At 43.4% G+C, this 72,089-nt stretch overlaps 1 protein-coding gene across 1 annotated transcript; it reads right to left on the bottom strand.

The window, feature by feature from the left end:
* Positions 1-30,131: 30,131 nt before the first annotated feature.
* On the bottom strand, positions 30,132-71,869 carry cntn3b (contactin 3b). The gene is made up of 23 exons (XM_040203862.2): positions 71,404-71,869; positions 66,644-66,774; positions 64,549-64,684; positions 56,874-57,049; positions 53,513-53,611; positions 50,596-50,799; positions 49,329-49,431; positions 48,790-48,974; positions 48,289-48,425; positions 47,123-47,252; positions 46,480-46,630; positions 43,777-43,904; positions 42,795-42,970; positions 40,010-40,127; positions 39,148-39,306; positions 38,860-39,009; positions 37,594-37,664; positions 36,904-37,138; positions 36,389-36,498; positions 35,101-35,287; positions 34,242-34,354; positions 33,983-34,148; positions 30,132-33,445 (listed from the first exon to the last, which is right to left on the bottom strand). Exons 2-23 carry the CDS (start codon positions 66,696-66,698, stop codon positions 33,354-33,356), a joined length of 3,081 nt encoding a protein of 1,026 aa, XP_040059796.2. The 5' UTR covers positions 66,699-66,774; positions 71,404-71,869; the 3' UTR covers positions 30,132-33,353.
* Between the last annotated feature and the right edge of the window lie 220 nt (positions 71,870-72,089).

Genomic DNA, 72,089 nt, shown 5'->3' with positions numbered 1-72,089 from the left:
CCTTTTTCCATCAAACGTTGTTCCTGGCTCTTCTTTCATTGATAAAATATTCTCCCGTTCTGACATTACGCTGCTGTGACGCCCTTCAGGAGCTGCAGGCAGCTGGTCATCCGGACAATGATTGATCCAGTGCTGCCCTTGTATCCTGAGAAGAAGGAACTTGTATAAATGTGTAAACCCACGATTTTCACGTGGGTTTACACAGTTCACACATTATTGAAATGTGTGAAAAAGTAAACCTTTCTCCTGCTGCTCGGTCCTGTGCTTGTGACCCGATGTGAGGTTCCTAAATCACAGCTCTCAAGTCATGAGGCTGCCTATATATATATATAAAAATTGCCTGCAATCTTGGAAGTGTTGTTTGTATGTTTGCCTTTCCCAGCATGCACTGAACAGCGGTAATAATCACATTTGTTTGATGGCACAATAATAACCATATATGGTTGAAGGTACCAGCGTCTGCCCTAGTTCTGCCCATCCTAGTGCATTGACATGATGAAAACACATGCTAATTTAAATGGAGGGCAATAAAAAGGCAGAGGCTGAGCTGCAGAGGGGTGAAGGGGCTGTTTCTTCAAATGGACAAAGAAGGGAAGAGGAAGTCTGCGGCTAAGAGAGCAAAATGCTTCTTGGCCTGGGGGGTGTGTGCAGCTGAAAGAGACAGCCTAATGGAGGGTCCCTGAGAGGAGTGTTGACAGCCTATTTGCTTCAACCCAGTCAGCAGCTCTCTATTCAGCCGCTGAAAGCAGGTGCCCTGTAAAAGCCACAACAAGGGGTGGCTGCTCGACTCACAAACAAATACCTCCTAATCAAAGGCAAACATACACATTTAATGAGTCTGAAGTGGTTTCATCTTCACCTCCCAAATGGGCGCACAATGTCCGCGCTGCTCTAATTATCGGCGGCATCACCGCAGGAGAGAAGAAGGTAGACAAAGGATGGATTTGAATGGTCCTTCTTGCTCAGGAAGGTTCCCGACCGCATGAAATATACTGAAAGTAGTGTAAGTGGCCGCCGTGAGACGAGCTGTGTGAATTCGCTAATTCTAAGGAAAGGCGCTTCAAATTGTCCCAACTTAGCTCCTTTAGCAGAGGAACCACTGGACCTTCCTTTACGAAAGGAAATCACTCCATCCCACAATTCCTTGCGGCGGCAATATTTAAATTTCGCCGTCGCATCCCGTCTACGTAGCTCAGTAAACGTGGAGTTGAATTCCCTTTGACCCCTTCGTCTGTTTCACGGTGAATAGCGTACAGTGTATCGAAGCTTTTGCCACAAGCAATTTGCGTAAATTGTAAATATTTGGAATGTGGGTCACGCACCAGGGCAGTGAAATTGGGGTGAAAAATATTGTCCCTCTTTGAAGGCCACAAATGCATCAGCAGGATTCTTCTCTTGAGCTTAAGGCATAAAAATAGAAAAAAGGGAAAAATAGATTTCCTATTGGATGTTGTACGAAATAAACATCGGAGACGTGGAACCGCTGAGAAACTTCACGAGCGCGGACGCCTGAGAGGTTGACGAGCTCGGTTATCCGATGAGGAATATTTTTGGCTGGTTTTTGTCCTCCCAAGACTGCGCTGCCTCGGGAGTGAGTGATAGCGACGGCGGTTCCTTTAATGACCCTGTAGCTATGTTTGTCAAGAGGAGCGTTCTATTTTGGACGAACCTTCGCTGAGGTGGCTGAACGCTCGTCAGCGTAGGATGTCAGAAATCCCCCAGCTCCGGCTGTCCTACGAGCTCTGCCACTTCACTACTCCTTTTCCCTTGACTGTGAAAGAAATAGGAAATTGTTTGAAGAAGGCAACCGAGGCCGTGCAGGAAAGTAGAGAAACCTTTCAGATGTTGCAATAAATATAAAATAAAACATAATGGATAATTCAGCTGTAATTCCAAGGAAAAAAAGGCATTTCTCTCCTGTGAGCTAGAAGAAACCCTGGGAGATCTCTTTTGAAGGATTATTGTCTGCACTTATTAACAAATCCAGCTTCGGAAACTCAGGCCGTTGTCCTGGGAAATGAGGCGTTCCAGAATGATTCGCAGGAGCAGCAGGTCAAAAGTGTCACCGTCACTCTGAATAAGTGAGAAAATTGTATGTCGTAAGTAACCATGGCGATAGGTTGTCAGAAATACCTTCGCAGATCTCTCACTCATCCAACGATGGGATGAGCTGCTGCAACTGTGTTCATTTTTTTAAATGTGAAGACAAGTTTGCTTTGAGATGATCTGCTGCTTTGTCACTTCACAATGAAGCAACACAAACTGTGAGGTGCGACGTTCATCCGCTCTCTGCTGACTGCTCACGATATCAGGGAAAATGATGCTCAGGCAGAGAGTCACGCAGCACTTTATTGATTCCTTTGTGTAAGCAACTGATTGACAAACAGAAACAGGAGGAGGGAGAAGCAACATGCAGTCCTTCTGCAGGGGGGAACAGCAGCAAGTCATTCAAATTAAACAACAAATCGACAAACTAATTTGTCGATTCCGGGTAGAACACATACATACATGAGTTTACTCATGTGAAGCCACTAAAAGTACTGAAACCTAAAAATGGCTTTTAAGAAAAGTCATTTGATTTTAAATGTAAAGCTGTCACGGCGGCCCGAGTCAAACAGGCCAAAGATTCATATGAACGGCACCAAGCAGCTCACCGAAGGTATTGACGCATACAATTAGGTTCTTTATCATCACAGTATCTTTCATTGGAGTAAGACAAGAGACCAGGTATGATAAACATGTAAATATTAATAAGTCGCTGCCAATCTTGTGATCTCTCAAGTGGTTATAAGACAAATCTCTGACAGACAAGACAGGAAATTACAAAAAACAAGATGCATTAAAGGCTTCTCTCTTGCACACGTCATTCTAACGGTTTGCTATCATCAGATCCTACAAGGTTGATTTGCTATTGAAATGATAAGATCAGAAACGTTGATCCCACTTTTCCAGGTGAACATCTCCAGAATCCAAAGAGGGGAATCTGGGGAAGTTAAGACCAAATCCATCTAATTAAACCAAGATCTTCTACTGGTCTGTGACTAGCAGAGAAGCATTACAATTAGCATTAAGTGCTAACCACATTACTCCCCTCATGAAGAAAGAAAAGGGGGGGGGGGGGGGGGGGGGTTCACAGCAGGCTTGGACAAACACAAGCAACCAGTCTGACGTCTCCTTGCCTTCCGTATTCTGTCTTATAACAACCACCATTGATAAGACCAACTGGAGTGGAAATGTTTTGGCCACCATATAACATTGAATGCACTTTGTAAGTTTCTTCATTCCGGATCAATGTTGGTTCTCCACATTAGGAAACTAGCTTGTGCTTGGTGCTGTTCAGTTGATAGTCATTTGAAAATTATTCAGGAATACAAATAGGGCTTCAAAAAAAGCAGAGAAAGTGCCCTTTGCCTCCTACTTGGATAAAAATATCATTAGCTGAATAATATGAAAAGATTTACTGTTGTGTAGCCTTAAAGTCTACTCGCTGCGTTGTGTGTTTGACATTAAAGCGGCGCTCATGAGCATGAAGCCAATCAATCTCTGCACGGCAGTTAGAGAGACGCCAATTGCTTAAGTGTTCATATTTTCTGATTGGAGTCCCAGGTGACCCTCGCTATCAGTGATGAGATAGAATATGTGCAGCACTCAGATACTTCTATTCACAAAACGCCCGGGGAGACCAGAGATTCAGTGGCATTTGAAATCTAATTGGAAAGACTTTTGTAGTGAATAAAGTAGCAGGCGGGGGGATTTTGCACTGTTGCCACGCCATGACACAACGAGGAGGAACAGAACTACAGAACACTTCCAAGCATTCCAGGTTTTTTTCCTCTTGGATCAAAGTCATCGTTGAAGCAAAAGAAAGCCTGCTGTTTAGACCGGTTGGTATCTGTGTGAAAAGGCATTTTACTTCAGCTTGGTGCCTCGTGGTTGATTTGATTCATCTTTTACTTAATTAGAGACAACGAGAACATCTGCTGCCTTTTCTTGTGTTGTTGAAAGATGAAGTTACAGGAATGTAATTAAATCAGTGTCCACCTCTGACAGCATTTCCCACATCTACACTAACTGTACACGTTAAACCTGCTCTTTCTTGTATCTGTTCATTCAAAGAGGTGCAGAACTTGGGGAAATATGCTTTTTTTGTAATGTGATGAAGCCAATTGTGTGGATTCTAATGTTTTCATATTAACCTTCTAGCAATGATATAATGAATAAGCCAATAAAGCCCGTCGTGCCTTTCGTATGTCTCCAGTACCGAACTTCTCTCGCTGTCCATAAACACGGTGGCACATCGCGCTTCCATTCATTTCATATTCATCCGCCTCTGTTGAGCCACAGACGTTCGTCAGATGTTCGATCGCCGGCCTCATTTCCAAAGCTGAACCTCCTCTCCACGTTACATTTCATCTCTGTCCGTGGCCCCCCCCGTTTTTCATCCGCGCCTTGGCAGCCCCGCTGCCTGTGTTTGTATTCATGGCATGCGCACAGGCGCAACTGTCACATGCCTGATTTAAATGCACCTTGGAGGGAAGAACGGCCGCAGGTCTCAGTCCGGCTGTTTGGAGTGAGAGAGTGGCGGCCGGGTTGGAATGTGCAGCAGCTCTGCTGGATGGATTGAAGGCGTGTTTTCGGGGCTGGTGGCGCTGAGGCTGGGGGGGGATTTCCGTGGCGGGACCGGAGGTGGTGTAACACAAGAGACGGGGCCGTGCCATCGTTTGCACGTTAACCGACCAAGCAAATAACCGGATGTCGAACCGCCTTTCGCATTTAATTCAGCCACATGCGAAGGAATATGGGAGCCGAGGTTCTAGACACTGATGAAAGCCTTCTTCCTTCTTTGTGAGGTCATCCTGTTACATGGCAACCTTGTACATTTTTACAGAGTTTTATGCTTTCTTTAAAAAACACCCTGCCTTAAAAAGAAATGTATGTTTAATATTCCGATGTCGTATGCGCATTGACTGAAAGGTTGCATTTTAATGAACTTCAGAGGTATTCCTTTGTATGCACAGCACACGCAGCATCAATGTCGTCCAATAAAGTAGCAAGATCGTTAAACATGAATTTTCATATCTCTAATGCGTGTATTGGGAGAGCCATGCTGGTGGCAGATGAGATGCTAATTGAAAGATTCCAGGCACGTGGAAGCAGAGAAGGGTGCTCATCTCGCTTCACAAGCCGATGGTGGAGTAGTTGAAGTTCTGTCGAAGTGGACTGTGGTCACAGCAGCGTCCTGCAGTCTTGAAAGATCAGCTTTGATGAAGACGCACAAAGAAGATGAGAGGCAAACAGAAATGTCTGCATCAGACGATTCTTGAGAAGTCTGGCAGGGTTTCATATCTCAAAGGCGTGTGGAAGTATGGCAGAGAAACACATGACATAGACCATGAAATACATTCCTCACAACTAATCCACACTTTAAGATCTGTTTCCTGTCATTGCCTAAGAACAGATAGCGCTGTCCGTGGCAATCACATCACATATCCTTTCCTCAGTACATCCCAAATCGTTGAATGCCAGATCAAATCATTTTGACAACCTACTCGAGCATTTACAAACCTTTTCATACCAGCTGCTGGCAGCACGCAGCACTCTCTGCCTGTGTTTACCCCACTACTCGGGTCCCCCACAGTCATGTTCAACCCGTGCTCCCATTCAGCCCTTGTTCCATGGCTGACAGAAGATGCCTTTGGACAGTCAGCTGCCTCCACATCAATGGCAGGAAATGACAATGAGGCCACCGTTGACTTGAGAGGAGCTGCCGGTCTGGAAATCATTCAGTGCCTTTCAACACGTGATGGGACTCGACATCTCCGGTCAAACGCTAGACAGAAATAAAATGTGGATTTGCCTCATGCACTCGCTACATTTTAACCTAAATACAAGACTGTGGGTGGCTATGCTTTTCCAATGAGAGCTTTAAGGCTTTTCAGTCAATAGGCCCCATTGGTTTTATTAAACTCATCCTCTCACTTAACTTCTGGTTGTGATTAAACAAGATGGCCACTCACCACTATCATCAGTGGCGTCACTTTGACCAAATCCACTTTAGGTCTCCGTACTTTCTGCAATTCATAACCATCCATTTTTGGGGGCTCCTATTAACGAAATAGAGGGAGCAGTGATATTCTTTTGAGAAAAAAAGTGTCAATTGACATATTTAAGAAGATGTCATGGCTAAAACATTGGAACATTTATATTGTAATATATTTTTAAATCAGATCATGAGTCAGAAGGTACATCAGCTGTCTGTGAAGGTACGAGCTGCTGTCGTAGGCTGGAAAGGAAATAGCAACCAGATTGGATGCGTTTCACAGAATAATGTAAATAACCAACGAAAAAAAGAAAGCCAAATGGACACCTGAGTGACTTGTATGGAAACGTCAGCCAATGTGTGCCTCAAAAAATAGCAGCATAGAACAATGTAGAATATATGTATTTAACAAGCAAGAGAAAGTTCAGCCAGTGCTAAAGGTCGTTGCAGCGAGTTGAGAGTTAATTACGATGCTTCTGCAGCTGAGCCTGCAACTCCAGTGCAACTTCCATCACAGACGATGGAGCCACTACACAAATGCACTTTGAAGCTCTGTGCGAGACTCTTCTTGGAGTACGATATTATACCAATTATTACATTTTTACCAGTTTTACACATTAAGATAATTTTAATCATCAAGCCGAGTGGGGACTCTATACTCTTCTGTGGCTCTGGATGAGATATTCAAGTCTGTGAATTAACCTCTTACAAAGTCAAAGTTTAGGGTTATCTTGGTTTATGTTTGAGATCTTTTAATGGAAATGGAAATTGATGCCTGGCTAGTTATGCCTAATTTTTTAAGTATGAGAAAATATTTGTTATATAATTGAACCTTTACTGGATTCATTTGAAATATTTGCATCTAGAAACTAATAACTTGATAAGCAGTAACTTTAACTTTTTTTTAATTCATCAGAGATCCAAATAGCTTACATGCATCGGCAAACAGACATGTGGTTCCCACCCAAATTTCACAGGTGTCTTCTGATTTGTCGACACGCAATACTGAACTAAAAACAAAAACAATCACCTCTTAAAGGCGGCTACAGTGCAGATAGAGATCTACTGTAGAAACCGTTCCCCAGAGGAGCACATTCCGTTGTGGGAATTCAAAGGCCAATAGATAACGGTCCTGTTGGGCCCCGTTATTTATGCTGCCCAAGAGAACAAAAGAGGACAGGAACATGCCGAAAGCTATGCACGTTCAACCAGGAGAACCCGTGGTCACAGACCCCCCGCTGGGAACCGGTCCCCAACGGAGAACGAAGAGGAGAGGTGTGAAAACAGACGGAGCTCTCACTGGACAAACACCCCCATCAACTTACTTTGTTGTGGAAGACCCACTCAAAAGCCCCACAAAACTTCACACAATCAATTATTTTGGATAAACGGCGTTTTCATCCATCTCCTCGTTGTGTTTCCTAACCGCAATCCTGTGTCCGTCGTCCAGCTGGTTTCCCTAATACGGCTATCTTTGATGAGGCTATCCATGCACGTCCTGGTGTTCTTGTGTTGGACCCCTTCTCCCGTAACTGTCCATGCCGGATCTATCCCTATTGATTTTAAAAAGCAATTTATACCTCATTTATATTTTTAATCAGTAATTGGCTAAACTGCTTCTTAGACCTGCACAGCTGGGACATGCAGGAAAAGCATGTATTTTGCTCAGATATCCCATTCTACAAAAAGGATTGGGTATATGCCATATTTCAATAAATACTGACATTTTGTTAAATGTATTATTAATAAAAATAAAAATTTTGAATCTTTTTTTTTTGTGGCTCAAGGTGGGGCCAGGCCCCATAGGTTCTATTGGCCTGCCACCACTGGTTGGATGACTGAATACCGATTACAGAGTGACTATCACCTCACGTTGCTACCGGAACACACTTTGGTCCAAAGTGGACTATTGCACACTTTACACCACATCACTCTCTGACTCTGATCTAATAATGACATGGGTGGGATTACATTGGGAGTAGTTGATAGTCTGTTGTGTCACATTTAGTCGCTAAAGGGTCCCTCTGTGTGGTGGAGATCCTGACTGAATCACTCCTCAAAGGAAAGCCTTAGAATCTAAAAAGTTTGAGTACCCCTTTAAAACTTTCCAGTATGACTATTCTGATCATATATGCAAAAATATTTCTTGATGCAGCATGGTGTGCAATCACTAAAGCCGCCTGCACGCGTTAATTGTCTAACACATACAACAAAGTGCATCGGGCCAGGTTGTCACGTAACGGCTTAAATTGAAAAAACAAGTTATTCATACCACAACATAACTTTGGGTAGAGGGTAAACTGTTGTTTTGAATAATGGAGTGTTTTTCAACGGAGATCAAGACCGGATCAGCGTGGCAGAGCTATTGCTCCCAAAGGAACTCGCAGAGAAAAAAAAGAAGTGCCTGTTAATTTTCTCCCTGGCTGACGCCTCCGGGGTAGAACAACATTCGCAAAGCCTACCCTGGAAGTGTGACCTTGGGCCCCGGCCTGGTACTTAGACAGGGAGAGCTAAGCAGGTTTTGCATACCAAGAGAGGTGCCTTCTTGTTTTCAGTCCAGCGGGGAACCACATAATAGCAGACTGGAGCAGGTCGAACGATCCCTCCCTCCGACTTCCCCTCTGTTTGCTCTGTCCTGAACACCAGCTGTCTCCCAGCCTGTAAATTAGAGGTTGCAACACAGGAGCAGTGTAACGTATATGCAGTAGTGCAGCACACAAGGATTAATTGCCGGCACAGTGATAAGAACCCTTCCATCCTTCTATTCCTCTCTCTGCCGTCCCTTACCAGAGACTTCAAAACCCCATCTCACCAAGCCTTACATTCCGCCTCTGCCAAAACAGAGGAATACGGATACATCTGTGGTAACAGACCAAAAGCCAGAACAAAGCTATTTATGTTTATTATCCACAACTGTAGTCAACATATAGCTAGGCCTTTGACACCAGAATTGAGAAGCCTTCTTGGGGCTCTTCTCCCCGCCTCACCAGGTAAGTGGAAAAATGATAAGAGTAGTGGTATTTCACCGGCGGCCAAGACCTCCCACTTATTCTACACCATGTCCCTTCACAGTGCCAAACTAGAGTCAAGCTCAACAGGGTCTTCATCCCCGCTGCTTCTGCCAAGCCCCAACATGGACCCAGCCCCGCTTCGCACCCCGGCCCGACCGACCCAGCCCTTAGAGCCAATCCTCATCCCGAAGTTACAGATCTGGTTTGCCAACTTACCTTAGTTAGCTTGATCTAACAGGCCAGAGGCTGTTCACCTTGGAGACTTTGGGCCTCATTTATAAACCTTGCGTAGGATTTGCGCCAGAAGTGGCGTACAGATGAAACATAGGACATGCGTACGCACAGAAATATTCAGACTTATAAAACATCCTACGCAGTTTTCCCTTAATAAATCACAATCACTTCTAAATGAAGCGCAGCTTTTGCGGCTTCATGTCACGCCCATAGTTGCCCATATATAGTCTGTGGAACGCCCACAAATTAATATTCATCGATTGCGAAATCATGACAAACACTGAGAGGAAAACGAAGAAACGTAACTTCACTCAGTGTGAAGTGTCATCTTTGGGAGGTGGAAAGGAGAAGTAAAATGCTCTTTGGAGGGCACAGTATGGGCATTACTAATGCCAAAAAGGCACCTGAGTGGCAAAAGGTTGCAGAGGCCGTGGCTGCAGCCTCACAACCTCGGACCGGCCGAAATTAAGAAGAAATGGTCTGACATCAAAGTGGATGCAAAAAAGCGTTTAGCGCGCCATCGCCAAAGTGTGTCTGACCCGGGTGGGAAAGGGGACACCGGAGCTGTCCCCTCTTGATGAGAGACTGGTGGCAGTGATTGGGGATCGGGGACAGGGTCTGGGCCAACATCGGCGTCAGGGCGTCGAAGCGCGTTTGGAAGCTGTGCCACATCATGTAGCACCGCACATGCAGCACGATGTTTCACACCTTTACAAGAGTAAACAACAACCTCCCTCCAGTGCAGTGGAGGCAGCGCCATCTGCCCTTAAACAGGCCGACGGTGCGCTGCACTACAGCGCCAATCCTTCCATGTGCCACGTCTTCTAAGAGCGCAAGATCAGCCATCAGCGTCATTACGCATCATTTTATTAACGTCCATTTGATTGCATCTGACAAGCAACAGCTGTGTTTTGAGGATGAATTGCATAACATGTCAATATATTTCATTTTATATTTCACTTTTTGAAAATGTGTTAATTTGTATTTGTTTGTTTTACGCTGCAGATCGATCAAATGGGTGTTCGTGTTATTGATGAGAGGCAGTATTGGTCTAGTTTTACACACTTTCACACACGTTTGCGTGTTTCTTGCATTTGCCGACGGTTCTCATTTCACCCGTTTTTGTGTTTGTCTCTGGGTGAACCCATTCCAGGGCGCCCTGCCCTTCACAAAGAAAAAGAACTCTTCCCGGGGCTCCCGCCAGCTTCTCCGGAATCGTTTGCGTTACCGCACTAGACGCCTTATGGTGTCTGTCTCCTCTACTCCAGGTCCGGGGATCTGAACCCAATTCCCTTTCGATATACCGGAACAACGTAGGCCATCTCTCAGGACCTACTGACCCATGTTCAACTGCTGTTCACATGGAACCCTTCTCCACTGAATATTTGCTACTACCACCAAGATCTGCTGCTGCAATCACCGTCCGCCGGTAGATGGGTCGTGGTAGAGCAGCCAGGCCTCTCGTCGAACTCTTCGAGTCCCTTGCGGTCCACAGATTTCCCCTGTCCCCTGTGCAGTTGGTCTCATCAACTTACATCCCCAAGACAATTTCTTCTCTCTAAATATATATTATTCAAATGTATTATTCCTTACTTTACTGATACTGCTTCAAATTTAGTTTAGGGTTGCAATGCTCCCTTTTTATCATTGGCTCCTAGTTTAGTTAGAAAAACCGCTGAGCATTTGAAGTTTACACCTTTTGATCCATTCAATCCAGTAGAATGTGATAGCTTGACATGCCAGAGTGTTATAATGAAAGGAGGGTTTGCAAAGACACTTTCACAGCCCCTTTATGTATTTATGACGACGTCTTTGGGATAGGGTACGTGATGCCATCCTCCTGTAAACATCGCTGTTTATTCAGGGTTTGCATGTGGAAATTGACATCCAAAATGGAGGTTTACTGGACCATCGTACTTTGACGTGTGGAGCGACTGACCAAATTTAGTCATGAGAAAGATGGAGACGGTACTTTGGCCGACTTTCTGTTGCCTTGCTGACCTTACTAACAATGTAATGGAGAGGTGTGCTAGCGGCAATCACAATGTGATACGTCAAAATGTTTTTAACAGATGTATCGAGGGCATACAATTATGGTTCATGTCTGGATTGCTATATTATGCAAATATGTCTCAATTTAATTAACGTGTCTGCATGTGACTTCAAATCATCTCACTAGTCGTGTTCAGATGCTGGTGCTGCAGTGCAAAAACATTGTCTTGTCTGAGTAAATGTTATTACATTGGGGACCAGCAGCTAATTTTACGCTTTTTTTCTCTGAATTATAAACGGAAGAATGTGCAATTGATTTTATCTTCATGCAAGTGTTAATTAATTAAACAGGGCAGCCTCTTTACTGTGATCTTTCATTATAAGTGAATTAAAGATTGCCAAGTGTGAATTACTGTATGTCTAATCAGAAGAATAGTTCAGAAATTATGTTGCCCTCCAGTGTGAAGGTGAGGGTGAAAATGTTGCAGCCTTGCTCACAAATCACAAAGTATTGATTTTAACACCGAGGCAGCGTGATACAATAATGAGACCGCAGCTCTCCCTCTGTGCATTGCAATGTCAATTCTTAAACAGAGACAATGATTGTAGACCATTAGGCCCACTGCCGTTGGCATCAGGAGCTCAGAATATTGTTCTGCATGTCGAAGGGCTTTCTTGTGTGAACATTTTAATAAGAGGACTCTGGACAGCATCTTTTCATTTTGCAGTCAGATACAGAGCTGAATGACAATTGAGCATGAAATAGAAATACACACACTAACAAATAACAAAATCAAAGCAAAAAGTACCAAAAGAAACTATTTATGAAAGGTGATGGACGTGCAACATGATGTATACGAGTAATTAGTACGTCAGTACGGGTAAGAATTAGAATTTAATGGAACCTCTACAGCAGTTGTCCAGTCAACATGAGGAGGGTTTAGGGTTCAGCACACTGTATTGAGAAAATTTAATATTTTATTTAATACTTTTTCTGATAATCACAAATCCACAGTCAAGATTTCTGTTTCATTTGTTTTTACATATAAGTTAAAGGTTTTTTGACAGAAACTTAAGTGTTAAAAGTTTCAACACTCATTATATCAGAATAAGCTGCCATAAAGTTAAGAATGAAACGTTCTTGCATTCTTGCCGTATATGATATATGAACAAGGCCCTCTAAAAAGAAAGCGCAGACAGGAGTGAAGCTGAAACGCTCATTTTATCCCTGTGCTAACTTCCCCAGCTCAAATCAAGACAATCATTGTCTTTACAGGTTTTTGGAAATTGTTTGAAACTGCAAATGAGGCGTAACATAATGCTAAGTTTTTGTGAACTTTGGAGAAATGTTCGGACAGTGTTGTAAAACAAATAACAAAGTGTATTTGTTTATGATTCCTTTCTCGAGCCTGAATCAAGATGTTATAGACTATCGCTCATACAATATATCTCATGTTCAGGCCTGAAATAAGATATTTGAAAACTTGGTATAAGTTGGTATGTGATTTTAAAGTGTTTTCGAGGAGGCATGTTGGAACCCCACTGTTCTCTGGTAGCATGTTATCTAATGTGAGGATGGTATATATTTGGACATGTTCTGAACCCACAGTGGAGCCGTGGAGGATGCTGCAGTGATGACCTGAACTCTCCAGTGGCATCAGATGAAGTTCTGTGCAGCAGATATGGAAGTGAAAGCTGCCTAGAGCAGTGGCAGTGATGCCGACCCAGAGAGTAGGAGTGAATGATCATTCGTGTCAAAACCTGCTACAAGATCTGGGAGCAACTAAAACAGGATTTTCCACCTTAGTTACCAACAGCAAGTCATTCATCACCTTGAGAAGAGCCGTCTCGCTGCTGCACGTGGGGAAAGGAGCACGAGGGGCGGATGGAAATTTCGGCTCAAAGAGAAAGGAATCAGTTCGGTGCGCCTCCTTTGAGATGTTTGGGCCAAAGAGGCAACATACTGTCCACATTAGTCCGTATTGGGGATTAAGGTCAAACATTTCAGAGCTTTGGAATAGTCGAAGCACCGTTTCATTGGCGTGGGATACTGTAGATGTACCAATCAATTTTTAAAACAAGACTTTGTAACACAGACATAAAATATAATAAAACATCAAAAACGAATCCAAGAGAACAATAATTTAGTGCATTTAGTAAGAGACATAAGTGAGGTTGTAATAGAAGCAGTGCCTTCACATTTCTAGTGTATTTTTAGCCACCGTAGCAGCAGTGCTCTTGTTGGTCGCTTGGTCGACCTGTTGGTCCAACACGAGGAACCACGGTGAAATAATCTACATAGTTATGAGCAGACTGATTCCACAACTCTTCGGCCGTAGCGCTCTCAGAAAACACATCCGTTACTTGTGCTTCTCTACTGGCCCAAATCTTCAATAAAAAAAAGGTGCCTCCAGCGGGTCTGTATCTGTATTTTAGTGATCTTACAAATGTTTCTCTCTACCAGGAATGATAACTTTTTAGCTTGAGGCAGAACCAACGCCTAAATCCAATATTTCCACAGATTGTGCTCTTCTTCTCTGCTCAGCTGTAGCGATTGGCGGACTGTGGCCGGTCCGGTCTGAGAACATGTAGCTCCAGGCAACCATTTTATCATCTCAGGCAGACAGTGGAAAAGGGAACATTCGAACTTACGTTTGACTCAAACCTGCTTTTGCCATCCCAGTTACCATCCCATAGATTAGCTTAGCATACAGGTATGCTAAGAAGTTAAAATTCTTCCCTGTGTATGTTTCATATCTGAATTATTTATACTTGCAGCCATGTGAATCTGTGAAGGTTACAACAAAACGTTTATCTAGAAGTGCCTAAGCAATGTTGTCTAACCTAAGCTAACCTCTGCTTGGATGGTGCTTTCTGCTGAGGGAATGTGAGCTTCCTTTTGTAAAAAGTTAACAGGCCAGATATATGTGTCTGTCTCTGGCTTTTATTGTGAAATGTCAGAAGAAGTGGAACTGTGCCGCGCTGCTTTTGTCACATTGAAAAGCGTGATTGATTTTGGTCTCTATTGTTGGTACGAAAGTAATTTGTCAAAGTATTCCTGACAAAAAACACATTTCAAAAGAATATATTGAACAAAACTAGCACAAAAACACCGTGAAATCCTTCAGACTTTAACAGCAAAAAATACATTAATTCAAACCGGCAAAAGGTGTTTTTATGTGTTCTTTGTTTTCACTATTCATTGGATTTATTTTGGTCTAAATGTTGGTGAAATCAAATCAGAAAACCGCAACAATCGAGAGCGAGGAACTCAAGGATGAATATAATTATTTTCAAACTCGTAATAAACACTCGAAAAAAAGGACAGGTAAAACTTGATGAGGAACAATTTGTCTTCAGCACAACTCAAAGAGAAGATTATAAATACATAAGGAGCTAATCACAAAACAGGGCACAGCTGGAGCGTACAGGGAACTGTAATAATGAAATAAGAATTGGGAAGCACAGAGCACAAGCATAAGAAAATATAAAACCTACTGTAATCAGAATAGCCGGAGCTGTATAGCCAGCGCAAAAAATAGAATGTGCCAAAATACAAACAAACCAGATGTTTTCAGGTGGGTGTAATCTGAGAAGCCTCATAAAAACCGTAACACTATGGAGGTGAATAAAGTTAACAATTTAACACAGGTGCAAAAACTATTACAAAATAAAACAAGGGAAAAGATGGAATGAAATTGAAGATTCTTTGGATAGATTCCCCTTCTGTGGGATCTCTGTTACTCTTGTTAATAGAGTCAAAGGCTTTGAGACCTTCATTAAATGTATGAGAAACACTTGGCATGTAAGGACGCGTACCTTATCAGGTGTAGATGGAGCTTGAGGGAGGTGGTCTTTCCTCGACTAAGTTTGTGTCCGTTCAAAATCATATAAAACAACCGGCTGTCACTCACTTTCCAAATTATTATTCAAACTCTCCTCATAAGACTCTGTATTCTGTCCTATAAAAAATGTACTTCTCGTTTTGTCTCCACATGAAACTATTTAGTTAGAACTGGGCCACAAGACTACTTTGGTTTAGGATAGAATCTTTGCTATGGGTTGAAATAACCGTTAGAGCAGAAGTTACGTGACTAATAAATGACACGGCGAGCGGCCAGCAGTCTCCTGGCCCTAAAACCGTTACATAAAATTGATTTCATGGCGCATCTACCAGCACAAATATCTCTGTAGATGAAGCTTCTAGACTATTAGACGGCCACAGCAAAGTATTTCATAAAGACCAGAGACGTCCAATTAGGGGGGCTGCAGCGGCTGGGTGGGTTAAACATACGCCGCTGCTCAACTTTCCTGTCAGCACAAATTTAGTTGGTTTTGTCACGTAACTTCTGATACAGGTGAGTTGTGCGTCATAGTTTGAAGCGTGGGGCACTGAGGCCTGTATTTGACTAATTGGGAGTGAGAATAATTCAATAAACCAAATTCTTTATTAACTAAAGTGATTCAGTGGCATGTGGTATTTAAAAAAGGTAAAAAAGGAATTGCTTTCTCTTTCTCTCTGATCTTTCCCGGGTTGTCAGGCTCTATTAGAGCAGGAGACAACCTTCCAACCCGCCGTCCCACAGCACTTGTGCCGCTTTGCAGCACGGCCAGTCACCAGCCATGCTGCCTCCGCTGTCTAATGCATAATTTGGTGCCTAATTTAGTTTTTGCCTCGGCCTCTTTTGCCTGTAAGGTTCTCAGTCGGCAGAACGAGCTCTGCATGTATCGCATGCTTTTTTAAATCTAATATGCACAACTCTCGTTGATATCGAAACCCTCGTCCAGGAGCCTCATGTCGGCACATTTTTTTTTGATAATGATGTGGCTAAATAAATGAGGTTGCAAGGGTGATTTTATCTACCATTTTTGGTTTGAATGCGTTAGATGTTGGTGGAGAAAAAGGAAACATTACGTCAAACATCCACCCTTCACACTAACTGTACATCTACATCTTATTTTGGAGGCCAGTCCAATTACTTAGCAGGAGCCCTTAAGTGAGACTCAGTATTTTTTGCGATTATCCTTTTATAATCCTGAACCAGTCCTCCCCAATCCTATTTGCTGATAACCTCAGCCTGTGCAGGCTTAAGAAACATAACGCGAAACCTGGGAAACAGAAGTTGCAGTTCTCTTCAATAAGAACAATGCAATTATATCGGGCAGTAATGAAATCGACTGGTGTGGGCTACTCCTTCTCATCTGCAGTCATTGCTGGCACTCTGGAGATGGACCAGCCGTGCACGTTCACTGTGTTGAGTGTTTTATCAGCAAACAATGATTCAATGTTTTGTGGTCTACCACAAGCTGTGCTCTCACACATCAAGTGGAGTGCTATTAGAGAATACATGGGGTGAGGAAGGGTGTAGGCGGGAGGGGGTGAGAGTGGCGCCTTGGACATAGTCTCTTTTGCACTGCAGGAACTGCCCAGAATGAGCCATCTGACAGACAGGCCGCGGCTGTATTCCGAGCTCAGTGAGGATCGGGGCCCTGAGTGACAGCGGCAGTGTTTGCCAGTGGGGGGAAATGGCCACAGCAAAACAAACGTGCCGCTTTAGTCTGGTAGAAAAGTGTGAGAGCTGGTTGTGTTTGCCAATGTCCTCAGCTCCTTCCTATTTAACAGGGGGGGAAAGCGCCTCCTGGGAAGTACACATTTCAGTAGATCTCAATGTCTGGAAGCTCCACATTTGGTGTCTGAAATGTGCATTTCAGCAGCATGTATGGAATAAATCTGCAGCCAGTCTTTTGATGGCACACTAATAAAGAAGTACAGTAATTGTGCAGAGCATCTTTTGAGTGTCGCTACCATCTTTTTTGACCTAGAAACCCTTTGTGAAGGAGACCAATTGACCAGATGAATTCCAGCCATTTGTTCCCTCATTCTGACCCACAGACAGAATGTCGTTTGACAACCAAAAGGTCCCGCGTGGCATTCGAATTTTGAGTAGGTTGAAAACAAGGAGGACGCATGCTTATCCAGCACGAATATAACACAGAAATATAATCAAATTTCCTCTTGAGTTACGAATAAAAAGGCAAGTTTAGTACTGCTACTGACTTGGAAAGCACATCGTATTTTGTATCATAATGTATGTCTATGGGGAGCACGTGCACCTGAGAAAGTAGCCAAGTACAGACTGAACATCTCCGTCAGTCCCAGCAGGCAGCGTACAGAAGACGTAAAATGAATGAGTTCTTTTTAATATCTTGCATAGTTTTGAGGTATAGGTTTTCATTGCAAGCTTTTTGTCATTGTTGTCTATATTATTAATGCTATTTGACCATATTTGCCTTCCAGGTGAAAGTGCACTCACAGTACAATATAAACTACTGAGGGCAGAAACTGCCAACAAACACACTGCTCCCCGTCAAAAGCGGCCATAATAGTATTCAGAACAGGTTTTAAGCTGTGCTTTTTATCCCAAGTCAACTGGTCAAATATTATCATGTAGAATTCCAGCTATATTATACAGGTCTACTATGAACAAATAAGTGTTTATACACCAAGTAGGATGAATGATAATTATGATATCTTAATGAACTCTTAAAATCTCACATACGAATGTGTTATAAATCATTCAGTATGTGTGCACATATTTCTTATAAATGATAAATAGGGTAGGTGAAGTTAAGGGTTTACTCCTTCCACTGACAAACCAGATTAGTTCACCAGCCAGGTGTGTTGCAAGCCCCCCCTCACACACACACAGCTTCTACAGCATTAATTATTCATCCGAGCTTCATGTCTAAGGCCGGTGGTATGTATGTATTCACTACGGTGCAGATCAGGTAGCCCCGGGCGAGCGAATCCAGCGTCTGTTCATCCGGAGCTGCTGCTGGAGACAATACGCCACAGAAATCAACCTGAGATTCAAGAGCTCTCCCTTTAAAACCTCACGACCCCCTTCTGCAGCCGCAGTAAATCTATGCGGCGGCAGACGGATTGACAGCAATTGAATAATCCACAGTATTTATGAGTGCAGTGGAGGACCTCCAAAGTAGTGGCCTATAATGAAAGATGATGCTGATGTTGTGTGAAAACACTGAGTGGAAGAGATGTGACCGCTTTCAAAGTAATTTAATTTTGTGGAATCAAAATGCATATAGTGCAGTGTGAAGGGAGGAGGCTTGGCTCCCACTGGTATGGAGCTGTCAATTCAATAATGTGTCCTTCCTGGTGCAGAATCGTATTCAATTCAGCAGAGGTTAAAATCCGATGATATGACTAAGCAATTCTCCCGCGAAGATCTTATTGCTCCTGACAGTCGGGAAAGATGGCCTCTAACTGACATACAACAAAACAATGAAAGGAATAAATGCCTGCTGCTCTGTCGACTCAGTAGATATACAAACATTCAAAATGTGTGTAAAGCCAGTTTGAATTGGAGACACAAACAATTACCATCCTTTCATAACCTGAAAAATAAAAAGAAATGAATAAAAGAAACATGGAAAACAATCATGATGTGACATACTTTACATACATTGCCGTCAGATACATAATTGTTTGTCAGCGAAACAATATACATTTGGATTCTGAAACGATCCCTGATCGGACGTCTGGGAAAACACAGCATGCCCGGAACGTAAAATCAATCTAAAACGTCATTAGAGTCGAGCAAAGATCTCTATCGACACATACAGATGTACTGAAAGTGAAATGGATATATTTAACAACAACACATTCTACGCGTGTGTGTGGGTGTGTATGTTAACCTTAGACAACGTGCCACCAGTTGGGACGGCTTTCTCTAAGACAGGAGATTAGCTGACAGCATTTGTGCAACAGGGTAGGTTTGGCTGCAATGCACTCTTCACCAACTCAACATTTTGGTCAGATTTACTGTCACTGTATTGTAATGTGGAATCCATTAGCTTTGCATCAACAATACATTCATATTACGAAAGAGAACGCGATCTCAATTCATTGATGAATTAATGATTTCTTACCTGCTCATTCTTGTCCGCTTGTCTCTTAAGTTTGAGATGCTTAAAGTTAGTTTGTTGTTGTCTACATAGTCTAACCAATGCCTTTAGGCATGTTAATCTGTAATATTATGGTGGTTTGTGGTGGCGGACTGGTTGTGAGTGAGAGGCAGAGGGATGCAGTTGGCACTAGTGTGTGTGTGTGTGCGCGTGTGTGTGTGCATGTATGTGTGCTGGCAAGTGAACTTGGCAGAGACATGAGATGAGAAAATACACTCACCGATTGTATTGTCTGCTTGAGATGGAACACTGCATGGGTGGTGTGGTTCTAAGCTCTGCAAATGCATTTACCGTCCAAGGGGAGGATTAGCGAAGGGACACGCAACAGGATTTGTCTTTTCTCTGGATTGGCTCAGTTGGCAGATCGAGTAAGGGTTGAAAAATGTTAAGAGAATTGAGGATATCGATAGGATTGTTTCAGAAATCTAATTAAGTGAAATTATCGATATGGTTAAATTATTCATCTGCAGGACTGTTTTTTGTTACAGTCAGTTCCTGGCTGTTTTGACCTTGTGACCTTGAGAATTATTAATCTGAAACTGTGAGCTCACCTTTATTATGGTACTAATCTTCAGAGATCTAAAATTGTTCTTTCCAAATAATATGATAATGTGATTAATTCTAGTGAATTGAAGTGTTAATCATACAGCAAATTAATAGTGAAGAAATAACAAAAAAATGTATAAAATTGATCTGATTATTTCTAATTCATTCTTGGAATATTAATTCTTATAAGAATTATTTCTATTGTTAATTTATTATTTGAATATACTTTATAATATCCTAATTACAATACAATAAGTAGCCTCCAAGTTGTCACAAGCCACCGGCCCCTCAGATTTCAGCCTGTTACGAGCTTCCAGCTAATGCTAACAATTTGCTTGAAAAACAACAAAGTTCTTAATCGACCTGATGGATGCTGCTGTTTAATGAATACAGAAACAAGATCTTCCTTTTAATCAATTCTCTGGAAGGGGGCAGCTAGCTAGCTAGGCGGTAACGCAAGGCTACTTAGCTTCTTCTTAGCATTCGCATCCTTGGTAACCCAAAGAGAAAAGGGGAAATGTTTGGTTGAGATTACAGGAGATACTGTAAACGCGCTAATTTAATCCCATAGCAGTTGGTGGGATTGTTAGCGAGAAGCATATAATAATATATTAAAAACACTATATATATATATATATATATATATATATATAGGAAAAATACCATCATGAAGTCCGAGACGTGTGTGGATTGTCAAAATATGAATGAAATACTTGATTGCTAAATAATGAGATTGCATTTTAGTGCCTTTTTTAAACAACTTCCAATTTAATTCCCTAATTAAAAAAATGGGGATATGATTAATTCTTTCACAAGTCTTCTATTATTTTTTCAATATTTAACAACATGGGCTCCATATAGGGGTTCTTTTAAAAGTGTACACGATAACAAATGGACACATTAAAAGCCGTTCAAATCCATGTCGATGAAGTCAATTAGGTTCAATTTCAATCCAGAGGACATGAAAATCATGAATAACGTTTAAATAAAAATGGAATTTAGGAAGCACTTGGTCCATTGTTTCCGTCATGTTTCAACCAGTGATGAAATCCGGGCAAGCCGCACAGAGTTGCGTCTGGAGTCTCTGCGGAGCAACCTTTGAGGGAAGGATTAATAGGAGTGAGGGGTCTGCTGATGCATGCTCTTGCTCCTTCGGGTCTCCATAATTCACATTGTCAGCTGAAGAGCCGGTGCCGAGCACCAACCCGGAGCTGTCTCTCATCATCACATACAGTCAAGTGCCTGTCAGAACAGATGAAGCCACCGGCTCAGCACAGTCGAGGAACATTGAGCCGTATTTCACATTCTCCCGCCCCGACAGGCCTCACTAAATCCAGGTCCTGCCACGAAACGCCGGAGTCTGATCAAGGAAGCCCCTTGTGTCGAAGCCACAGGAGAGCCTCTGTGTCTTGAACTAGATTAGTAACGATTGACTCGCCCTGCCTCGCCGTCACGTGAACGATTCATAAAGTCTCCTTCCACGGCAGTTCAGTGGGTGCCTGTGCATGAACTCTTACGGTGTTAAGTAGAAAACCCATATCTTTTCCATTATTGGCGTACTTGGAGCCAAACAGATGGGTGTGACACGTTCTCTGCGCTTTTTTTGTCCAAATTGTTCTCCAGCGATATCTTAATTAAACTCTGGGGGGGTAGTTGGAGATTTCATTTGTTTGATGAGACGCAACATCCCACTGCATCCATTTGCAGCAGCCTATGAGGCGTCGGAGTTCATCCAACATAGCTGGTTATCACAACAATTATCAGCAGCCGCCGCCTGATATTTGTTCTGATAGACACATCTTGGCAGATGCATGCAAAAGCTGCAAAGCCCCCATGTCCCTCCAACAGCGGAAACATTCCTGGGAGTACGTTCAACCGAGGGTTTCAACCATCAGAATCAACATCTGTGTTTGAGTGGCTTAATTAAGATGTAATTAAGAAGTGGGGGCGCTACACCCAGCTGAGGGGTTTCTGGCGCCCAGTGTCAGACCTCATTTATCACACTATAAGCTCCATGATTGGCACCTCAGTCTTCAGGAAACCTCAGGGCAACATGAGCACCAGGAAGCGGCTGAAGAAATCAGGTTTTACAGACTGAAGACCGCAAGGATGCACAAACAGCGAAAGGACAGAAAGCTAAAACAAGAGTAAAACTGTTGCTTTCCCTGGAAGATATTTATTGGTGCAGACGGATGTATTGTTAAACAATATATGAATGGATTTGCACTTGTGTAGACATATTAGACACATAGACTGTGTACGGCAGTTTAGCAATAGTCATCCATTGCTTTAGCATGCTGCTGAAAAATAAATCTAATTAAAATATTTCAAATACATATTTAATTTGGCTTGTGTGAGAGAACAAATTACAGAGCAGAAAAGGAACTGACGTATTAACATATGTCATCTGCCAGGCCCTGGTTTCATGCTAGCTGCTCAATTAAATGCCTGTTTAAACTCTCTGTGCACGTCTCTTAAAGCTGTCACACTTCCACCAGCCTGTTTAAATGGCTTGCTAGGATGCATGTAACTCACAGGGCAATAATGCGTGTGCTGAATTGGACACATTTTACAGCCTGTTTACCAAGTTGATCCAGCAAACATTAAATGTGCATGTGGAGATACCTTTTAGGAATTAGTGTATAAATCCAATATACTTGGCCTTTGGATTGTCTCATTGGAGGCACATTCTGCACTCAGGGGTTATGGAGCAGCATTAGAGCTGCCGTATATTGCTCCTATACATGCTGTTATACATGCAGAAAAAACAATAGCATAGTGCGTTCATGCATATCATCACATCTCACATTGGCCTTGCATCATGCTTGCAGAAATGCACCAAAACTACTTGGTTAAGGTTTTAAATTGAGAAATTTCTGATAAATTACAATGTAATGTTACGTAGCAAAACAGTAGTTTTAACGTTACTGCAGTGTGACTATATTTATATCTGTCCTGTCTTGGCAGCAAAAGCACACCATCTACTTTTCACTTTTCTGGGACTGCAGCTACAGTCAAACACCTTGGCCATTTTTTAATGCCAAACTAAGTAGAAAGTATTGTGTAATGTGTAATTGTGTAGTAATGTCTGTTTAGTTTTTTATTTAGTTCCAGCACGTTATACCGCTTCCATCAAGAGGGAGATTAATCATCAAGGTTTGTTATTTCAACTTTGGCATAATATTCTGAAGTTGTTTAAGCAGATATTTCTTCATGATAAAGAAATTAGCAAGCATGAAGAAGATCATCCATCACTGTCCTGATCACACTAGTGAATGTACTGGTATACTGTTCTGTTGTCCACTGCTCTGAAATAAAATAGAGGTATTAATAAAAAACAAATCAGGAAAATAGTTGAGAAGTAAAGACCACAAATACGGTACGTATAAAATAAATACCAGCTGTTTTTCTCAACCTTTGCTCTTTTCAAAAAGGCACATCTGGTGTTACATGTTGACATTAAATTGGAAAGACTACATCTAGTATAAAACTGAGCGGACATGCAGCTCTCAGTGACACAGTAGCCGGAATCTCTGCAACACTTTTTTTTTGCCAATTCAGTCAGTATGATGTGTGACACATCATATTATTCCGGACAACATACATAAGTTGGTTTGAACTGTATTTTAAATAAGCACAAATGTATGAGAAAAGAATTTGCAGTAAAAAACCTGAATTGAAAATTGAAACTAAATGTTGTAAATAAATTGGCCCAACGCCTCCACACGGGTCATCGATCAATGTTAACATTGAGACTGTTCCCACCAGAAAATACACTGACGTATTTACATTTTCATTAATATGTCCTAATATCAGAAATTTACCTCAAAGGCTTTACAATCTCGTACAGATTTCCATCCTCAGACTCGAAGAGGAACTTAAGCAGACAGACTTTTAACATTTTTGCAAATACAAAGTGAAGTGATGACTATGGAACGGAGAAATCGAGTCCTCTCCATGACGACACAAACACAAGGGGCTTTGCTCAAGAGCGCCTGTGACACAAAAGAGATAAAGGACAAGGACGGCATTCAAACGGATTGCAGAGAGCGATATCAAGAGTGTATGAAGTAGGTCGTTTGAGACAACACGCCGAACGAGAGTGCTTTTTATCAAAGAGAGCGAATGGTATTTGTGTCTTTGGGCCGTGAGGTTGTTATAGTAGAGAAGGTGTGGAGTTTAAGGGCCACATGTTCACTCATTTCTTGTTTTCTGATGGATATGAAGACAAGTATGACAAAATCAACAGTTATTCTTTTCATCAGTTTTTTAAACCATATACAATTTTAGACGAGGCGCCAGATAAGAAATGCATTTTGGGATTGCACATTTAGGCAAACTCCAAACACTGAGTGACATTTGTTACCGTGACAACAGGGATGTCAGCTTCGTGTCAATCACACATAAGCAACTTTGTGTTTCAGGTAATTGGGCAAGGAACACAAATTAGTACGAAGGTAGACAAACAAAAAAAACTGTTTTGACAGCAAATTTCTTGCATTACAAACAAAAATTTAGCAAATAAAAATATATACACAAGAATATTATTTGTTAGTTTTGCTTATGGAACTAGAATTTTTGGCTGCAAAACAAAAACGTTTGCCTCGGAACAAAAGCTGTTGTGTGAGAGAGCGATTGGACTTCATGTGAACAGCTTGTTTCAACAGCTTTAAAATAATGAACCAATCAGCTAACCTTCTATACTTCCATTTATTCTGTACTATGGATGTAATGGTACATTTACTTTTAATCTTAGGCCTTAAAAAAGTGGTGATGTTAAGTAGTCTCATGTGGTCCTCACATGAGTGGGGTCTTACTGAAGTATTTCATTCTGCACAACATTCAAATCTGTTAAGTTTGTGTTATTCATAGACCTTATTTAAATCCCTCAGCTTTGAGACGAGACGTGAGAACCAGAAGTGCCAAAACACTGACTAATTCCTGCACCACTCTATTGAGATGTATTATGATGGGAGCAAATCATGTAGTATTGAGCAACTAGCATCTTGAGCAGATATTAGGATATGAATCCACATAAATATGAAGGGATATCATGTATACAGGTTATATTATACATACACAGACTAAACTACAGGTTTTTAGCTGTTGTGCAGCCTGAAAGTAGCAGGAAGGGTGAAGCAGCCGGGGGCTGAAGGAGCTGTGCAGAGCAGCCATGTGGGGTGGGAGGTGTTGGAGGCACTGGAGAAGTCAAAGAACATGAGTTCACGGTGCTTCCTGCCTTTTCTAGGGGGGAAACGCATCTCTTTGGTACTGGTACCACGCAGGACGTCTTCCATCGCTGGAAGTGGGGAAACGATCATGTTACCTTCTCGATTTGTTGTGCCGTATCTCAGCGCTTTTAGCAGTGAGGATGTAGCCTGTTTGTGGATCTGTTGTGTTTTTTTCTTTATGAAATGATGTTGGGCAGGTGGTGAACTACCACAAAATGTGAGTTCAGTGACTTCAGTAACAGGCACCAACAGAACACATGCAGGGAGATTGGAATGCCTTTAATTCACCTTCATGTGTTTAACCTTCACAGGAAACAAACCAAGATCCTCCGGCCTTCACTGCAGTCCTTCTAGTCAACACATCCAACTTCTCATGGACAAAGCAGGCGTTTATCGTCCCATTTACTTTAACTATGGGGTCACACCAAGGACAGGGATTGTTATGGATTAACAGATGTTCTCGTCTTGTGAAGTAAAGTTTCAGTTCATTAGAATATGGAGATGAATATTGTGTATGCTACATTTTCCTTTCGAAGTGGTGAGAATGTTGTGCCCGTTGTGCTGAATCCAATTCAAGAATGACCTTTCATATTGAACTTCTGTACTTTTAGTAGTTCATAGAAGAATCCTCCTTTTTAATCCCTTTACCATCCAAGTCTTTGTGTAGTCACATTCTGAGCTTGAAAAACTCAATTTATCTGATCTAGGCCACCCTTTGAAAATAAAACGCTGTTAGCATTCAGAGGCACACGCTAACCTTGTTTTTCTAATTTGTTATCCCTTATCTGTGCAGCGATGGGCGATGCCAAGCTTCCCACACATTCAGTGCATTTACTGCTCGCAGCAGCCCCCCACAGTCCCCTGCTGCTGGCCACAGAGCAGCACCACAAGGGCAAACGGGGGCTAAGTGCCCATAACAAGGGCAGCGGGATGCTCGTCGTTGAGAGAGGTGAAAATACATCCCTCATTCACTTTCCCTGCTTAGATTTCCCTCGCTGGTTCTGGGATTTTAAGTATAAACTTTCTACTTAGAAACCTGTCTGACCCTCACAGATAGAAGAGTGTTGAGCCGCAGTCTTTTTCTGGTCCACTTTAATCAATCTTGATCTCAAATGTTCAAATACTTGTTACACTTTTACGGCCAGTTCCCACATCAATACCTCAGTCTTCTGAAGGCTTTGGGTCTTGAGACAGAAAGCAATGTCCTACTTGTCCGAGGTGTGTCAAGGCACAACTTGCCAGCAGTTACGGATTCACCTGCGGAAACCCCTGGAACACATCCACGGTCTTCTGGTCTTCCACGCGTGACCAACAGCCTCGTGAAGAGAGCCTTGAATTTACACTCCAAAGCATAAGTGGACCTATGTAAATACTCGTGAACGCCTGCTGCCGACGACGTGCTGCTTTATATGATACTGAAACATTTTCAATTTAAACACATAGCATAACTGAAGTGTATAATATGGCAGAAATACCATACGACAGTTAAATTCTACCATCTTCGGTTCAATCAGAAGAGACAAGTCCGTAAAGAAAAGATAATTGCTTTTATTAACAGATGATATGAGACTCTTCAGGCACATTTGTAAGCGAGGGAGCTTCTGTTCTGGGCAGCAGCAGGATGAATCCCCCCGTGGAGTCCAGACCTGGTGATGGTGTTGGTTGATGAGGCTGATAGAATGTGGAGGTGATGACGCTGATGATGATTGGGAATACATTCAACATAAACAGCCTTTCAATGAAAAAGAATAAGTATCAACATAAGCTTGGTCCAGATTTATCATTTGCTGTTTGAGATGCTACTTTCCCTTTCTTCATTTGTGCCGACATTATGGATCCCGTCTAAACGCTTTGCTCTGCTGGTGTCTCCACAGTGATGGATGGAGCTTGCATCAGGAGGCTCCTTCTCATATTGTTCTCTGGCCACACAGGGCAGAAAGCCCCTCATTAACAAACCTCTCCATCCATTTCCAACCCTTCGTCCTGTGTTCCTTCCCTTGTCGTCTGTAGGGAAAGAGGACGAATAAAAAAAAAGAAGGGGTGCCCTCCTAATTAGTGATCGCTGATGGAGCATCTATAAAGCCCAGGGGACGAAGCTGAGGAGCAGTCCTGCTAAAGAAATCTATGAATAGCCAATGTGGCAGAGCCCTTCATCTGTACCTCAAGTCTAGTGCATGTTGCCGGAAGGGACACATCGTTTACTCATCATTTACATTTGAATGGCCTTTTGATTTTGCAGTCACAGATTCAAGTTGCAAAACATTAATAAACATGTGTGTGTGTGTGTGTGTGTGTATATATATATAAGAGCATCCGGGGAAAACTGTAAAGCTACTGACCGTACACATTATATCTACTTAAACTATTCCAAACTAAAACTAGGGTGTACAAAATCCCTTTTCATCATTTTAACTAACTCCATTCTGACATTTATTTCACAATCTATTAACTATCACAGCAAGAGGGTGAATTAATCTACTGTTGAAATGAATAACTGCTACTTAACTGCCAGCAACTTAAAAATATTAAAAGTAGTCCATTTTCTTTTTGCCCTCTGAGGACCAGCCGCCACTGTGAAAGTATTCAGTAGATATTTTCAAAAGGTGCTAAATCTAGAGAGAAAGTCGGCAACACGGACTTCTCATCACTTTAAACCTCCCTTGGAAGCCGCTCCGCTGAATGTTTTAACTGTAAAACTAGCAGCCCTAGACTCCCGGTCACACACACAGATAACAACATAACAACTTTTTAAAGTATTTTGACGGAGCCTTTGTTGTATTGATTGCATATTGACCCAATTTCAGCAAATATGTAAAAAAATATTTCACAGCATTACCGGCCCTTACTTCAGAAGGAAGAGTGACAGCTTGTGTCAAGGCATGTTTGCGCTGATATTTTGTCATTTTCATTGATCTAAAAGATTGATCCGATTTCAATTTTTTCCTGGCAATTTCATTGGAGAAAGGTCAGTCTCTGTGGATTTTTACGAAAGATGAAACATTTCTGTGGAAAATAACTCTTAAGATACCATGTGAGTGAAAGTATTTTTCTCAATTGAATGAACATTTCTATTGATAGTTGTTAACTCTTGATGCGGCACATCTAAGGTTCTGTGTGAAATTAGAATGAAGCAATTATAAAACCATGAATAAATAAGAAATCAGGAAGTGACCTTGAGTAATCTGTAATAAATGTACTCTGCACACAACTTTCAATAGGCAGATCATGCAGTCGCACAGCAACTACTGCCATTGCATTTTATGACAAAAGCCTTTCATTTTGATTTCATGTGATTGTTTTGTGGAACTAATGGAACAGCTCTCATGTTGGGCTTGCCACTATATTTTCAAAACAATTTCCCCAAGCTGAAGGAAATTTCCCTTTTCAGGCCAAGACCAGACCACATAGGTGGAGACAGTGGCACTCTCAGGAAATGCTTTCATATATTTCTCATTACAAGGACATTCAGTTGGGATCATTTTATATTCATTATATAATGCATCTCCTTTAAAGATACTGCAGAAAAAGAAAAAATGAAAAAGAACAAGGAGGCCAACAAGGAGGGAAAGCAAATAATTGACCTTATCTCACATGAAAACGGAGGTTTGAATCATGCGGGCTGTGTGTTACTTACAGACGACTCCCGGTCAGAAACAAAGGAGCATCCGTTCTTCACAGAATGTGTGAGGCTAATGATGGGTAAAATGCACAGCGGAGGAGACAGTGCAAAGCTGTCCTTTAATGAATCCGGTGATTATATTCTGAAACACTTACCGACTGCTTGGCGTGAAGTAAGTTCTTGTCTCACTGAAAGGGGCTGCTTGCGTCTGATGTGTGAATCCCACACATTGTGGCTTTGCGACGTTCCTGCCGCCGGCACATTCACTTCAATGGAATTGTTGCTGTGACGTCATCATTGATGTTAAATTTATAATACATCTCAGTTGCACGATGGATTTTTGCTTGATGTCTCTAAAGCCCTGGTAGTTAACTGATGTGAATTATTCAACGACAGGCAATAGATCATCTATTGCTCTACATGCCACTTTAAAATACAATCTGCGGTAAAATAGGTCATTTGTAAATTAGGTCAAATAATTGATATTGGAAACATCTGCACGTTTACGTGCCACAATTTGTACACCTTGGCAGATCGCCATCCAAGGCAAGCAAGGGTTTTGACAAAATGGTGCAATTATAATACTCAGTTTAACTTATTAAGTTATTTTGATATCAAAATGTGCTCATTAAAAGATAACATGTTTTGCCACTTTCAGCGAGCCAAAATTCCCTCAGAGAACAGTGACACAAAAGGGTTAGAAAATAGGACGTTGAATACAAAAGGTTTCTATCAATAGAGGCATCGCACCACTGGGGTGTTGCTGTAACTGAAAAATCAGTTTCAGCACATTTTGTAGGACACTGACTCCCTTAATTGTCTTATTTCACCCTAAACTGTTTCAATATTTCATGGAAGAAGAGGTGATCTTAAGAATGCAGTATTTTATTAAGAAAACAACAAAAAAAAGTTCAATAAAATGTATTTCAGGAGTTTGTTTTTCCCCCCTGGAGCTTTGAGAACTTGTTTAAATACATGCAGTAGGAAGTAGTATAAATAAAATGTATGCTGCGCGCTGCAAAGTAGGATATTTTTTATTACAGCCTTCGACCCCAGTTTTTTACTCTAATTTAATGTAATTGTTTAAAAGTATTACTCCAAACAGTATTTTCCCTGCTGCCTGAAAGTACAACAAACAGTAAGCTGCAGCTTCATCATTTAACCAGAGCACCAGAACCACTGACCTGCCTTCCATCGTGGCCTCTTTCAGGGCGTCAAGGTGGATGGATCAAACAAACACACGGCATTCACTCACAGGACCAGCGTTTGTGTTCCTGGTTACTTGACTGATGCCGTTTTATACCTATTAGTCATATACATATTAGTCTGTAGCTTAAGTCAAGTAAAAGAGAGGTATTTTAATCATTACCATGGTTTTTCTAACCCTGAAGTAGTAGTTTTCTCACCCAAACGTAACTACCACCAATTTAATAGCATTATTGTGTAGTATTAACCACGTGCAAGCCACTGGGTGGAATAAACATTTTTATTAAGTTATAGTTTTAGAAAAGAATCAAACACAAAGTCACAAACCATGATGAACATGCACATTTTTAGTATACAAGACAAAACAGTTACTTTTCAATATGAAAATGCCACTCTACATGTCAGTATCTCACAGAGATCATTGATTAATACACCAGTATTAAGGTTGGAGAACACACAATATAAAAAGCAGTAAGGTTTATCTTTGATGGCCATGTTTTAAAAAATATATGCAAGCTATTTACACCACAGCAGGTACACTCCTTTCTAGTGACAACAACCACGGAAACCACCCTAACACAATAGACCTCGTGGATATAAATAGTTATGCGGCTGTTCTGTGATCAGTGCACTTCAACCATGTCAGCTGATGGGACTAATCACTGCCTTCATTTCTATTAGATTGTACTTTGTTGTATTTAGTGAAAGCAAGAGGTCTGAAACAATAGTTTTGTTTTCTTATGAACAGAGGTAAGAAACATTAGGCTGAATTACAACAATGTAAAAATTTAGACAGCTTTGAGGAACTGCCACACAATAATTAATGACCTGTGAGTCTGCCACCTTGCAAGGAAGTTACCGTATTTAAACACAACAGAAATGCTCAGGAGCTGCTTTGAGGCCTGGTTACACCACAAGCAGGCACTGCTAGAGGCTTGGTGACATCATGACATCTCAGAGGGCTTGTTTGTGAACTAGTGTAGCTAACGAGCTAACCAACATGCTAGTGCTAGCCTGGCTATTTTATTTTGTATTCTATCATTAAAACGACAAACTCCTCAAGCTAGCCAGCTTGTTCAGTGTAGCCCATTAGCTTGGTTTATTCAACATATCCGTACCATAGAAACCTGTCTCATTAAGTAGTCTAAAACTACATTGGCCTACTCTATTTTGGATTACTTAAGACACTTTGCTAATGATCCCAGCATAGATAGCTCGCACGGTTGACATGAATTAATTGCGCCATGAGATTTTAGGCTATTGTTTGCAATACTTGTGTGGTTAGGTTTTAGGTTTTTTCAATGTTTTTACATTTACATTATTATTTAGATTTCAAACCGAATTACTCAACCAGCCAATCGCTTTCAGATCACTGCTGAAATGAAAAATCACAATCTACCACTACACTACAAAACACTTTACGCAACTACAGTGAGATTTCGAGTAAAAAGCCAACTGAAACAGAAAAGAAAAAGAATGCCTTTGACGTGGTCCATTCGGGGGTAAAACAGTTGTGAAACATCATTGACTGTTACTGTAACACAGCAGAACAGGTGCAATACGAGCGTGGCCATGAGTCAAGCAAGCAGCTGAATTGTGACAGCTGTAATAATGGAGCAAGAAAGTCAATATTCCATTGACTGGTCTGCAGCGTTCTAATCAAAGAGCACAGAGCTTTATGAAACAGACGAGGGAGCAGATAGGACGGCCTGATTATGTCGGCCGCTTGGGCGTTTCACGAGGCCTCTGGGGAATGCACACCTGTTCAGACGGCTAAGTGAGAACATCCAGTCACCGCGCCTCAATTCCTTGTGCTTTCATTCGACTTTGGGGGAGCGGGGGCGGTGGGGTAATAGAGTGCAAAATACAGACGACGACAGCCTCCGAGCTAATGACCGCAGACAGCCCCATGTTCGGCAAAGGCACAGTAATGTGTAGCAGTTCAGTTAACTGTACCCTTCCACATCCACGAAGAACATCACCAGGACGCCAGTAATCACACCTTCCTTGGGTCGGCTTTTGACAGACTCATCCACATGAAAAAAAGGGCGTGAAAAGTAGATCCCCCCCCTCGGCAGCGTGGCAACGCTCCTTTGTCACTGTTGAGTCTGGTGTGTGTCCAGTGGGCTGTGATGGCGTGTGGGTAAAATGACAGCCGCGCCTTTCGCTCCATTTCCAGTCAGGGCACTCGCACCGCAGTATTGGCTTCAATTATTCTGATACTTTAATGGCCCATAAATTATGCTTCAGATGAAGTCATACATTTATTAAACCACAAGTCATAAATACTGGGGCCGAAATTTCCGCCATATATCTCAATCTATTGCCCTTTCAGTCAAAGGTAAACCCGGCGCTTGTTCCAATGAAAACTATCAAGATACCCTCTCCAACAACAGGCCCTCTCTACATTCTGACTTTCTTGTCCTTTCTGACAAACTTCATGCGGAGAGAGAAAAGCTAACAACGTCTTCTTCTGCAACATGAATCTTTCCCCTAAGCTATTGGAAAAGGAAAGAAAGAGAAATACGTGAGCTCTAGTGAAGGCACTGTTATGCTGTAGGGTGTTTTCCTCTGTGGTGTGAACATGTTACATGTTCCTGTGATATGGTGTGCATATCTAGAACAGGGGTTGTCCAAATGTGAAGGAGGGAAAGCACACGCGGGATCTGACACCACAGGCCTGTATCTTCAATCTGCAATCCTGGCTTTCTGAGCCAGACTGAGAACACAGAGTGTGATGGGTATTTATTATTTAGAGGAGCGGGGTATGGCAAAATGCCAAGATCTTTCAGAGTATTGTAGAGGAGGCCTTAAGCTCAGGAGACTGTGGCTCTCCAACGCACATACTATTATTTCAGTATACCGAGACACACAGTTGATCAATTTGCTGTGCATCTTTCGCACATCTGTCAAAGCCTGGTAAGATGTTTATGAGCCCGCAATTGTCGTTTCTTTTGGCAAAAGCTGCAAATAATATGATTAGGACATTGGTTGGTGTTCTGTCAAAGTAAATGGTTTATTCTAAATTCAATTTTTGAGGCGATGAAATAGGAATGAAATCATTGAACGAATCTAACTGTTGAGAGGGCAATCTGGAGAAGATGAATAAAGAAACCATAGAGCATGCAGCCTGTCACCTACTTTGGTATAGACTGTATGGGCAAAATCTGTTTTTAAGGCAAGTAGTATCTCCAAAAGATACTAAGATGACAAACCATGAGTTATCATAACTTAAAAAAGAGTAAAAAAAAACTAGAGCACGGTGGCACTTATGAGCGGGGTAAAAATACTGCAGGGTATCATGCACGCGAAAAAATCCTCACGTCTCCATCTGAAGGGCCCTTTGAAAAGAAAGCGCCATGGTCCCTTTAAAGAATTTGGTGGCGTCCGGTCCTTTCCAGCCTCTCCCAGTCGTGGCCACAGAAAGCTCAGGCCTCGTGACTAAAGGGGCTAAAGGGAGGGAGTGGGCGCTGCTCGGGCTCCAGACATCACCAGGAGGAGCAGAGCAGGCCGCCTATGACGACCGTTGACAGGCACAACGGGATGAGGTGGACCGCTCCCGAGCCCCGTGCCCCCATGCCTGCAAACCAAAAATAAGCACAGCGGTTTGTGAAGATCCAGAAATGCTCAGATCAAAAGAAAAAACCCTGCACTTCACAGTGCTGCCTCCTACAAGTCATCATGAACCAAAAGCCAGCTGGGATTTATTTTCATACAACTTTATTCTCTCCCATATCTACATTAACACCGACTTCCAACCGGAGAGGCGGTTTAAGAATCCTAGAAAGATAAAGTTTGTATCATATCAAAGAGGATAGCGGAACACTGGGCTGCCTCACAATTTTTGCGAAGCAGTGGGATGGGAACTGCTTTATATGCTGCAGCGCTCTGCAGCCAGTCAACAAGGAATAATAACCCAATGGCAGAGATGGATGACACCGTACACGCATTTCTAAAAAGGTCGCTTTTCTTGCACTCGAAATAAGTCTATTACACACGGATGGAAAGGGATGCAATGAAGCCGAATTAAATGTACCCTCTGAATTATTGAACCTTGTGCTTTATCAGTGGTCACACGGAGAGTGAAGTGAAGCATAAGAGACAAAAGTAAACTCACTTAATTTATGGATGTGGATGGGTTCGCTGCCCACACCTTCGCCGCCCTCGCTCATGGCCTTGATCTGAATTAGATAGTTGTCGTTGCCGAGGAGGCTGAGCTCCACGGTGGTTTTGTTGATGAGGATGACGTTGATGTCGTTGTTGCGTTGTCTCTTCAGCAACACCTGAAGCAGAGGAGGGTCACGTGGAGGAATTAGTTCTGGCCAGAACCTCTATATCTGATCTGAAGATAAGCTTTTCAGTAAATGGGGACCGACCAGATATCCAGTGACCCTGGATTCTGTCTCCATGGCTACTACTGCATCCCACTGCATTGTGAGTGTGGAGCCAATCATTGTCCATTGTATGTTGAGCGGAGCCCGATCTGGAGCTGGAAAAGGAAATGGTCAAGTGTACTTCAGGATATGCTGCGCAGCTATTTCCTGCTGTTTTTTTTTTTTTCTTGATTGCATTTAGAAGCCTCTTTATATTCCTGCTTCATTAAGCACAGTGTGCTCCACTCAGAGGAATTTAGATGAAAACAAAGAAAAACTAAATTATGCAATGAAGTAACTTATCTAGAGAGGCCTGAGATCCCAACACACTGCAACTTAGAAACAAAGCAAACCAATAACATTGCACCCTGAAAACAGAGATGAAACGCACCAAGTTTGCAACGTGTTTACTTATTAGGTTGCATTTCTGTATTTTTTTTCTCAGTGCTGCACATTTATTATTCATTACACTTGGTGAAGATATCTTCATTTGCTTGCGTTTTTAAGGCTCACTATTTTCTATCCTATATTCTTTACCCTCGTAGGATGCTGGAGTTATTTTTTCCTTATATTGTAGAATATCAGAGGGCTTAAATCCCAAGATGCTTGTGAAACTTTTTGTGTAGACATTTTCAATAGCTGAATTGTCACTGCAGCACCCCTCAACCAACCCACTGCATTTCTTTCCATTCCGAGGTAAATGGAAAGTTCCCATGTCACATTGAATTGCGCGAGCGTAATCAAAAAAGCCAAAGAAGCGCTATGCCTGTCATTTTGAGGACAGTACGATGTCACCCGAGAAAGTTCACGGACGAGCACCATTCGACAGTGAGTTGGATGGCCCCCCCGGGGACGGACTCACGAGGTTTCTTCGTGGTGGCGTTGATGGGTGCCGACTGTGGCCCGGGGCCAGCCGTGTTGAACGCGGCGACGCAGAGGTAGTAGACCGTGTTGGCTCTCAGCCCAGTGATGTTCACAAGAGTGTAGTTGCCAGATATGCGCACTTTTCCAACAGTTTCAGGCTTGGTGTCGTCTTCCCAGTACACAACCTATTGGGTGGGGAAAAAAGATTGAAGCCTGATTCTGGTGGTGCATTTCATCGTATCATTGCGATTTTATATTTCATCACGAAATCCAAAACGTTGAGTTTTTCCCTCGTGGAATCTTAATTACTGATGCACACCCTCTCTGTCATCCGGGCCGATCAAACAACGGGGGGGTTGGTCACATGATGAAGAAAAATCCATAAAACCCCTTCATCTTTTTACTTTTGTCTTAGAAAGCTGTATATTACAGTAAAGAGGTTATGGATTATTGTCCCTAACTACTTTAAATTGCTTTAGAGTACGAACAGATTGCTTTCTTCTTGATGCTCAGGCTCAGGCTATTTATCTCGCAATATTTGATAAAGCAAAATGGACTCGTTGGTCGCTTGCTGTGGGTCATCTTCAATATTCACGCGTATGGAATTAAGGCACCTGAAGAGTTAAGTTGATAAGTAATTAAATTGAAATTTGAGGCCGGTCCTCAGCCATACAATACGTATTGTATTTCAAATGTATTATCAATATAAAAGTTGTAAGCAGAATGATTTGGTTTACCGTAATGTAATCTTTTGAGCATTAATTACGGTAATGGATTTGTATTCAAGACATTGTCTGATTAAAGGCTGAGCTCTGCGCATGTGCTGCTGGTGGCCTGCAGAGATTCTTCAGCTTAAATCCACTTCAGGATGGCGTTTGGAGAAATGAGCTCGGTTCTAAAGGGACAATGTGGCCACCGCCATGGCAACTGGAGAGCTCGGTGCTGAGGGCCTGAGGTGACAGATATTGAAAGAGCACCGCAGGGGTGTGTGAAAAAATAAAACAGCAAAGCCCTCTTTGCATTCTTGAAAGGACGGGGGCTGTTATTTTCCTCGTGTGGGTTTGCTGTTGGCGCACCACCGCGTTGGGGTCATTTCACGGTACCATTACACTAAAGACAATATCCTTATATGTGAGAATATTGTAGAACATTACGGGAAAAGAACCCTCAGAACTATGAGAGGATGCTTATGATCAGATTAAGATGCCACATGGGAGGAGCTCAATTGTCATTTTATTTGAGGGGGAAAAGAGAAAAGCATGATTTAACAGGCATTCACATTGTACCTCGTATCCAAGCACTCTTTCAGAGATGGTGGGGACAGCTTCCCAGATCACTTCAATTTGTACTGCAGATACACTTCTAGTCCAAACCCTCTTAGGAGCCATGCTGGGGACTGCAGAAATAGAGCGTTGGTGAGAGTCCCATCGACTGATCCAACACAAGCATACGTACACACACACGTACACACACACGTACACACAAACACACTAATAGCAATAAAAATAGACCAGTAGTTTCGCTGAAAAGCTATTTCCCCCACTCTCTTCTAATGGGATCTTTGACTGACATAAGGGAAGAATCTACCCGGTAAATTAAATTAAGACAATACCTTCCTGACAGCGCGGTGTGGTAAGTGTCTGCTAGGATTTCCTGTAATCTACCAGCATGATAACTAATATCAAGTTGACATTCTCAGCTTGAGAGGGGTGGAAAAAACCCCGCACTTCATCGCTACTATTCAAGATCATAGTTGTGAGGAGAGAGATTGGAGCTTATGTTAGCATCACTCCGCGCTTACCTTCCTCTGCCGAATACACAGTGGCGATGGAGCTGAAGGGCCCCTCCCCTCGGTTGTTGTACGCCCCCACTTTTACGTCAAAGGGCGAGAAGGGCGGGATGGTGTCGTTGCGGAAGACGTACGGCGCCGCACCGGGCGTTGAGATGACCGATCTGGTCCACGTGACTGTGCCCACGGGCCGGAAGGCGACGATGTAGCCGAAGCCCTCTCCGTTCTGCAGTTCCTCGGCAACAGGCTGGGAGCGAAACACAAAACTATAGTGATATTAAAACGCATACAGACAAAGAAACGGACAGGCCCGCCTCTGCGCTGTCCCGCTGAGACAAGGGCTTCTGCCATTGGACGTTGCAGCCCTAGAAGACTCGCTAAATCACCTTCTGCCATTGGACGTTGCAGCCCTAGAAGACTCGCCAAATCACCTTCTGCCATTGGACGTTGCAGCCCTAGAAGACTCGCCAATCACCTTCTGCCTTACCATTTGCTCCTGCGTGGGTATGCCACGGTGGCTAAAGTACAAAACCCTTACGAGTAAAGGCTGCCTGCCCTATTTCATGCCGGGAGAGAGGGCACTTGGGCCTTAGGTGCTTCGTTCTAATGTGGGTCATAAAATTGCCACGTTCAATTCTGCGCAGTTGAGCAGAAGCATTAAGCGACAGTGGATGGACGAGTAAAATGTAAAAGATGACTTACCTCCCATGTTATTACTAATTCAGACTTTGTACCGCCTCCACCTCCAACATCAGTGGGAGCTGTATCAGGAACTGAGAGGTAAAGCCCAGAGGGGAGCAATTAGAACGCAGTTTAAAAAGCTTGAATAGAAGCCCAAACTGTACTCGTAGCCTTATGACAAGGCTTCCTGCTGCAGATGCCATCTTCTATTTTACACCCCGCAAATCGCTCACTGTGCAAACACAAACAATTCTGAGAATAGTGAGTTGCTGATATTTCCCAAATGTCACAGTGCATAAACACCAAGCCAAGATCTGTCGCTTTGCGAATGACACCCAGCTCCAACCCACTTCATTCATGCTCCCACTCAAACACTTTTTGTGCAGCGCAGTGAGATGGAAACGCTGATGGTGTAGGAGGAGCAGCACTTGTGCACATCCTTTTTACTGTCCTATAGTAAGTTGAGCGTCACATTTTATGTGTCAGCAATCATATCTGCTGCTCATGCAAGGCTGTATAGAGTTAAATGTTGGGGGAATAGATCCACTCCTGCTTCCAGGGATAAATACCTCAATATTATAAATATCACTTCTTACACTGGCACATTGGGGTCCTCAAATAAAAGATGTATGAGCCAGAGCATGAGAAAAGAACTAGGCCATACATTAGGATTACAGTGATCCTTGTAGGATTTTGAGAAATAATGCCCATATACTGTAAGAAAATAAAAAAAGAAAATTAAATGAGATTATTGACTCACGCATTTCCGATATTTTTTGTCATGGAACCAATTTGCAATTTTGGATCAACCTCATCCTACCTCAGATATCACCGTCAAAAAGTTCAAATAAAAATAAGAACACTACTTAATTCAAGACAAAACTCAGTCAGTGGCCGATATTCTTCATATGTCACTAAATATATTCCGCTTCAAGCTCCTTCATTATTGGAACCTCACAGCAATGCAATGCATTGCCTGATCAGTATTTAACCACAAGTTTACTCAAACATCAGATTCATATTTCAAGCTGCCTGGATGCACAAAGCTCTAAAATCACAGCTGTCGGAAACGTCATTTTCTGTCATTTTGTCTATTGGACACTTGACAGTTTCGTTTCCAAGATTGTGCAAAGACCCTGTTGCTCTGCTTCCATGTAAGAAAACAACTCAAAAGGAAAAAATAAAAAAAATAAAAAAAAGATTTACACATTACATGTTTTATTCAGATAGTTCCCTGATAAACAATTACTTTTAAATTGCTGAAAATCTGTGTTTATTTTCACTCACTTGTGTCCTCTGTCCTGGTCTTGGCTGAAGACGGACTGGGCTCTCCCAGGCCAACGACATTGCGGGCCACCACCCTGAACTCGTACTCCACCCAGGCGTTTAGACCCACCACCGTGGCTGTCAGCGTGTTACCGTTGACCATCTCCGGCACTGCCAATTGGAAACGTGTTCTTTAGAAAACCAGGTTGTTGCACAACTGGACTCAAATTGAAAGATGAATTAATGAAAACCCTAGAATACAATCCAGATGAATATTGTAGAGGGACAGGGGGGAGCGTTCCACTATACCTGTGTCAACAGCCTGCCAGCCCACAGTAAAGGGCGTGCGGGCCTGGATGATGTAGCCGGTGATGGGGCTGCCGTTGTCCCTTCCCAGAGTCCACGAAAGCTGGGCCGTGCTGTCTGTGATCTCGTCCACTGCCACTTTGTCCGGAGGACCTGGCGGACCTGGATCAGTCAGACAATGAAGATCCATGAAACCTCATCCTATCAAACTCATTAGGAGTTCTGCCCCTTGTTACGTATCAAGGCCACCGTGCTCCCTTCAATCACCGGCTTCATGCTTGCCGTGTGCATGCGGGGACTTTAGTCACTGCGTGTCTTGTGTGCAGCGCTACGAAGTGATTACTGAACGGAATGGGATCATTCATGAGAAAAGGAGAGAGCACTATAAAAGAGGACGAAAGAAGAGTCAATGTCGGAGAGTGGAGCGAGCAGCCTGAGATGTCAGGTGCTCCGACGTTTCCATCTCGCTGTTGTTCACTCAACTAATCAATTATTTAAATGCTCCCTAGGATAGTTTGCCCATGTGTAAATGAGCCAGTTATTAGTCATTTTATGTGACAAACATGGCCACCTTAAAGCACCTGGGGACGTTATTACAGTTTGTCAAGGGGCATGAACACCAATGTAATCAGAGATAAGGCGGGTACACAGAGCAACCAAAGAACACATTTTATTCAGCAAGACATATAGAATGTAAACAGAAGCTGGCAAAACTGAGTGGGGCAGCCGCAATCCATTATATCCATCTCTGTCAAACATCTTTCTCTTAGGATGCTTCAACGGCCACATTATCTCACAGTAGATGCAACAGGGTGTTCGTGCGCTGGCATGTAAACAAGCTCTGGAAATCCTTTGGCATTCTTACCTTTGACAACCAAGATGGCAGAAGTGGACAGGCTCTCCACGTCAGTGTCAACAATGCAGATGTATTTACCCCCGTGGTTCAGCTGGATGTTTCGAATCATCAGATCCCCTGATATGCTCTGGAAGGGGGGGAGGGGGGGGTGGGGGGCGTATGATTGTTGGAAAACATGAGGCTAAGTAAGACATGCAACGTTATTTCATCACCCAGCTTTTGGCATGAGGATGTTTGAAACATTGATAATGCTTCGCGCAATCGCATTGTCTCCAGGCCACAGATTTCTGCATCTCTTCAAACAGCAACAACAGACATGGCAGATGTAGTCTGCACAAATAGCGCTTTTGGCTGTCCTTCAGGCGTAACCCGACCAACAAGCCCCTACCAAACCCACCACCCCCACCACTTACAAACAGCTACCAGCTATACACAGGACACGCAAGACAAACATAGTCGAGTTAATTGGGAAGCCAATCCTAATTATTCTGTAATCACATAAGCTCAAGCAAGATATGAGTATGACTCCCTGTGTGAAGCAAATATTATTTTACATAAGCCGAATGCATGCGGCTGCAGTGAGGGAACATGGCCAAACACAAACACTGTGATCTTTCTCATCGGTTGACATGTATTATTAGTTTTAGCTGCATGAGAGACAAGCTGGTGTTTTTTCAATATTTTTTTTCGTCAACAATCTCATTAAATGAGCAAAATCCAACTATACCTTTGTCTGTTCTTCTTTCTTAACATCTTCCCTGCACTGTTTGAACTGCTCAGACCCAAGCTCATCTTTTCTAACTGACATTAAAAAAAAGAAAAACCGACAAAAGTCTGGATGTCATATGACATACCACTTACAAAGGAATAATGGCCAATTTGTCTGACTATTTTCAGCCGTGGATGAATATCTGTTTGGTTTTCTTATGTCTGATCTAGTATACAACAGCACAAATCAACTTTGGTGGCCGTGTTCGTTGTGAATAAGGAGCATGTCACCCATTGTCATTATCTCACTTAATAGTTTTTGTACAGTCGTGGAGCTCAGCAGCACAGCAATATTTGTTACGATGCATGCGTAATTTTTGTTACTCAATACAGAAGCAAAAAGGATTTGACTGTCAATCAAAAATTTGGGCTCATGAATCACACTGAGGAACTTTTTTGGTCAGCTTGCGGTAAATTCAAATAATATACCGAAATGAAGTGTTGAATCCTCCCAATGCATCTGTTTCTTTGCCTCATTTCTACAAACCAGCTAAGCGAAACGCAACATTAATGGAAACCAAACATCAACCTCCGTTCCAGGACCAGTGGGCTCAGGAAAAGGTGTCAACACCCTCAACTCGGCACCAGGTTGACAGCCCCTATCCCCCCACCATAATCTCAGTACCAGTACTCAGTGGTCGGGTACGATCTATTAATTGTCTCTTGTGGTCTTCTGATTCATTTACAACTACAACAAAACAACAACACTCACAAGCCATACCCTTTAAGAGGGCGCAATGTATGCAGAGTCAAAAAGTAATTTGCACTGTTGTAGTAACATGTTGTATCCAGACAGCATTATTCTCGTTTTGAGTGGGTGCTGGAATCCACCTTTGAAAGTCACCTCTTGAGGAGTCTGTAACAAAACATGTGGGCTTGTGAAACAAAGTGTGTTGCTTTTAGAAACGTGTCACCTGGGGGCGAGCCAGGTAAGAGTTGCTGCAGTCGGATTTCATCACCCTCCGGTGGCAAGTGATCACACCTCCCCTACGCAGCAACAACACTTCTATGCGTCCATGAGCTAAAGAATCTCCTGCTTTATTTTCCCTCATACCCCTCCCTTACTTCTCCTTTCCCCCAGCGGGACAGTTCTCTCTCTCTCTCTCTCTCTCTAATGTCAGCCACCACCTGGCCATCCTGGGAGCATGAGCCCGAGAGAGCAAGACGTCCTTCCTAGGCATGGAGGCAGTGATGAGGCAGATTCGCTTTAATTATGTTAATGAATTCATCAGAAGCTGTTGAGCAGGGGGCTGGTAATCTCTCTGGCCAGGGGAAACAGATTCTGTGAAAACCATATCTCATTATATTCCATTGCACAGCTCAATGTCATTAGTCATTTTCATTTGCATTCATGAAGAATTGTGCGTGTCCACAACACTGTGAGGACATTGAGATATCACGACAACCTTAAACGCATGAATGGCAGCGACCAGGCCGCTGACCACGGTCACTGAGTACTGTGTAAAGCAGAACATTTAAAGAAATGTCATCCTGACGTGCTTTAAACAATTGACTTTCACCTTCATCAAAAAGAGACAAATACTGGACAGAGTCCTCACCTACCATTAAATGAGGGACATGTACGTGCCCTGCCAGCTAGCTCGCTACTTTATTATTTTGTGGCTCAGGATTCACAAATAGGTATGCAGAATTCAGTTACAACAGTGGAAGACGATAACAACGTGTGCTCCCTGGGGGAGAGAGCGCCTAAAGGTGAAGGCATGAAAAGGTATAAAGATCGTATTAAGAAGGACCCTCTTATGAGTGAAATGACATTCCCTAATATATCTTTAGAGGTGTAGCACAGCTCCCACAGCCAATCCATAGAGGTGAGGACCATCTCTTGGATGTTCCATCCGCCAGCGACCACTGTGAAACCCCCAAATGAACAAGCTTTGGCAAACGTTTCGGCGCTTGGGTATTGTGGGTGTCTAAGAAGACTTCAAGAGGGCAGCGGAGAAAACCTTTACACATCACACAGTGTGTTCCAATTAATCCGCCATATGCGATGCTCAAGATGACTCACCCCGCCCACTCTTTCGAAGTGATTGCTGTCTCGCTGGAAGTCGATGAGCTGGCCGTTGAATGCCCACGAGAAAGAAACATCCAGAGCTGGATCGCAGGCAATCTGGCAGGGTAAGACGATGCTCTCGCCAACAATAATCTCCATGTTAGTGGGCCTCACGGTGATCCTGGTGGGCTCTGGCCAGACAACAGACGACGGCGTATGCATGTTAATTCCGCTGCCACGGGAACCTTTGACACCGCCGTGATCCCGGCAACTGGCATCTCACTTTGAATTCAACGGCTGAATCAAGGCATTGTATTGGACGTGTGCTTTCCCTGATTTTAATAAGCTCTTGAATTCCAAGCCTGTCCTTTAGCAACATTTAATGACATATCAGGTTAGCACTTCATGTTCCGGGATCCATTTTTGGAGAAAATGTTTGAAACACGATTACAGAGATGGGAACACATTCCCACTGGTGGCCTGTGGTGGATTGGAGTTTGTTGAGGAAAGGTCACAGTAATTAAATTCTTTGACATTAAATGGTTCAGCTGTCAGTGTGTGAGAAGACTAGAAACTAATGAGAAAAATAGGTCAGGTGGTTACGCACACACAACAGATAAAACTGGAGCGCTACATGTACGTGTTATGTCACTGCCTTCATAAATAATGACCTTTGACTTAATCAAGGATAATGCCTTTGTTGCTTATTCAACAGCTGTTTTTTGATAATGTATACCAGTCATATTAATGTGACAATAACATTTGTTAACGTCAAATGTGAAATGCAACATTCAATCTAAATAGAGGTACCCGCAAGCCAGAATTGAGAAGAGATGGTTGACCTTTACTTTGAAATGAAGTAAACTGACCATCAACTAAATTCGGCCCTTGAAAGGAAGTCCAATCATAGGGCCTAGAAAGACTGTATGATGAGGCTGTACAAAGAGTTATGTTTTGTGATGATACTGCACGGTAAAGAAAGGGGAGCAGGACTCACCGGTGACAATCAGCCTCCCAGTTGTGCTCGCTGTGCCAAATTGATTCTTAGCGACGCACGTGTAGCTGGCTGCATCCCGCCTGGTCACATTGGCGATCATTAATGTCCCGTTGGAAAGCAAAGTGATCCTGGTGGAAGCAGAACAGTGTTTCACTGTAGTGATTGAGGTCCACACTGTACAGTTCAAAGGAAATAATCACCATTCTATTACATCCGTCTACGGTTATTATTATCACCTGATATTCAGTATTTTCCCATAGGATAGTTATTTTTGTATTAATGTAGGTAGTCCATCTTTAGCTATTAATGCTATTGCGAACTATATATTTTTTTAAATGGAACCGCTTCTGAAGGACCCTCATGGTGTCTTAAAGCACTCGAGTGAAAATGAAATTCTTTGGTGGTGGGAAGGTGGTTGAGCCGCAGGAAATGTGACCCGCCACCCTGTCTCAGTGGTTGGCTAACTCTGGTATACTTACTAAATGAGGAAGCAACACCGAATAAATAAAATGTTCCTCACAGGCTTCATGCTGCTGAGGTCACTGAGGACGGCATCACGCTGGGAACCCAAGTCTCTGCATGAAAGTATGTGATGGACTATATGTAAGTATTAGCAATACCCCACAAGCGAGTACATTTCATGTATTGTCCACTGCAGTCCCAGATGGCGTGAGCTAATGCTAATGCTAACATAAAAACTGCTCTAACGGAGACGAGTTGTAGTGAACTCAGGAATAACCTCTATATAGTACAGCAACAACAAAAATGAGCCAGCACAAGCTATTGGTCAAACCAGACCAAGTAATGTTAGCAAAAGCAGTAAAATCCCTGAAGTGTTTTGAACTCAACAACAGTGTGTTTTATTGCCAATAAAGAAATAATCATTTTTCAGGAGAAGGATGTGTTATAAATGTTTTTCACTCTCTTTGAATTACAGGAAAAACAATGAAATCTTTACACCTTCAAAAGCAATAAAGGTGAAAAGAATTATGTTTGAGTTGCTCAAAGAATAGAAAAATATCAACATAAGCTATTGGAGTTCACACAGGGCGAACAGTGGACAGTGCGTTTGGCAATTACACTGCAAGTCTGCGGTTTCTGCTTATATTACAGAAACCTTGTCAAATGTGTTTTATTATTCTCTTCAGTGAAGGATTCACAGTCTGAGTCAAAACCGAATCAGTTCAATGGGTGCATGGACAGCGCCAGTCCCCCCACTCGCCACTACTGTCTGATCTTCTGTAAATCCGTCTTTTTTTGTGACCAATTTACAGCTGCACTGCCGCTATCTTTGAACCCCACACACTTCTTCAACAAGCTCTGCGGAGGAGGACGATTAGTTCATCAGATGCCGTTTTGGATGATGATCTAAGCACAGATCATCCTCTAGCTTTTGGTGCAGGCAAAGAAATACAAAGATTTAAAATGTTTTGAAAAACTTTCAGGGTGGACAAAAGTTTCGTAGTCGGTAGTTAAACCAGAACTTTGTTGTTGATATAAAAACAGTTCGACAAAAACTACAGACTTGTTTTTTTGGAGAGATCTTTCAGAAATGAGTGAACTTAAGTGACTTAAGACAGCTCACAGGATATGCACGTCTAGACGCCATGGGGAAATATGTATTGGAAATTACGTTTTCATAATACGAGTTAGGGTTCCGATTCATTGCTATTCAGTGACACTAATCTGATTGAGAGTTGGCTGCAATAAACAAAAAAAGCACATTTAGTGAAGGTATAAGACAGCGTGGGCTTCACATGCTGTGTGCTCAATGTCACCCATTTTCTGCAGCTTTGGGTGCAGCTCCCGGTCTGGAGCCAACTGAGGAGCCTCAGTGCTGCTTTGGAAAAGGTTCTTTACTCGTACCGTTCTTTTAAAGACCTCCTTTTGAATAAGCTGCTATGGGAGCGATTCCAACGGGACAAAGTTAAGCGTTTTGTTCTCTTTGCTCTTTTCCAGTTGCTCCCCCTTTTCAGCCTGTCCTGCCCGTTTGTGCGCATGCTGTGAATTCTCGATGTGTCTGACTTGCAGCGGATAGTTTAAGGCAACAATATTGCTATTCTCTTCCAGGTATGCAGATGGATTGCTTTAAATGTGTCATTTTCTGCATGTGATTTCCCATTTGGATTCCTCCGTCTTTATAATTGGTCCTTTAGCATCGCGTGGAATCTTTGCAGTACCTCAAATTAGCCCCTCAGCGAGACAGAGAAGGACAACAAACTACCACTTTGTGCTCCTTATTGTGGCACCTTAAGTTTGCTCCTTGTCTGCATAACATCCGTGTGTGTTTTCTCAAATCCACTAAAAGGCTTTTTTGTCATTGCGGCGCAGGTGATTGCACACATAAAACTCAGTTCGTCATGACGAAGAAGAGCGCATTTACTTCAGATGATTACAGGAGCAACAGCTTCTGTTTCATTCCCACCATTTACAGCCTTTATATCCATTTGCTAATCTTTAATGGTGGTAGACATTTTAAGCTTGCCGTGTTAATACTACCAGCTTGCAACTTCATCCCCACACCAAGCTATTTGCACATGCACGCAGTATAATAGCCATGTGCATTTTCCTGCCCTCATTCTTCTCATTAGTCTTACCTTTTATGCATCTGCACAAATCTCAAACACACTATTCAAACAAGTCTGGCTCACGGTGAATGCGATTAAAAGCCATCAGGAATATGCACTTGGACTTTTATCCTACCTTTCGGTTCTCTGCAGGATCTCGTTCCCTTTTTTCCACAGGCTAATTGCTGGGGGCGAGGCTTGGGGCTTGCATTCAAGAGTGACTTGGCTTCCTGAGCGAGCTTTTAGCAGGGCCTTTAATGGACTTCTGGAGAAACTGGGCGGTGAAGCTGAGCGACGGGGAGCAGAGAAAGGCATGGTTGGGATCAGAATGAATTTAGGCAACCTGTACCTTTGCATATCAGCCGTGCAATACCGAGATCAACCCCCTTCGGCTTTCAGAGAGGGAACCTCAAATTCTCGGCATGAACTCAAGGGTTTAGGACCCACCCGCCTGCTTCAAAGTGTCCTCACATGTGTCAAAACAGAATTGAACTTCTCATCAAGTCAATAAGATGGAAGTCAAGAAAGTGTCGCAAATAAATCAATACCCCATCTACATGAGAAAGCCACAGAGCAGAGTGTTTGTTCTATCCAAATCCGTCTGATCAAAGGACCATAAGTAAAGTAAGACACTCCATCAGATTGTTTTTGCTGGAAGAGCCCATATTGACATGAAAAAAACTGATCGCTGAGGAGAGCTATAGCCGATTTTTTCTATCTTAAGAGATGATCAAACACAGATAAGCAAGATAAAAGCAGAAGGAGGGATGCAATCTTACCTAACACCATTAGTTGGGCCCTGGAATAAATAATGCCATGTTTGTTTTCAGCCACACACTGATAGACCCCGGAATCTGACAGGTTCACCGTGGCTATGGACAGAGCCCCGTTTTCGATTTGTACCCGGCCCTGAGGAGGAGAGAGAAACAGTTCTACATATCCATTGCAGGGCCATCCTATTATATCCACACGCGCAGCAGCAATTACTGCTGCACCATGAAGACAGGAGTACAGCAGGAGAGGAGAGATTGAGAGAGGGAGGGGGGCTTTTAAAAGCATCTCAGCAGTCTACGTATGTTGAGCCGTGGAAACTGCTACCTGCGTCTTGGATACAGAGAAGAGAAGAAATGTTGACAACAGCACCAGCAGCATATCGAGAAGTAATTTATTTGCTGCGGTTGCTCAGCTGTAAAAACTACGATGACGGCTCGGATGATGACTTGGATTGATTTTTAAACCCAGTGAGCTAGTCAGATATCCTCAAGGCGGGGGAGGGCGGGCGGGGGGCTTCTGTCTGTGCTCTCTTAATTATAGAGCCATTTGGAAAGCGGGAGTTCAGTGGAATAGAACACATTGATGGGGTGCACCATCTTGCCTCATTTGCTGATTTAAAGGGGCCATCCGCACACTTCACACCTCCAGCTCAGGCACGATGTGGGTAGATGGGTCCGAGGGCAGATTGGGAGTTAGGTAAAACCATGACAACCAATTTTATTTATGAAAAAATAAACAGCAGTATGGTTTAGAACTCAGTAATATTTAAATTTGTTTAAAATGAATTATTAAATGCCTGTTAATATCAAGTATTCATTTGAAAGGTCCTTGGATCAGATGTTCTTATCCAGATGATTTATTTAGATACAGATGTGCCTGACTGCCCCATTATTATTATATTTATTATTATATAATTATAATTATTATTATTATTAAAACGCTTACGCACCTCTTGACCATCATGAGCGGTACCTCTACCCAACAAGTGGAAAACGGACGAGAGGTTAATTCACATTATCAAAAACCGGTTGTGATAGAGAACATGTGTTCACCCAGAGAGGGTATGTTCATTATCCCTCTTTTAAACGCCTTCCGTTCCATTTTGGCCGTAACCAACCGCGACGGGAACATCTTCTCTCATTGCGCTGCCCCACGCATTTATCCTCCGTACCTCAGCCGACACTTGCTCCCCATTCTTCAGCCAGCTGTAGGACGGTTTGGGCTTTCCGTTGGCCTTGCACTCCCAGAAGAGGTTCTCCTGGATGGACAGTGTTGTGTCCGCCATTGTCTGAAGCCAGTGAGGTTTAGCTTGGAATAAATGAGAGGATTACGTTAAAAAATGTGTTTAAATCATGAGGACAGTGGATTAGCAAAGCACCTATCAGAAACCATGAGGCCGTTAAAGCAGGATTGCATTAAATCAACAAAGGTTCAAATGGATTATCAGCACAATGAAGAATGCAGACTGGTCAAGAGTCTCTCCAAAAATAGTCTTTCCATGTTTTTCAAGGGTAGATTCAAAGCCTGTGCATTCGTTTTATGGTAACATTGTGGACCAAATGTTGTAGACAAATAAGCTTCCTGTCAATAGAACAAGATTGTCACATGTTTTCTGTGTAAATAACACATATTCGCTCCCACCTGCGTTCCCAGTTTGAAGCGGTTCACTCACCATGGAATGAAATACGACCTCGCGCTGCATTTTTGCCGCGGCGATTCTCCGCCATACATTCGTACGTCCCGGCGTCCTCCTGCTGGAAGTTGGGGATTTCAAGGACGGCGTTTGAATTCTTCATTTTCACTTTGCTGGGGAAAGGGATGCCGCTGGTTCTCCTCCAGCTTATTTCTGGGACGGGGCTGCAGAGAGACCGACAGGAGAAAGTTCCCGTGTTGGCAACTGTCACTCCCGGTGATCCACATTTGATTAAGCACAGAAGAAAAGCAGTTGAAGCTAATGCTTTGTGAGTTATTGTTCCCTGCAAATCAAACCGTGATTGCCTTGGTTTCAGAAGCTCTTAAAAAGAACTTCGATTTCCACTCCGTTGTCTTGTCATGCTGTGGCCTTTGCTCTCTGATGGATTGATGAATCTGAGAGCGGGTATTCTTACGCTTGTTGATCCCTAAATCATCTTGAGTAGCACTAATTCATGCAAAAAATGAGCCCAAAGGTTATGTCACATGCAGACACACACACACACAAGGCAGACTTACTTTCCAAGAGCAAAGCATTCCAGTTTCACCACCGATTCTTTTGCAGCTGGAACTGAATCAGAGAAATGGACTTCTATTTTGGGTTCATATTCGCCCATTACACCTGCAAAAGGGACACAATGCAAGACAAGGTTGGATCAAATAGAGAGCAGTAACGCAGTGACAGAGCTCCCACAAAGAAGATTCTACGCATGCATGTAGAGGAGAAGTGGCCACTGAAGGGCTGGTGAAGAAGTAGCTCATAAAAGATTCAGAGAAGACATCGGGGTAAAGACCTGCTTTTAAGAGATTTATCACCTGTGGCGATGTGACTTTATTAATGACTGTATTTATATTCACATCCCAGGATCTTCACAGCTACAGTAGTATGCCCCTTACCAGTACTGTAAGCAAACCCCTCTCTGGAGGTCCGTCGTCAAAATAAATCCAAATAGAGGGTTCAATTAAAATCACCTCAATGTTTATTCTATCCCAAAGCCCAAAACACAAACACGATTATTCAATTCAATGGAGCCTCAGCGTGATTCAACCCGTCAGCCTGTCGTTGTCCGGTTCAGCCAGGGATTTGGGGACGTACGCGTATTGCACACTTTTATAAACTAAAGATCACTGAAGACATTGAAAAGTATGTGTTGCATCTCAACCACTAAATATTCCATCAAGGGGAGGAGAGAGATGAGGACGTTGGATACAATGTCTTTGCCGCGTAAAACTGAAAGCAAACGTAATTTTTTCCACACAAACACAAGTAAACTTAAGTGCATGTTTCGCAACACAACATCGCAGCATTGTGCGTTTCTGCAAGTGAGACACAAGGCGGATTTGATTCAGAAACGCCTACATTCAATCGATCCCGAGGTTCACAAAAATTCACAATGCAACTTGGTCTAAATGATTATTTATTAATGATATGCAGCATTTTCCTGTATGAAAACGTCAACCTTAATTTAAACCATAACTCAGCTCATGAAAGCCTTGACAGTTTGGCATTTCTTGCTTCGAATCAATGGTAATGGTAATAATTCTGAATAACGGCTGAAGGAAAACACGGTACTGCATTTCAAATAAGCCACCTTGTAATCAATGGCTTCATCAGCAGTTTACGTATTATCTCTTTATTGATCATAAGACATTGAAAAAACCCGAACCCAAAATCTATTGGTTCAGGGCCGGCAAGTATATATATATATATATAATTCCAGTTATAATATACCAACCAACCTTGTGACCCAAAAGCATTTTTTCAGAATGGTTAATAAGGATTTACCGTCACTTCGAAGGACCAGTGGTGTGGGGGAGCTGAGCACCTTCTCCCTTGTAACGGAGTTGTTCACCACACAGGTGTAGTTGCCGACATCTGAGCGCTCCACTTTTGCAATGTAGAGACTCCCGGTCTCCTGAGAGATGAATCGCCGACTGTCTTGTTGGACAAAGTACGGGTACTCATTGAAGATCCACGCAAATGTCAGCTCTGGAATGGAGAAAACAATTGAAAAACAATTAAACCGCGTCCATCGCTCGCTCAAAACTTGTCTCTACGCGACCTGCACTGCTAACGTTGACCTCTACGGCCGAGACAGCTGAACTAAAATAAGATGTCTAAAAGCACACGCATATGACCTAATCTTCCTTCCCTTATCTAACTTCCCCTGTGAAGATATACCACGGCATGGCAAATGTAATAGCTATCAGTGCAGAAGCAATGGGAGACCCAGGGAAAGGGAGCGAAACAAAGTAGATTACAGCGCGTCAGTGGCCCTCCCCTGACACATGGCCTCCATTCCTCGGGTCCCCGAGTGACATAGGAGGTCCATACAGGACCCGGACAAACGGAGGGATGCATGGATGGACGTTTGGAAGTGGGAACATGCTGCAACGCCCCCTTCAAAAGCGGCAGGTCTACCATGCAAAAAGAGAAACCTGCCATGGGGAATTACTGTGTCATTTCCAGAAGTGCCGCACAGATTTGCGCGAGCGAGGAAATGCTCTGTGTAATCTACCACTTTGGAGTTGAGGGGCTCACAGTCAAAAGGAGTGTGCGAGGACTGTCAGTCATATCCGACGCCCCGCCTCGCTGCACCAGGGGAGCGGCTTTGGACGGGATCAAGCGCTCGAAGCTGTGAGCAGCGATGCAGATACAATGCTGCTTCGGAAGTTTAGAGTCGGCATAACTGCTATGTGAACTATGTGGCTGTAATGAGCAGTGAGAACAAAGTCAGGTGGACAGTGGGACTACAGGATACGGTCTTTAATGTAACAGAAAGGGGGACTAGTGCATCAATTAATGCTAATTGAGTAAACAAACAGCCACAGTGGAACACAATAGTGACACAATTATAATTCCTTGGGACAATTGTATCTTTGATTTATCGTATCTGGTTGATAAGGTTATAAAAGCCTTTTGCAGAATCCAAAGTTGACAAAGAAAGGAAAGCCGAGTGGGGGGCGTCCTACCTGCCCCCCACTCGGCTTTCCTTTCTTGTGTTAGACAAAGTTCAATGCTGTTCAGGGTTATGAAGCAAATTGATTGCTTTCGAAATTAAAACGAAATAAAACCGAAAAAACAGAACGTGGAGAGGAGAGAAAGGTGTTCGGGAGAGACAAAGATAAGGAGCAGTAGGGTGAGAAAGGAAGAAAGGGGCAGCAGGCTGACGTTGCTTTACTTTCATTCACTTCTGAAAATGTAAAAAAACCCCTAAAAAAACACAATAGCCCACAGTTCGAGCAGCCAGACGCGCATAAACCCAGGCCAAGGTCTGAGGGAAGCTGTCAAACTGTATTTCACAGAGTACTGACCTATTATCCCATAGACCGCCTGTACAATGCACCGTTCCTATGTGAAGAAAATGGGTTGTTCCAATGTGCACGCTACTTTATCAAGAGGGAGACAAGCTAGGCAGCAGCCATTGTCCACGTCCTCACAGAGTTGCTGCTGAGCATTTTGCGTCTCCTACTCGTGGCCTCTTATTGAAGGATGACATTTTCCGCTTCTCAGTTGAACAATTAACGCATTCGTTTTGAAGATACGGTGTATTATTATGAGGCTGCAGCTGGTTAGCTTGAGACTGGAGACAGAAGCCCAGCTTTATCTCAAGGTAACACATTTCAACTATTAGCACTAAATGCCACTTTGAAACTCTTTTGCTGAAATGGGAAAGTTAAGAAAGTCCAATAACTTGCACGTCAAGGGCTCACTAAAAAACAAATTGTTCAAATACTAATGTATACAGTTTTAACAAAAGGTACACAGGGGGTCGATCACTGAGCCTGACAGCTTCTTGCATGCAGATTGTGTCAGGCTAGCTGTTCTCCTCCGTAAACATTCTCTGTGCTAAGCTATGCTAGCCGTCCGCCTGCTACAACTTTATAACTAATGGACAGAAATGGAGAGAGGCGTACCATCTAAATCGCATCAACAAAACTAATAAGCCAATATTCCAAAATCCCAAACTTTTCCTTTGAGACAAACGTTGCTGCTGCTCGTGGAGCTCATCAGATGTGTCCACTTCTCCTTGTTCCAACAAATAGGAGGTGAATTAAGTTTTCTCTACACTGCAGCTAACAAAAGCAGATTTATTCATGTTGTTTTGCTGTAAACTCCCATGGATCATAACATCTCTTCTATGCAACTAATGCACAGATGGTGGATAACAAACTGGCTAAATGGGGCTTGTTTTAAGTGTTGCCAGCTGAAAATGCTTCACTTGTTCTTCACTTTCGTTCCACAACAGTTAAGTTGAGTAAGGATTCAGCAGTCAATGAAGGCATGAAACATAATTCTTTCTTTTTTTTAATGTAAATCCCTGCAGCCATTAGAGGGTCTTTGAGCAAACAAGTCATACGTCTGCACATAAAATATAAGGCTGACAGGTTTAGCAGTATGTGAAATTAGCAATGAACAGACAGCTCCCCTCAATTGAACACACACACACACACACACACACAAGCAAGAAGCATGATCTCCCCATAGACTCAGACATCGTACACCTTGCTGGGTAAAAAAAGAAACATTGACGAAGCAGTAGGAATCTGCATGAAATACATCTCGGGGTAATTATTAAGAGTACGAGTACTGTACACATAAATGGATGTAAAAGCAGATTCCGTTTGGATGAAAGGGAGTCATCCTTCACAGGTCGCCATGCGAGGGAATGTTTAAATAAGCAGCACAAAAGCGAGCTTACCTCCAGAGTGTGCAGGTGGTCCACACAACAGAACCACGCCCTGGCCCTCACGGACGTTGACGGCGCTCCTCGCCGATTGAGTTTTAAAGTTATCAAGATCTGATGAGTTGAAAAAAAATCAAAAATTAGACTGAAAGCCATAAAAATAAATTTCATCCACAGCACTGAACCTGTTATGAGACGAACACACAGTGTGATTTTCATGTAAGTTTTTTCCAAAGGTGGCTTCAGGGATTCCGTGAGTTTGTGATGTTGCGTTCTGAGCGCCGGCACTTATAGGGCATCGTCGTTGCATCGGGACGCCTCCCGACAGCCCCCCACTCTTTCCCTCTGTGGTGCCAATGAAATAGATGGACCTGACTTCCCGATGATTACCCTCCGACACCAGACCTCGGCACAGCAGAGAAGATTAGGTATAAAATAAGAAGGAGGGGGAGGCTGAGTGCGGACTGAGCAGAATGACAAATGACAGCTTCCAGTGCGAGCAGCAATAACTAACATCATTATTAAATGTGGTGTAATCTTGCACTTAAAAACATTAGCTTTCCCATGAATACTTTCAGCACCATCTATCTCCTTTACAAATGAACGAGCAGTCGCTGGCAGGCCGAAAAAAACAAACCTGGGATGATAAACCACCCCTGGCTTCATGACTGATGGAGGTAAGCTGCCGCAGCCCCTCCGCCCTTTGTCTGCACCCTCTGGCTAACAGCCTGGAGTGAGCCATCCAAACACAAACAAAAGAAAGTCAGTGTGACCGATAAGGGAAATTAGGGGAGGGAAGATTATGGAGGAAAGTGGGGCAGAGTGTTGGTAAGATTAATGAGCAGCTCTCAGATGACCGCAGTGGAATCAAACGGAGCCAAGTCACGGCGCGACACCACGGAGGTCACAGGAGGAGGCGACGTCCTCTGCTCTCATCAGGGCGCCTTAGTGAATACAGCCCGTTTCTTCAAGACATTCCTTGTATCTTGTTGGTTCAAGAAAAACCGCAGTTGATAATGATAAGAGCCGCGCCACTTTGCAGCAGGATGACTACTTCACCGAGACTGTGCAAAATGGTACGGAGGAGGTGGCGAGATGAAGCCGGGCTCGCTGCTGAAGGGGTTACACTTCTGTCTTTCCCCGGCCGCTGTGCAGAAGAATAATGGGCTTCACTGGAGTGAACTGACCGCACACTGGAACTCTGAGAGCTAGAGGCCAAACTCACTGTCGCTGCGGTGATTCATTAGTAAGCAGAAATAAAATAAAAAATAGTACGGCTGGCGTGGAGATTAGAGCGAGCAGCCATTACTCCGAGAAGATCAGTCTGGGCGATGGCGCCGCCCGTATCCTTGTTATATATTGTGACCAACAGTGTTCTTGAGCAAAGGCACTTTTACCTGCTGCAGAGGCCACACAATGCGGCAGTCACAATGTGGGTTCCTTCTACTTTCAACAAAAGAATCTGGTTCATTCTTTATCTACAGTCTTCACCTATTGTGTTAAAACGCAGTTATTGAAAATTGGGAGCAGGACAACATGGCAACAACACATCTGAGCAGTGAGATGATAACTGGTTGTAAACGTACCAACCGGTTACTGAAAGCAGTGTTCATTCTGCTTTTTCAGCAATAAATGAGCAGAGCTGGTAACACAACAACAACACATTGTCACCTTGTTGACGCGTTTATTACGGTGTTATGGTGATGAAATTTAAGCCTCTATGTTGTTGGACTGGACCAACTCTGCAGCAGATATCTGGCTCTTGTGCTCCTGTGCTTCACCATGTTCACCTGCTGGTGAGAAACTGCTGTTTGGTGCTGATGCAGCCAGTGAACACAGCTGCTAGCTGAGGGTTGAGATCAGAGCACCGAGCCTGAAACAGGAGAACTGAGGGCCGTAAAACTGGAAGATGCTGGAAGATGCTGACGGGCTCCATAGAGCTGAGGTGGACCCGCAGTAAGCCGACCTCTTTTTGTCCAGTTACAAATACATTCAATAACCACAGTTATGGATAAAGTAGAATATATTTTGTAATTACCAACAATACAGACCACTGATTGACATCCTGCAATGATCCATTTTTAAATAGTTAATGGTGTCAATGGCAGAGACACATCATTTACGACGTCTCCGTTTCTCTGTTTAGTTTTCTCTGAAAAGATGCAGCGAGTTTGGTGTTGACGCTGCTGTTGGAATCCTGCCTGCATTGAAAGACTATTACCAGCCGTGGAAAAAGTACCTGGTATCGAAAATGAGCTAAATTGAGTAGAGTCGCGTCCAACCATGCACTGGAAATGAGGCAAAGTTTGAAGCTAATTTGCTGGCTAATTGTGAATTCTGAGTAGAATGTAACAACCAATGATCATCGCCAAAACTTTGAAAATAAAACCCAGATTGAGTTCAACTAGATCTTTCTAGGCAAAGAAGAACCCAAGGGTAATAAAGTTTCTATGCTGATGACACTTTTCTCTTGTGAGCTGTGTGAGGGCACGTGAGCTTAAAGTGGTTGCAGCTTGATTTTGAAGGCAGGCAAAGCAGCAGAGAAGGCCGACATGTCTGTCGTAGGGCAGTGGCCTCATTACACGGAGAAGCCGAGTATCAGCCATGCTGATCTCCCAGACCTCCCTCGCTGTGCATTAGGCAAGACAATAAATGTCAAGCAGCCCTGCTCTTCACCCAATCCCCACAAGTAAGATTCATTGCTGGCTACAGGGGTAATGGCAGTCCATCTCCTGAGAGGAAGCAAAATGCTCTCTATCCTTGGGACATGATCAATAGTCACAGGCCTGATCGAGACGGGAGAGGTGCCTCAGCGGTGCCGGTCGGGAAGCTTCTGTAGCCACAGCATCACTTTCTGAACTGGGCCTTATTGTATCTTGAGCAGCAGCCTGACATTGATCCCCTCGCAATCTGCTCTGTGTGTAATGCATAAAGATGTGACTGGTCATTACAGTGACGCAAACACTTTTTAGGCATCGTTTGTGTTTGTTTCCTTTTAAAGTCCGGATCACAGGGGCTGGCTCATCAATTGGCGGAGCAGAAGCCAATTTTGGAGCGGGCGTAGGTGCCGTCACGAGATGGAACCGCTAATGAGAATCAATGGAGTTCAGAGGAAGTCAGAAGCTGCCTCACCCACCGTGAGTGTTTGTTGCATCTGACTTTTCATTCGATTGCCATTTCCCTTACAAAAAAATCTATTCGCAGGCAATCTAAATGAGAAATTGGCATAGCGATTTAAGAAAAAAATAAATATAAATAAAATCGACAAGGCCTGAACCACAACCACATTACACACGTCCGACTGATAAACAGCAGATACAAAGCCATGCCAGGAAATCAAAACTGTTTCACAGTCATCAATAGAGGGATCACTTACATGCAAATTGTAGGCTGGCTCTGCGGCCGAGGATGGACCCCCACGCGTTGAAGGCCGTGCACTGGTATACCCCGGTGTCTTGGTCCTTGTCCAGGTCGCTAATGATCAAGCTGCCCCCAGACATGTGACGCCGGTAGTCATTCCCCAGATCAATGAGTGTTCCGTTTAGTGACCATCTGGAAAAACGCAAACACAATCAGTGGCTGAGCCCCCTGGAGATGCATGCTCACAGTGTCTATCACACAGATCGATTGCATGAGTCCCCTCGTGCTGAGGAGATAAAAGGTGAGTAATTGGAGTAGAATTCTGTATCGTTAACAGAAATCGAGACGCTGTGAATATCCCGTACCGCAATTTAGGAAGAAAAAAATACATTCCTTTTATTTCAAGAAGAACAACAGATGTCGTTTTATTTTGTTTTCTACTAATATACATACATCATCGTGACTATCCTCCCAATCGCATGGTTAAGTGGGTTTTGTTTCATATCCATAATAATTGCACGTAAGAAAACCCAGAATCACGCACTGCAGCACAGCGCGAGGGCGCAGTGCTACCATGGTTTGGTTTAGAGAACTGTAACATATTCTGAAACAGGAATGTTCTTAAGGGGATGTATCCCAATGCCTTCAGCGATCCCCGGTATTTTCTTCTTGCCCCACTATGAGGTTGATGGTGTAGAGTTAAATATTCCATAAAATACTGGATGGATTATAAATTTGTATATTCATGTTCCCCAGAGGATGTTGTGTATTTTTTATGTAGCACCACAACAACAGTTGAAATATTCCCAAGTCTAAACCTCGAAACATAACAGTTGGTTCGGCCGTTAATGGTGCAACATTTCAGTGAAAGGGTACGTGACTAGCATTTTAATGTTGTAACCAGCTGCTTTGGAGCTAACGCACTAAACTAACACGGACAACATGGCAAACATCATACCTGCAAAACGTCAGCTTTTTAGAGGGTTCCTTTTGGGCATTAGAGCATTTGGACGTTAGCATTTAACTAAAATACAGCATCACAGCGTGGCTGAAGACTCTTGGTACTTTTCATTCATTAATCGCAGCACTTAAAAAAGAAATATTGCACATTTGTGAGCATGATTGTAATTTTCAAAGTAGATTTAGATACATGTCTTGTACATATCTTATCCAAGTAATGCCCTCTGTGAGTGTCGTCTAATTACTTCATGTTTATGTCTCTTGACTTATTGCTTTCTGACACCTTTTATATTGCATTGTCTGCAGACCATTTCCTCCGAAGAAAGGTCACGAGACACTTTGTCACGGCAGCTCAGTTAAGCAAGTGACAGCTATTAATCACGGCGACCAATAGAGACAAAACACTAAACAGTGTTCTTGCTGAACAACGACCACGCCTCAGAATACGTTCACCAAAAATATACATCCTTCTGGGAATGACAGCCGCACATTTGACGCAAACTGAGTGATACTGAAAAGAGCACAGAGGGTAACGAGAATTCATTTAAACCATTAACACAGATGAAAAAGGACTTTTCCCGCAGCCTTATAGAATTTGAAAAATAAAGAATTATTACAAGTCTGTCTTTGAGACAGGACTGTGAAATGACAATTCAAATGATGAAGAGAAAAAAAATCTAATCAATATCATTCTCTTTCCCCTCGGAGGCAAACTAACAGGCTGTTAGAATGGTGCTGCATGCAGTCTGAAAGCCAGCCGCGGCGCTCCCAAGTCTCCCGCCTGACACATTACAAAAGACGAAGACGTCTCATCTTGTAGTTTGCATTATTCATCTAACAGTCTGTGCCAGTCACTTAATCTGACTGATTTTGTCACTGTTCCAACACTGATATTACTTATGCACAATACTTGGAAAAAGCTTATGTTGCTGGGTATATACTGTACAGCCAAACAAAGTCTGTGATACGCAACGTGGACGTTGTGAGTAAAACACACGTCAAGGTGTTCTAGTGAGTTCTACCTCCCCTTCCCTCTGTGCCAAAGGGAGGATTATTGTGTGTGCAGGAGGAGGTTAAATGGAAAAGGATGGGAAGCTAGTTAGACTTGTAGCCACCCAGCTTGATTGAACTTAATGGGGGAGGAAGGTGGGCCGCCTGGACAGATCACAGACCGCCCCGCAGCGGACAGCTGCTGGGGTGTGATGGTGTTTAGTCGCAGACACAATCAGAAAGCCCCCTACCAGCTCTCGCTGCAGAAAAAAACAACGACAGGAGAGAAGCTCTGCTATTTGAAGACAGGTTGGAACTTTGTTCTCGTAAAACGGTGGGCGCAGTTTGAAATTTGAAGGTGTAGGGAGGTAATGGGAGATAAAGCAGATGGCCTTGTGGGCATCTGGGCTATTTCAAGGACGATGCTGACTGTGTCCCTCCTCGTCATTACGAGCAGGTTGTGAACAAAATAACGAACTCGTACATTTTTCCCGGCATGGTGACATTGAGATGCACGTGAAGGAAAAAGTGAGCCTTCACACTCGGAAACCGCGAAGAAACATCAGCAGAACGCGCCATTCACAGCGTCTACATGAACCCCGCTGGGCTGTTATCCTTTCACACCGAGCAGATAAAGCGGAAAAACACTAATGACAAATGGCGCCCTGTCTTAATGGAGCGTTCTTCCACTGCGGTTTGGTGGACTGTTTATAGTTGGTGCATATTTTCCAATTTGCAGCTGCACTAACACAGCATTACGATTCTGCTGCAGACCTACTTTGGTTACTGACTTTCTACCTTGGTAATACGCCAACAGCAAAAGTTGGTGAGTCATTTTTTATTCATGAAGTCATTAATGGAGAAGAACAAACTGTCCAGTCCCGCCGCAATGGATGTAAACAAGTCACGCCGGCTTTTTACAACAGCGTGGCGCAATAAAATTATTCTAAGTTGTCAATACAGTCAGAGTAGTTGTCATGAATTAAGGAGGATTTTCCCCAAACTGGCAACCGGCAGGTGGGTGAGATACCTTTCTTGGCCGTGCTGCGGCAGGCCTGCTAGGATGATGAGCAGCGTTGAGCGTGCAGCGATCAGCTGCATCTGGCTGAGGCCACTAACTGTTTATTTAGGAGTATCATAATTCTCATCAGACACCTAAACTACAAAAGAGGAATGAAAGGTGGATAAATATGGAGACGTGGGCACTCGTCTTTGAATGCCATTTTCTTCTGAAATACCTCAAAAAGTGATTTGAGAACTTCTCAAGAGAACTTCTCACAATGTCCTTACTGAGGCCATTATCAGTGATAAGACGGATGCATTTTTCTTGAAGGGCTACACATCATCATGGTGACATTTGTTTTCTGTTTGTGTCCCCCGTTTACAAACCCCCCATCGACATGCATCGGTTACACGGAAAGGTGAGGCAGGCAGAGAGGAGCTCCAGTCCCAAACCGACAATCCAACACCACGCCCGGTGCAGAGGAGCCCGACAGCCTGCGTGCTGCGGCGTGCTGCAGGGCGCTGGCTGAGCGGAGCATGCTCCGAATGAACTCCCCGTGACCTTGAGGTTCACATCAATTTTGCATGAGGTCTACTCATCAGATAGACTGGGGATTGCGATGCAGCAGTGGCTCACCTGCCATTTGCTTCAGGCCAGACACCCACAGAGACGGCAGAGACCACACAGACCGCAGTCTGTTTGCACACGCACACGCATGCACGCACACGCATGCACGCACACGCATGCACGCACACGCATACACCCGCAGAGCTTGGAGCTGATAATGGAAATTCAACTGCTGACCAGGGTACTCCTACAATTGTGTTTCGTAGATTATCGCTGCTGCTTTTGAAAAGAAATCGGTGTTCATTTGGCTTTAGAGCGAAATGTTACACAATAAAATTTCATAAAGAAGCCCTGGTATCAAGGTGATGTTTTTATGTGTGCCAGCTTAGAAAAGTCAGATGGATTTACTGAAATATTAACAACAATATAGTACATGTGAACACATAAGTATGCAAACATTCACAAACCCTTACGAGCTGATATAATACCAATTTACAGCCTGGATGTATCCTGCTTTTAATCCAGGTACAATCATATTCATAAGTAGATAACTCAAATGTATCTCTATCTAACCATATCTATACTTTCTTCCCGTGCAAAAGGAAAAGTGACCCTCCAAAAGGTGAAAATCGATACGATCCGAAGCAATTTCTGGATTCAGCCCCGTTATTTGGCTCAGTGCTGCAACTGGAAAAATAAATAAAGAAGAAAAAAAGGTCTTCTAATCACCGTCCCAGTTCTATTTATGTTCCTGTTACCCTGAACCGACCCGTAAACAAAAGGTAGAGTCATACATCTGCCCGAAGTCACATTACATGATGGCAGACACCAGCCACAGCACTTTTTTATTCCCTCTTTCCAATCACTGCTGTGCCCTTGATCCTGTGTTACAGCAGATTCATAGTAAACACAGTGACAGGTGTATTCATAAAGCAGCGCTCGCAGCCCTCGAGTGTGCTCTGGCGCTACACTGGACTATTCGTCAACTGGAGAGCTGTCAGGCTCCCCGGTCTTATATTCATGGCGTTGGCGAGTGGGGCGAGTCGGATGAGATGAGAAGAAAATCAGACCATACGAAGCCGACTAGCCGGGGCTATGAGCTTAAACACAAGCGACAACCAGGTATTCTCCATTCTATCTACGCCGGCTCGATGGGATCTCAAACCTGTCAAGCTGCATGTATGAAGCCACTGATCCACTTTCATATCAGCGTAGATCACAGTTGTGCGAGGCCTTTTCTGGTTTGCATTTTAGATTGTCCCCAACACACACTCACTGAATGATGGCATTAAATGTGTGTTTGTGTTTTACCGTTGATCAATCCCAGCAGTGAATTAATCCTACAAGCAAAGAGCTCCATTGTTAGAACACACATTAGTGAGTCGCTCTGCGTCACTGGGGGACGTGTTCCTCCATTACGCAGAACATGAGGCCCGCCGTTTATTTTGACTCAACCCAATACGCCGTCCTGCTCGCTGGAGCATCAAATTTGTGTTCATCCACCGCTTAATATAGTCCACAGCAAATGCATTTACTCTAGTTTGTGTTTTGGGGAAACTAATGTGTCTTCGCTCTTCTTAACAAATAAAACTAAACATTTGTGAAACATGGAAGCAGCTCTTGGAGGAGGGAGACACACAGGGAAGGGAAATCAGCTGGCAGTGATAGAAGATGCACTATCATGTGTACTTTACTAGTATAAAGATATTTCAATGACAATTGCATCAGTCCCCAGACTGAGGAAAATGCTAAAACATTTGTATTTTTATACCTTGTGAAGATGAAAAAACAGTCTCTTATTGTGTGGTGATCCACATAAATAACACATTTAATGTTTCATTTTGCTGGATCTGGATTGAAATAGTATTTGACTGTTCATTCGACATTTCATCACAGTGGGATGTGCAACTAAAACACACTATTGCAGGAGAACTGATACCCTCAATGCCACCGCGGCTCTCTGACAAGTGTTAACATCATCGTCTCCGACAAATTAAATATTGGGTGACCTCCTTTTTTTTAATGGCTATTAAACAAAATGGATGAAATTTTCTTGTAGTAACTGAGGAAATTAAGTCTGCAGCTCAGGATGTAATACGCTCGCTTGCCTGGCGTATCTCATTTCCATGCTCTTCATTTGCAGGGTTTAGGCCAATAGTTTTCCGTCTCTGTGACAGTGACCACTTCCTGAGGGCCGTCTCTTTTTTCTGCACAGGACATCTTGTGGTTCTAATTTCAGCGTTAGGGAAATAAATTGACACAAAGTTCAATGTTAGCATCGGGACAAAAGAAAGTCGGCTTTTGGCCTGAAGGTAAAGCAGCCAAGGACGATCAGTATCAGCGAATAAATGATGCAAGCCAAATAAAGCAACAAGAAACTCCCTCCCTCCTCAAAGTGAGATTAAGGGTAGAAATCTTGTGTCTTTAAAAGCATTGCCAGAACTGTCAATCCACAGTCGTGACTTGGCTCACTGAAACCTCAAGCCGTCCTTTTCAACCTGATTCAGATGTTCTTTTTATATTCACCACTCGAGGCACTGATTCCAAACAGTGGATCTACTGACCTGCATGAAAGTCACCAGAGCGAGATGCGCTTTGTGGATAGTTAATGAACTCAAGCGCCGGTACATTATGAATGGAAAAAAAATAAATCAGAGGGGGGGGGTTTCAAAAGAAGCAGCATGAAGATGAACAAAAGCTTTACATTGAATTCAGAGTAATGAAGCTAATAGTGTGGTGTGAGGTTCTAATGAACAGCCCGGACTGCTTCACATTATTGGATATTTAAAATCAGAGAACTTGAAGCTGCGTCACTTTGTCTGTTTTGGACGTTTGATCACGTTGATGTTGGCAGGTCGAGGTTTTACCAAACTATGGCTTCAACGTGCCGTGAGCAGAGGCATTTCTTTGTTCCTGTAACCCGGCTACTACGGGAACAAGGAGATCTGCAATAGTTTAGCCTGTTAGCGGAACTGCTGCTGCTGATCGGCGGCTCCGTTTACTCGTCTCCTCTTCCTGATTCCTGTCTGTTGGCATCGAGTCCTGCTGTGATACTGTAGAGAACTCCGTAGCATCACGCTTTCAGAATATCAGAATTGATTTGCTGCCAAAAGTATCAAATTATCGGTCTCCACCTCAAATATATTTGCCATTTAGTTGCTAAACCTTCCACAACTTAATTCAAGTAATGAATATTTTATTTATCTTGTATCAAGGGACTTTACAATCTGCACCGCATACAACAGCCTTAATCCTTACAGCTATTTAATGTATTACAAACATGAGTGAGAAAAGAACAGGGAACAAAATACTAAAAACTAAATTGGGATGTTTGGATGTTCGTCTTTTCATTTGAGCTTTAATTTTTGGATAAAAACAGAACATCTCGCACACCACAAGTGAACGTCGAAACGCTTCCAGCCGTGGGACGAAAAAGGCAACTGACTTCCACGCTGCGCCTGGACCATGTTTTAAGAGCAAATGCACTATGGGAAATGTAAGCGTTTAACAGAATGTCGCCCACAAGGTTATTGCCTCTCTTCCCTGCTTGCTGTGCATCTGCATGGTGCTGACCAAGCTCCGAAACACAATCCATCCCACAAAGAAAACACCGGCAGCTGCTTTTTTTTTTTTCACGGCAGGCTCCACTTTAGCGGCAGGGAACAGCCGGGGAGACATCAAAGGATTCAAGGTAAAAATGAGTCGCTGGAATCTCCTTTTCTCTCCTAATTATTTCTTAAGCCGTGCGCCATAAATCAGCAGCTTTAAATCTTATCATTAGCAAAGTTAACCTCACTCGTATCTGAGGTGTCGGCATATTCATCAACTACAGAGGCCCCGACTCTCTGACTCTTCATCACAGCCCCGGCTGACACAGATAAGCTTTTTTTTCAATTAGAAACGGATGCTCAATTAAGCGGAGGCTCTCTTTTTGTCAGATGGTGCGTAATCTCTCTCCAGCGTTTACGTCCAGAAAACGTTGTTCTTTGACGAATCAATAGCAATCAACGCTATCGGTACTCCCTTTGATTTCCCGCGTAAGCGAGCAAATGGAGATTCACAAGCAATTAAGCAGCAATGAGTTTGAAGCAGGCAATGAGGAGACGACGCGCCTGGGCGGCCGAGCCGAGGGAGGCTTGTGGGGAAATGAATCTTTGATGTGGTAATTTACCTGTACTGCGGGGGGGGGCTCCCTTCTGCCTCGCACGTGACGGTGGCCTGCTGGTCTGGGGAGTTGATCGGTAAAATGAGGTCACTTGGCTCCGTCCTCCATCTTGGCCCTTGAAATATGACATCCTCTGTACAGGCTGGGGAAGGGGAGAAAGGGGAGAAAGTCTGTCGTAGGACAAGCCAGAGAAATTGTCTCTTTGACCTCAGGAGAAAATACAGCCAAAGCACAGAGCCTGTGAGGACAAACAGTTCATCTTGCTGAAATACAGCAGTGTTCTGACACTCAGTGTATATGACTTTTTCAATATACACACACACACACACACACACACAAACTGTTGCTCTTTCCCGAGAAAAGCAAAGAAATGCATTAGGACAATCCCTGAGAAGTGTTGTGTGAGCAAATCCCTCTCACCCTTGTTAGGCATTAACCGCTATTGCTGACACATTTTGTACTTGACACTTGGAATGGTGACAAAAACACTGACCATGGCGCTTATGTGCATTCACTCCCGTTCTGCATGCTCGGCCTTTTTTCACTGAGCTGCTTTGTTATCATGCTAAATCATCACATTGTTGCTGTCCAGTATAATTAATATCCCTGCCTCACAACTCCCTTGTAAAAAAAATGCAAGTAAATAAAATTACTGCAACGGTTTCATATAAAGCAATGATTACTTTGTAATCAGTTGCACTGAGCTCACACAGACAACTGTGAGTACTTTAACTAAACCGAATTACCAGAAACATAATAATTGTAGCTGAGGACTTAAGTTGAGGCAATAGTCAACCGCCAATTTAGCGCTTATTTCCACTGTAATTAACGTTTCTCGGCAAGTGACAGTTTTGATAAATGAAGCAGATTGGTCTATTTTCAGAACGTCTATGTCACATTCTGCATGCGCCGGTTAAATGAGGCCATGAGGATGAACTCATCTGCCAGCCGCTTAGAAGGAAAGGATGTGCAACACAGTCTGCTACTAAATGAAAGCAGATCCAACAGCCGGCCGGAGTAGGCCCAATTAATATCCGACTGCTAACAGATGCAGCATGTGGCTAGCTGCTCTACACCTGATTTTAACCACGTCAGGGAACCGACACATATTTCCCTGTGTGATAGACGGAGGGATCAAGAGGTGACAACGAATCACTTTGTTTAAAACTAAACCCCGGATTAAAAAATGTATTACTTTGGGTTGAATCTGAAACTGTATCAATTCTAAAAAGGTAGTGGAACATTGTTCATTAAGGATTTAACAACTCCGGCATCACATGGAATTTGTTCACCTCACGGCTTTGTTTAACGAGCTCCTCCTAATGTGAGTTTGGGTGAAATGCCGTGCATGGAACATCTGAGGTGTCGCAGTGTTCGGTGAGAATATGGAGCCAGGCGGCGCCTCACTTCAGATGTGGCAATGATTGTGGTGCTTTGGTTAAGAGCTTTCCATCACAACATTGAACACCAACCAGCACCTATAACAAGCCTGTGTTAAAAAACACTTGTCCGCTAGGAAGGTGAGACCGCTTCCATCGGGCTCCCTTGAGTACCGGGGCGTGAATTACCCATGAGCCAATTTGAATACCATTCATTGGGATTTACAATGTCATTCGAACAAGGGTTGACATTCTGGTGGAGTGTCTGTGCTTCTCAAATCCCGGGTGGCCGCACAAGGGCAGAATGAGACGTAGCGCCAAGATAGTAGCCAAACGGGGAGGGGAGGGGGGGGGGGGTTCATTGTGTGGATCCCAATAATGATGTGGACGGGCCATGAACGGGGATGGGGGGCGGTGCCTGACAGAAGGGTATCCTGCTGGGAACGCCGTGCACGTAATGACTGAAAAAACAGTTTTTGGTTGAGAAGATCTCTTCGTCACGAATGGATCCCCATTTGAAATAAACACTGCTACCTAAGAATTAAAGGGTGTTTATAACCTCCAACCCAACGGACTCGAGAGGAGGAAGCACGACGGCATCATGATGCTAATGGATCCGCTTGGAAAACACAAAATGAATGTATAACGTACTATATAATTATAGAGGGGAGATGTTGCCTTGACATAAACAACTGCAGACTCAATGTGTAAAAACATCTTACCTGCAAGGCATCCAGTGATTGATAGCAGAACAATTTGTCTCCATGGAAACATCATCTTCAGTTGCCGAGGGCGAATAAGACTCTCATCCAATTGCTTGTCAATGCTCTCCCTTGAATATACGACTTTTAATCTGAAGGAAAAGTAATTATGCATGTGATTAAAACATGACATTTTGAGTCAGATACGACGAGCATTCAGCAAAAAAAAACACACCGAAAAAAAGGATGATTATGGCAGTGCTAAGTTACATAATTGGTGCGTTTTATCTGGGAGATGCTGTAAGTGGAGAGAACGTTAAACTTGAGGAAGGGAGGAGTTATGTGGCGGCAACAAGGGGGGGGCAGAAGCCTGCAGACTGAAAACTTGAGGGTTGAAACCCGGCAGTGTGATTTTTCCGGTGGCACAGAAGAAGAAACAGCTGCTAAACGTTGTCATCCCGCATAACAAGCTTAACAACGCATTTTTGGAGAGGAATGCAGGAGGAAATGATGACCTGGAAAGTTATAATTCTCTCTTCCCATTCGACTTTTAACAGGAGCCGGCTGACTGTGTCCCAGCAAGCCTCGAAACACACGTCCTTTTATTGACATCACATGTAAATGGCTCATTTCTTCAGAGAGTAAAAGAGGACATTGGACTTAACCAATACAATTAGTACGTCTCACGGTCAGCAATAGCCTACATGCTGTCATTTCTTACCACGCAATTTAAAGGGGCAGTCCAACCATTTAACACATAAAGCGGAGTTTTCTACTCGGGATGAAGAGTTGCGTGTTGTCTGTCTCAGACTGTGATTCTTGCTCTGCCATCAGCATCATTGTCATCAGGAGAACAGTCAGCAAGTGGAGAATTTTGGAATTCAATAGTTAAATTCCAGTTAATAATCTTTCCTCTGTGCGGTTTATGTTGTTTAACCGGCAGCATTATAAATTCAGCTCCACAGAAGAAAAAAGGTAAAAGCAAAATAAAACAATTAACCATCGTGTCGTAAATCATACTTTGTCCATATTTTATCCATTCATTTGATTTTATTTAAGTTTTATGTTTTTGTTGTCTTATTTTATTTAATTGATCTATTTTTATTATTATTTATTTATTTATTTATTTATATATGTCATACTTTTTACCACAATTGCTGTCATTATTGCGTTTGATTCCATTGTACAACAGATCGACCCTCACACGTATTTGTTTGCTTCTTTATTATCTGGTTGTAAAGGTGCATTTTCAAGTATTAGATAGATAGATACTTTATTGATCGCTCAAGAGGGACATTTTGGAAGAGCTACTTTAATCAAAGTACTATTCAACTTCTACGTCAATTTGTCAAAATATACAGTAACTGCATCATGGCATGAAGGTTTGGGAGATCTCCCACCCCCATCACCTTTACCGATACCCCATGTGACCGGTGATCAGTGACCTCAACGGCCATTAAACCGCTCTCATGAGCCCCGGCACAGTAAATGCAGCACTGGTGGCCCAGGAGGGGCTTTGCTCTGATCACACTAAGTGGGAATTTAAACGCCTCCCGGGATTAAGAATTCAACCCGGCCCGTCACAACTCAACCCTGCTATGGGGATTAACCCGGGGCTATGTTTGGAATTCTTCAAACATACTAACCACGGAGTTGTTTCAAACCAACTTGTAACTGCAGGATTGTGGCAGAGCTTCGACGTGGAAAGCCCGGCGACGTAATCTCATGGAGGAGGCGGGATTCATCCCATTCGCCTGATCACAATTTAATGCCCAGTGTTGGCTTAACTCCTGATTCTCCTGATGCCAGTAATTATTCCGCATCCGGAGTAATTGTAGGCACAGCAAGTTCCAGAGTGGATATCCTGGGGTCTTTTTAAAAATTCGGGGACGCAGGGTTTGCTGCTTAAATGGTTCTATCGGTTTAAGGGAAGAAAAAGACAAAAAAACAGCTGTATTTTTCAGTTTGAGTGCAGCACTAACGTGTCAACCTCGTCATCATTACCCATCAGTCTCCCTGAGAAGAAAACGTCCTGAAAAATGTTTTTTGGTGAAGTTGGCTGTTACTCAGCATGGCTGATGGGTGTTGTCCCCAGAGCACAGCTTCATTTCTACAGTCTGTTAGTCCACAGTGACATTTTCATTTTTGAGAGAGAATTGACTGAATTAACAGTTGATTAAAAGCAGCGTATGTGCCAGTTTGTCCAGGCGTTGTGTAACAAGGGTGTGTCAGCCCCGGCAGCTTTGCGGTGGCTCTCTGAGGGGAGCTTAAGTGTCTCGTGCTGCTACAAAAGCCATTTCCGAGCTGCAAAGATTGAAAAAAAAAAAAAAAAAATGTTCTCACTTTTGACCTTCAAAAAGCTGCACCAGTGCCAAGCCTTGAGCTGCATATAAGCGAAAAGCTTTAATAAACCAAAAGAAACAGGATTAAAAAAGAGAACTCGGAAAACCGAAGAGAAAATAACTCCTCTCTGGGTCGCTGAAACGTTGAAGCGTTTTCCTTTCTCAGCTGAAAACGATGAGCAAAAGATTGCTCTGCCAAATGTAATGAGGCATCACACTTTCACCTCTGCAGAAGCTAAACCTAATGGAAGTCATTGGACTAAATGCATTCCACAGTAAATGAGATGCCTTCTTGCTTAGTAGAGCTGTTGTTTTGGCACATTATTGATAGGAAAGGTGGATAAAGGCAGCGTAACCCCCCCCCCCCCCCCTTGAGGGCAGCATATTTTCAGAAGACTCCGATAAAGGGAGGGAGGAAATAAGAGTTTCTCTATCACAGGAGCGTGCACGCTCAAGGTCTGTATTCACATCACAAGTTGTGCACTGAGCTGGGAAATCGAGATTCATAAGATCAAGGAGACAAAAAAGGAGAAACCAGTGGCACAATGGGTAGGAATTCGCCCAGTACGTGGCGCATTAATTCCCACATTGTATCCTCTTCATGACCGTCTCCATCAAATCACTCCGCAGGAGAGGAGAATCCGCCAACCCCGCAGGGTGGGGGGGCCTCGGTCTGAACACACAGCCGCTCTGTGGTCAATGAATGAAGAATTCACTACCAACCGTCCACTGATTCCTCCCAAATTACTTCAAGGTGCCTGCTAGTCAATGTTAGCGAGCGCAGGAGACGATTCAAATGAGAGAAGAAAGAGGTGTAAGGATTAACAATTAGAGGCAGAAGCTTTTTATCCACAGTGAAATACTGGATACACTGTGAAGTAAGAACACACAAACCAATCTGCATCCACTCAGGTGAGTTTGACTTTCTTCCTGTTAAACGTGTGTATTATGACTGCAAACAAAAGGAAACGGCCTGGACAGCTGTTAATATTGGCAGTAATGTGGGAATCGGTTGAATGCATATTCTCTGCTCGGATGTTTATCTCCTTTTTATTTCAAGGCTGCACGCTGGGGAAAAAGAGCCCCCCCTTTAACATGTGTGAGCGCTTGTGGAACGTCACTCCAGCATAAAAGCAGCGTCCATATGAAGAGAGAACTTCCAATCTCACATTGTAGCCTCTCACGTAAGTGGAAGTGCAACATCTGGACAGGAGGCTCTGCAGACCTTAGACAGCTGTGTATGTTCATGCAGAAATAAAAAGGATAAAAAAATGATTGAATCTCAGGAAGAACAGCAGGATGCCCCGAGTGCCCCCCCCTCGCCCCCATGTTAAACAAGGCTGCATCCCAGCTGATGCAGGAGAGTAAGGGCACTTATAAGAGAGGGAAGCAACGGTCCATTTCTCAACCCCATCATCAGCCAGCCACATCATCCCCACATCCTCATCCCAGATACGCCACAAACACATGACTGGGGGGGTCAAGGATGAGGAGCAGAGACACTCAGACAGGCTCTTTACATTCTGTTATTTATTAATTAGATTTTTTGCAACTGAATCCATTTCACAGATTTTTTTTTGGGGGGGGGGGGGGATGCTTGCGGTTGAATGGAAAGAGGGTTTTTCAGCAGACGTTGCTACGTTATGGAATAATTCGCTGCACGGCTTCAAAGACACGTTTCACCTCCCATTTGGCTACCGCTCAAATGAACATGAACAATTAGAATCCGTGCTAAATAGTATTATTCGTCAACAAAACACTCTGAGGATGCATTTCCCCTCTATGACTGTGTGTCTGTCCTCATGCCGTCTGGGTGGGAGAGAAGAAAGAAAAAGGGTGCTTGTGTGCATGCTGCTGGTGGCCAAATGTTTGCTTTTCCAGAGGCTTTTTCTTCAGAGCTTTGGCATGAATTTTTGCAGTGACACCCCCCTGTTGGCTGCATCTAGCATCCTCCTGAGACCTTTGAGAACAATTCTCTCTGCAGAAAAATGTCAGAATATTATGAAATTTCATGAAAAATAAAAATCACAGCTCAGACTTTTTATCCTCTGCAGAGACAGAATTTCAACTTGTTTTCTATCCCGGTCCTGATGCTGTCTCTCAGAGCAGCACCATATGGACTTTGTCCTGGATGAGGGGAACGAGCCCCAGCGGTACAAATCCCAGTAGGACCATTTGAATCATTAGAGACTCGACTAGGAAACGCAATCATCAGCATCCACGCGATCAGCACGCGGGGACCCTCTTTTCCAACACTCCACCTCGCTACAGAGATGTGGCTTTTTCTGGGTTATTCAATTTCGTTGTGATTTAAAATAACTTCTGTGTTACCGATTTTCCTGCAGAAAAAAAAAAGATGAAAAATCCAGCCACACACAGTTTGCAGATTAAAAAGGAGGCACACAACGCGGAGTGAGGATTTCTCGGATGGGCACTTACCTGCTTTAGGTTTTCTTCCCCCTCCGTTAAACTGCATAGATTGTAATCCCAGGCTCCGCGTGGACGCGCTGCTTGCGGCTCAAGTGATCGGATTGCATTTCTTTCTGTCCGCAACTCTCGTTCTCTGCACAAACCCAAAGAAGAAGGTCGCTCAGCGCCGCGCTGGCGTTTTGCGCGCTGCACTTTGCGCTCCTCCCGTCAAGTGCTCCCGGTCCTACAAAAAGAGGACAGGATGACTAACAACGAAGCTCGGTAGCTTTAAATTCCACAATTCGGGAGTGTTCTCTTTTTTTGGGGGGGGTCACGAGCAGAGGAGGATGCGCGCTTCGCTGCTCCGCACCGAGCGATGCTCCCCGGCGGTCCTCGCGCTACGGCCCGCGGGATGGAGAGAAGAGCAGAGAGGACGGCAGACAAGGGGACAGCCTCTGAGCCGAGAGACACTTCACACTGTGCGCGTCCCCGCGCTCTGCGCGCTTTGTACGCAGGGAAGAAGCGCCCACTGGTGACGCGTGGCGCGAAGAAACACCCATCGCAACACTGTAATGCGCCACCAGCCTGCGGGCACCTGCCAGTCCTCCGCTGGATCGCGGGGATACCGGGTCGGGATTGAAGGGGGGGGGCACGCAGCAGGACGAATCCATCATGTGTCATAAATAAGCAAATGTTAGCGTCTTGTCGCGTTCGGG

This window comes from Gasterosteus aculeatus, chromosome 17 (genome assembly GCF_964276395.1).
Source record: "Gasterosteus aculeatus chromosome 17, fGasAcu3.hap1.1, whole genome shotgun sequence".
NCBI classification, from domain to species: domain Eukaryota; kingdom Metazoa; phylum Chordata; class Actinopteri; order Perciformes; family Gasterosteidae; genus Gasterosteus; species Gasterosteus aculeatus.
This window is presented reverse-complemented; position numbering and strand designations above follow the sequence as displayed.

Excerpts from the sequence above, each read along its gene's own strand:
- cntn3b (XM_040203862.2), bottom strand. The coding sequence starts at position 66,698 with ATGATGTTTCCATGGAGACAAATTGTTCTGCTATCAATCACTGGATGC. Across the intron at positions 64,685-66,643 it reads AATCACTGGATGCCTTGCAG|CCTGTACAGAGGATGTCATA; the intron begins GTAAGATGTTTT and ends CCCCTTCCCCAG. Across the intron at positions 33,446-33,982 it reads CATCCACATCCATAAATTAA|GCATGGGGGCACGGGGCTCG; the intron begins GTGAGTTTACTT and ends TTTGGTTTGCAG.